Source organism: Peromyscus californicus, unplaced genomic scaffold (assembly GCF_007827085.1).
Source record: "Peromyscus californicus insignis strain IS unplaced genomic scaffold, ASM782708v3 Scaffold_20__1_contigs__length_68692818, whole genome shotgun sequence".
NCBI classification, from domain to species: Eukaryota; Metazoa; Chordata; class Mammalia; order Rodentia; family Cricetidae; genus Peromyscus; species Peromyscus californicus.
In genome coordinates, this window is record NW_026294503.1 from 15864233 (window position 1) to 15936321 (window position 72089).

The window sequence follows — 72089 nt, forward strand, 5'->3', positions numbered from 1 at the left end:
CTCTACCACACCAGGAAACCAGTAAGTTAGCTAACTTTTTTTTTAATAGTCCTCCCCTCCATCTTCATGGCTTTTCATCTTGTCATTTCATGTATATTAGATAAATCTTTATTCATGGCTTGTCATCATTTTAACTTCTATAAAATACTTTATTTCCTTCCAAATCACCTTGAAGTGCTTAAGACGAATGTCAAAATCAACATAACCTAAACACTTTCCTATCAAATGTTTACATAAAACAAACAAGTAATTGGAATGTTGAGAGTCCATTTAAAAAGTATAGATACATTCTTCAAAGTGAGAACATTTTCCTGACTTTTTAAGCTAAAATGCAATTCACAAGATGAATTTTACATTAAGATAGTTTCTGCATTTAAGGATGCATGATTTTTCTGGAAAATATATTTTTTTGGTCTGGAACTCTTTGCCTGAGACTAATAAACGACAGCTGACTGTGCACCCCAACTTTAATGAACTGAGACGTTGTACATTCTATGATAAAGACCATGCCACAATCCATCCTAGTCTTTCTGCTTTCTGCGTAGCGATGAACATTTTCTACAGCATCTCGTGTAGTTACATTTAAGTAGACATAATTCAGTTGTATCTGGTGAAACAGAGGTGAAACAAATGGCTTCCATGCCATGTTCTGGAAACATCTGTTCAGATCCTCTGGCCCTTCCTTACCCATAAAATTTGAAAATTCTGTGTAACAAATGGCATTACTATAAAATGGCCAATTAACTGCCTTTGGGAGAGAGCTACCCAATCAGCAATATTCTGAGACAGAAGTGGTATTGTTGCCAGGTTCCAGAGCCAGAGCTAAGTCCTGGGTCTCACCATTGGAAGGATTATGAGAGTAGAGAGTAGCAGAGCAACGAAGTAAAATTTGAGAAGTTAAAGTAACAGCTCCTTGCAGTTGGGAGAGGACAGTCTTCCCAAAAAGGAGTGGCCAAATGACATTATACATCAATTTTTACCTTGTCGGTGCAGGTTAATATGGGCCAGCTTATATACAAATCTGCTTAAGTATTTTAAATGTGTAAGAGAATTCCATTGGCTAATGGGTCAGATAAAAGCACATGAATTCAGAAAATCCTGCTGGCAGGATAAAGCGGTCTGGGAAGACATGCCAACAAGTTGAGGTGTAAAAAACCAAGGAGAATTGAACCTGTTCAAAATGGGAACCACAAAATTCAAATATTACACTGTTCTGAATTAAACCTAAATTGCTTAGAGGAAACTATACTCTTTAATTCTCTCCTTGTTCCTAAAGGGTTTTTAGCAAAGACAAAGAATATACCCCAGGGTCCATTGATTTTTGACTTCCATGAAGTATAGTGTTATGAACTCACAACAGAGAAACTCACGGAAGAAGAGATGTTAAATCACGATTTTCAATGTTAAGTGTCATGAGTTAATAGAGAAGAAATATCCCTCTTTTATTTCCCTTGCACGCTATGGAGAAGGCAATTGATGTAGGCAATGTAGGCTCTGAACTGAAGAGGAAGTTAGATCAGCTTTCCCTCTACCAGCATTTCAGAATCTAAGTAACCATGACAGCAGTCATTCATCCTCAAAGCCTTTAAGAGGATTTGAGCTTAGGGCTAGTGAGAACACCCAGATGTTCTTCCAGAAGTTAGCAAAGAAAGAACTATTCATAAGAGATATTATGGTTCTGGTAAAATGCAACCCATTCCATATTTATAAGGACTATTATTGCTGGATGATTTTCAAAAATTTGATTAACACTAATATTACAGAAGTGTTTGCTGACTGTCCAGTTCGAAGGATGTGATGTTACCACTTCAGAAATGTATATGGTTGATGAAGAAACAAAATTATGTATGCAGATAAAATGGGAATATGTCAAGTTTTCTTCTTGTTTATTCACCATAAGAAATATCAGTAAGAAAATGTATCACACAAAAAATTGTTGATAGGTGAAAATCTAAAATTTCATCTCATATGATATCTTTGCAGGAATTTTAAAATATTCACATTCAGAAAGTCAAATTATTACCTTACTGATATCAAGTAACTAATTAATGTCTTATTTTCGAATACTCAAAGGCGTGGTCAAATTATCTTGTGGTAAACAAATACTTTAAAGGAACAACTGAGAATTCATAAAAACACAAAAATAATGGATGTGTGTGTGTGTGTGTGTGTGTGTGTGTGTAAGCAATGGAAAATTAATTGGTGAATTTTATTTTCATTGTTTAAATTTCTACTGAATGAAGATATACAGTGAAGATGAAATCATTTATTAAACAATTTTATACAATCTTTAAATGAGAAAGAAAACACATTACCATTGAAATAAAAATAGACTAACACATATATTCAGAGTATGCAATATTAACCTGTGTCTCTGTGAGTCTTCAATGAGTTCAGCATATTTGCAAATATAAAATTGGTTGTGCATGTCTGAAGTTTCAAATCTCTCAAAAATCTTTCATATGCACATATAATCAACATTTCTTGTTATCATTTGGGAAACCCACATAATAGTGCTAATTATTGTAGATATCTGGCTTTTTTATACATGAATCACCAGTATTCTCCTCTTAATATTGTAATTCTGATAAATGTAAATTTTTACTCTATTTTCACTAACTAAAAAATGCAGTATATATTATAAAATATATATACATGTAAGCCCTTGGTTCTTTTTTTCTGCATAAAGTAGTTTTTATTTTATTTTATGTGTATTGTTGTTTCACTTGCATGTATGTCTGTGTGAGGGTGTCAGAAGGCCTGGAACTGGAGTTACAGATAGTTGTGAGCTGCCAAGTGGGTGCTGAGAATTGAACCAGGGTCCTCTGGAAGACCAGTCAGTGAGCCATCTCTCTAGCCCCAGGCCCTTGGTTCTTTTAGGCTGTCATTTACTTGCTGAATAATGAATTCAGATATTAATATATAATCTAACACCCTTGCAAAACAAAACAAAGCTATGTTCCAGATAACGTAAAAGAAAAAGTAAGCTAATGATTTATGTATATCTTACTTATATAATGTTATTAGTTTTATGACTATTCTTTTAAGAAAATAAAACATTTCATGAATAGCCAATAATTAGTGTGAGAACTAATGAAGAACTTCAATTCCCTCTCATTTCTCAAATGAATCTTATCTTTCTAATTTTAGTTTTATTAAATGTCACAGGCTTAGGTAGACAGAAAATGCTTAGTAACACCATCCACTATCAAGGTATTTTCTTCTTCTAAATAACCTTTAAATCTATTGAACCACTGTTTTGTTTTTCTACATAGAAACATTCAGTCTTGGTTCTATGATAAAAATTCCAAAATAAATGATGTGTTACATAAAATGTCAAATGTTGTGGTATGCAAATCTGTGAACCTGAGTTTGATCTCTGGATTCCATGTAAATTTGGAAGTAGAGAACTGACTTGAAACACATGTACTGGGATCTTCACATGTACCCCACAGTATTCCTATTTATAGATAAACGGCATCAACACCCACACACCATAATAATGTACAACTGGTCTTTTCTATTGAATTATCAAAAAAACAAATGCAGTGTAATTATGAAAAAGTCTACTATAAGAAGCTAAAAAAGAGGGGCTGTGGCTCTGGATATATATGACAGTGAGCTTTAAATATTCTTTCAAATATATTTCAAGGATATTACAGAGTTTGTATGATAATAGCTCAATGCCTCAACTCAAGACATAATGAACTACATATTTTGACAATAGTTTGGAAGCATTAAGTTTCTCAGACTAAGACACTCATCTTCTGACAACAAGTCTCATTTCTAACAGTGAATTCACAATTTACTTACTACCCAATGTTGCTTATTAAAATTACAGATTGTGAATTATTTTGCAACACTACCTTATTCCTTATTATTATACATTTCTATTATTTCTATCATATCTACTACTGGGAATATAGCTGTGAATTACAGCTTGTATCATAAGAAATTCATAATTTTCAATCTTTAGTCCTCAACAATTTGTTCTGTGTATTTATTGAATGATTTTTTTAAAAGAGGAGATAATTTGATGAAATAATATGTCTGGGAATTTTAATCAAAATTAAAAGTCTATTGTGGCTTTACTGAAAAACAGATAATTGTGAATATTAGATACATATTTAATTTAACTTACCCATGTTGTAAATCATTTGTGTTACATAGACAAGGCTGTTTAGAGTCCTTAATCTCCTGGGAATTGGGTGGAACCCAATGCCTTGTTATTCAAGGCACCGTTCCACAGCTGAGGTATATGAATAGGTGTGCTTAGTTGCTTTGACCTTCTCCATCCACATCAATTATTTTCTCCCACTTAATATGTCTAGGAAACTTCTGTATCTTTTCCATTTCCCCTAAAATTAACAGGAAAATATTTTCTTCATGTAGTTATAATTTGCCTGAAAAGAGGAAAAATATCTGTGTCATCTTTATTAAATATTAAATATTAAAATATCTCTAAATACTTTTCCTGCCATCATCTTGTAATCCAGAGGGAACATCAGCACATTGTTGTTGGAGAACAGAATTTAGGAATCAAGTTTCAGACCATGAACACCCATAGTACTCCTGGGCAACCGTGTGTGTAGCTCTTCACATTGTACAGAAATAATCTATTGAATACAATCCACTCAAATATTTGTTTATTTTTCTATCAAATAACTAGTGTATATATAGTATATGTAAATTTAAAATATATCTCATATATACTTGTAAACACTGCTAATTTGAATTTTAATAAAATACAGTTTTCACTTTAGTTTTCTCTCTTTCTTTGTAATGTAACATTTTCTACAACAGTGTGAATCTGGTTATTTTTAGCTAAAATACATTTATCTGATGAGTTCTAGTATACACTGAAAGAACCTCCAGACTTGCTGATCCACCTACACGTGGACCATGTATTTATTGCATGTACAGTTTTTTTTAATCTTTGTTAGAGTTATAGTGTCCAAAGTCACTTGGAGTGGTGCCTTTATTCTTCACCGTTTATATGTTTAAGTGGAGTTATATTCATACAGACTTATGCTTGTAGGCATTTTCTAGTTTTTTGTTTTTCTTGTATCCTAGTTGATGTCCATGGTTTTTTTTCCTTTGGGCTAAGTGAAGGTCATATGAAATAATAGTAGGCAACTAACAGACTGAACTACATATAAACACTATACTCCAGATAAAATAATTTATTAACATCTGTGATCTTCTTACCAATGCTTTCTACTTTTCCCTAATTTCCTGTGGCAATTTATAGGAAATAAAACTATTGTTTCTAATTTTTCTTGCTTTACTAATGAAAATAAACATATACTCCAAGTAAGATACATTTATTTTTATTGAAAAGCCAACTTGAAATTAGTAGTATTGAATAATAAAAATGCTCTCTGTCTGTTTTCCCCACTCTGTGGTAGTGTCTTTTTCTGTTTCTATCTCTGTTTCTCTGTTTGTCTCTCTGTCTCTCTCTCTGTCTCTGTCCCTCTCACTCTCTGCTCCCTCTGTTTGAGTGTGTGTGTGTGTGTGTGTGTGTGTGTGTGTGTGTGTGTGTGTGTGTGTGTGCACGTGCCACAAAGGGCAAGGCATTAACGTCATTGTGAAGAAACTGAGAAGGTATACATTACTAGTTATAACGTATGGACAATATAATCTCATGACGTGATATGTTGAGAACTTTCCAACAGTAGTCTCTTAAGAATTTTACAAAAGCATTTCCATCCACCCTCATCATGGTGAAGCATCCAACACATCCAAATGGACCCCTATTATATGGAATAAATCATCAGTCTTGTGTGACAAGGTCACTGTTGTGAAAGGGAATGAAAGCCAGAATAATTCTTGAGAGACACTAAAGACTATGAGAAAAAAACATAGACACAATGTGGAATCTTAGGTTTGATATTGGAACAAAAAAATTACCGAGGACATATAAAATTTAAATAAAACCTTGAGCTAGTAATATTGTCCCAATATACTTCATCTGTTCTAGAACTGAGCAATGATTTTGTAAAATGGCTATAATGGAGTCAACTGAAGAGAAGAGAAATGAAAACGTCATAGTTTTCTAAGCATGTTCACTGTCCAAAGTTAGTTCAAAGAATAAACTTTGAAAGACCTCTATTTGTTTTTGGGTTCAAATATTTTATTAAAACTTATTAAAGCTGTGGATAGCTTTAAATGTTTTACATGCCAAAATCTCTATTGGAATTCTGCTCCCTGTTCTTCACTCACTTCAGGTTCAATAATGTTTCGGTGCCCTGTCTCCTTCCAAATATTCTGGCAACAGTTTTACTCAAAGTACAATTGATTTTTTGATACATTAAGCCTAAAGTTTATTGTGTGGAACTATAAAATATAACTCATTTTAAAAGAAGTGTTGTATAGCCCTGTTCCTGACTCCATTATATTAATTCTTGAGTCCATTCACCTAATTCTGTGGTTATTCAATAAGTTATGCTCTTAAGCAAGAGAGATAGTAAAATCTATATTCTTTTTCAAGAAGTCATTAGATTGTCTTTCATTTTGCAAACAAATGTCAGAATTGGAGACAAATGAAGGGATATACTATACAATTATATCCCATTTCCTTTTAATTTGTTTGTGCATGAAATTTGTTGTTCCAAGTTATTCTTCTAGTTTCACAGTTTTATGCTTTATTGGGAATATTTAAAATTTCCCTTCATGTGATTATGTTTTTCTCAAATTTAAGTGGAGTATGAGAGTTTAAGCTGCCATAAAGTGGTGATGATACTAAAATATATTATCAATTTTTTATAAGGTGCATAAGATTCTTGACCTCTAATTTCCGAAATGAAAAGGGAGTTTATAGTTCAGTTGGGAAAAAAAGATATCACCAATAGAGTAATTACCAGATGGATGTTGCTGTTATTTTCAAAATACCTAAGATTTGTTTATTAAGAGAAACATAAGCAACAGAAAGCAACATGTAAATCTGCCTTTAGTTGTAAATGTTCAGAATTTGTGGCCTCTGATGAGCCTTGATCTCCTGTAGCCCTGAATTGGTCTTAGTCCTTTCTTTTCTGAATTAGCAAATTTTAGTAGTACTTACAAGTAAATGCATCTATTCTACTGACTTACAGATGAAGGAAAGATGAAGACCAAGTTAAAGTAACTTTCAATATTCCCCATTTGTGGTATACATCACTCTTTTTCAAGCTGAAAAGGAGTCATGTGAAATATAAAAATATAGTGTTGAGCCTAATAAATACGTCCTTTAATTTTCGTATATCTTTCTTTTACTTGGGAATCTTGGAAGGTATTAGGAAAGCTAGGTTTTTCATATAGTCATTTAATTTGAAGATTAAACACTAATTATCTGTATTCTTGAACAGAAGATTGTGCTATTGATACCCATAAGATACAAATCACTGGACTGTCTATTTCAATTTGATTAAAAGCCATCCCTTAAAGAAGAATTAAAAAGGGAATGATAACATAGTCTTTAGTGGAGATAAAGTACAATTCAACTTTGCTTGAAAGATGGAGACTGAAACAGTAGTAAATTCACTTATATGAAGCAAGATTAGTTACCAGTGAATTATGCATGCTTTTCCCTTATGATTTCATGGAACATAGCGTGCATGACTTTAGACTTTCCCTTCAAAGTATAGTATGTATATACTTGATGAAGCTGTCTCTATTGTAATTTAATGTTCTCATCCTGAAGACTAAATGCACTTATGAGTAAGGAAATAAATAAGATGTATCAGAAAAAAATCTGTTTTCTCTTTATTTGACATAGCTAGAAAATAGTTTTATTTTCTATCCAATATTTCCTGCCTGTCTTTGGTAATAATAGTATTGACTTAATAGTTATAGTTTTGCAGATGCACCTCACATTGGGAGTGTAAGAGGCTCTGTATTATGTGAGTTGAATACACCTCTGTAAATACATTTGGCTGCCTTTATGAATGATCAAACACAAGATGAAGTTATGGTGTCTTGATGATACTATAGGATGAGAGATGAAAATTAAACTGACTGGTACTGTTCCCTTTTTGATGTTATAATAGTTTTAATAGCTAAGATGAAATGAGTAAGCAAGTTGATTTATATTTCTATATACATTTTTGATATATGAAGTACTGTCCCCCTTTCAATTCTTAGGAAAGTACTCAGCATTTTACTTGTTATGGTGCCTGTAGTAACTTTTATTTTAAGCATGTGTTGAGCAACAGGGAGGCAATTTAATTGCTTTCTCTTTACAAGAAAATTGGAGATTATACAGTAGCATTTCTGTAGTTCTACTGCAAGTCCAGAGTAGAGTGTAAAATTTATATTGCCTGATAAACTTGAGGGATTCCTCTCTAGTTCAGAGAATGATTCCCCTTAACTTCAAGGTAGACAAGAGATAAAAGTACTAGGAAAATTGAAAAATTTGGGAAAATTGAATGAACATAATGTTTACATTATTGGCTCCTAAATAGCATTTTTTTGGTATATCTCTACATAGAGAACAGAGGAATATTTGGGATAGTGGCTTCATATTTATCTTGTTACCAGGAAATACCATGCTTGTTATACATGCCCTTAAATAAACATGGACAAATCTAAGAGTCAGTTGAAAGGACTACTTTGTCAAAAGGTCTCCATGGTCTATAATAATTTCTAAACTTATCCTTAATTGGCAAATTATTTGCTTTCTCAACTACCATGATTTTTCCTAAGGTCAAAATGTAATAAAATTTCCAAAGATGCTAACTCTTTTTATATTAGAAACAAGAGCATATATATTTTCACTCCATTTTATGTAATGCATTTTTCATGGGATGGGTCTAAAAGTAGATTATTATTTAGCAGCTACATTTTATTTTTGGAAACTGGCACATAATGTTTTTAATTACATTTATGAAGGAATAAATGAAACCAGTTTGGATGGTCGAGATCCATCTTGTGAACTCTGATTATGATTAAGAGAATGTGTATATTCTCAATTGTTCACTGAATATTAACTAATTGGAATTCAGACATTTTATGTTTGGTCTATGTGCTGACCAGTTTTATGTCAAACTGATATAAGCTTGCATTATTTGGAAACACAGAACCTCAAGTGAGAAAATTCTCCCTGTCCCTATTGGTCTTTGGGCAAGCCTGTGAGGTATGTTTTTTGTTTTTTTGTGTTTTGTTTTTTTTTTTACTAATAATTGATGCAGATAGTTCAGTTCATAGTGGGTAATGATACCCTTAGGCAGGTGGTCCTTGGTATAAAAAAGGAGGTTAAGCAACTATGAAAGCCTAAGAATATCTACATAGAGTAATATTTCAGTATTTAAAGGCAATCATCAGGAAGAATTTCTACCCACCTTATATACAGGCCGAATTTCAAAGATGAAAACAATAATGACAGAACTTTATTGGAAAATGCTTTTGCTTTGATTTAATATTGGCCTCAGAAAATGAATTGCAAAAATTACTAAAATTATTGATGAGATAACTGAGTGCATTACATATTAAATCTTAAAGCTTCTTTAAATATGCTTAGATTTTTAAACTTAGGGTAAGAGTTAAAGAATCAGTCTAAGAGCAATCACTGCTATTTTTTTCTTAAAATTAAATATGGACAAAGCGAGTGTAATTCATTCTAGACCAAATGCCCTAGTAGCCAGAAAAAAAAATCTTGGTTTTGCTATAGCAGTTTTTTAGGATACTTTTGTTTAGAGGACTAGTGCATCATCTTTGTACTTTTACAATAAGTTTCATTTCTTGATTTACTTATGTTATTTTATGCTGTTTACATCCATAATTACCATATGTCCACTCCATCACATATAAAATCCTAGCACTCATCTACTTTTCATTTTATAGCTTTGGCAGGATAATTTTTGTGGTTTGAATGAAAATGGCCTTCATAGACTCATAGGGCATAGCATTAGTGGAGGTGTGTTCTTGTTGGCAGAAGTTCAAGCAAAACCCAGTGTTACTTTCTCTTCCTGCTGCCTGCCTATCCAAATATAGAACTCTCAATTACCTCTCCAGCACCATGTCTTCCTGCATGCCACATACTTCCTGTTATGAAGATAATGAACTAAACTTTTGAACCTGTAAATCAGCCTCAATTAGATGTTTTCCATTACAAGAATTACAATGGTCTTGGTGTCTTTTCATAGCAATAGAAACCCTAATAAGATAGTAATTCATTTAAGTCTAAAATATTCTTAGTCTGTGGTGATATTTTATTTGTACTGAAATGTGATATTTTATTTGTATGTTAATAAATAAAGTTGCCTGGAGATCAGAGGTCAAAGTGAGCCATAAACAGAAGTCAGGTGGTGGTAGCACATGACCTTAATCTGATCACATGGCAGGCAGAGTGTCTGTGTGGTCAAGGACACAGCCAAGTGTGGTGACACACGCCTTTAATCCCAGCATCAACCATAGAGACCTGGAAGTCTGTATAGACAGGCCGTGCAAGGAAGTGATATGGCTGGGCTTAGAGCCAATGAGAAGGCAGAACTGGGAAAAGGTACCAAGCCATGTGGCTCAACATAAATAAGAATTATGGGTTAATTTAGGATGTAAGATCTAGCTAGCAAGAAGCCTGAGCCATTAGGCCCTACAGTTTTAATTAATATAAGCCTCTGTATGTTTATTTGGGTCTGAGCAGCTGCGGGCCTGGGCGGAACTGGGGAAAATTTCAGCTACACTAGAGAAACATCTTGGTTTGGGATTTTAAATCACCCTTCCTTTGTAGTCTATTACTCTCAGTGAATTGGTTCTTGTCTCCTTTTGACAATAATGGTTTGCTACTCAATTAACTATATTAGTGTAAGTTGTATTTAGTACCTTTATATGCAGCCTAAACAGAATGGCATCCTGTATTTTCTTCTCACTTTCTTTTACCTAATCAGAATTCTTGGGCTAGACCTTTTGCTTTTATCATTATATGCATAGCAGTACACTCTGGATTCAAAATTATTTCCTATACCAAAACCCAAATTTAAATTTGAAATATCACCATATTTTAAAAGGTAGTACTGATTTATCATATATTTATATCCCTTCATTATTTTTGATGCCTTTATGTGAATTTTATTTTTACTTGTTTGCTTGCAATGATGATGTAATTATATTATGTTTACTTTTTAGAAATTATACTTAGAATAGTTTGTAAATGCTTGACAAAATTGCTAATACTAATGTTAGCAATAGATGTTATTGTATATATTTTAGCTGAATAAAATATTCATAGAAATAAATATGATAATCATTTTGCATATATGTTAAGGTAAATGTGTTGATTTGAATGATAATTGCCCCATAGGCTCATAAGTCTACAGGCTTGGTTCCTAGTTGATGAACTGTTAAGGAACAATTAGGAGGTGAGTCCATGTTGAAGTAGGTATGGCTATATAGAAGGGGGTTTGCCAATGTAAGTGGGCTGGCTTTGAGATCTTAAAAGCCTGTGTCAGGCCCAGTCTCTCTCTCTCTCTCTCTCTCTCTCTCTCTCTCTCTCTCTCTCTCTCTCTCTCTCTCTCTCTGCCTGTTAATCATGATCTATCTTTCAGCTACTGCACCAGTGCCAATCCACCATGCTCCCCAACATCATAGTAATGGACTAAGATATTGAAACAATAAGCAGGCACCAATCAAATGCTTTCATTACTAAAGATTGCCGTATTCAGTGTGTTCCTTCATGGCAATAGAGCAGTGACTAAGACAGAAAGTGATACCAGGAACTGTGGTATTCTGACAGGCCTGACCATGCTGTTTGTTGGAGGATCATGGAAGACTTCGGTATTTTGGACTAGGAAACCAGTTGGATACTTCAAGTGGGGCTTAATGGGCTCTCCTAGTAAGGCACATGGAAAAGAGTGCTGAGGGATATTTGAACTGTGGGGACCCAACTCAAGTTTCAGAAGGGGAGAATATTATTAATAAGTCTAGAGACCATTCTTATAATATTTTGGCAAATAATCTGGCTGATTTCTGTCCTTGTCCTATAAAGTTCCCAGATGCAATATTGAAGAGTTTTAGATTAATGTCCTTGATAGAGATTTCAAGCAAGGTTAATAGTGACTATGTTGCATGGTTGCTAGTAGCCACTCTCATGCAGATCTACTGTGAAAAGGGGCAATTGAGGCAAGGAGAAAGATAGAATTACAGTTGGAGGAGAAAAAGAGCACTAGGAAAATAATGGAACTAGTCACATGTTCAAGGAGATGTAAAGTTTAAGGATGAACCTGATTTAAATGAAATAAGAGAGTTGTGATCTCAGGGCAAGAGCCCACTCAGCTAAGCTTCAAATTGTGAAAAAGAATTAAAGGAAGTCTTAAGCAGTAAAGGAAATCATCAACAATGAAAAGCTGATGAAAATGAAATTGAAAGAGAGGACCAAGTTCCAACCTCACAAAGCAGTTGAACTTGCCATTTTTGGCCATGTGTTATGGCTTGAGAGTCAAGGATACTAGAAAGAAGTTATGGACTCTCTATCCCTCTGAGCCTGTGTCATGGGTGTCCCTGCATGGAGGCCCAGAGAGGTCTTTTCCTGAAGCTGTGAATGTGAAGCCTGAATTGAATTGGACTCCCAACATGTTGGAGGTACCAGAGTCATGAGAACATCCAAGAAGACATGCAAACCAGGTATGGAACCAGCATGAGAGAGAAAATTTGTTGCAGACAATATTGTAGCTGGAGAGTTTTCTCTCATGGCCCTGCCAAGCCCCAGCAGTCCGACAGCCCACTTATAAAATAAACACACAGACGCTTATATTATTTAAACTGCTTGGTCATTAGCTCAGGCCTATCATTATCTAGCTCTTACTCTTGTATTCAGCCCATTTCTATTAATCTATACTTTGCCATGTGACTTGTGGCTTACTGGTACCTTACATCTTCCTTGTCCTGGTGGTGGCTGCAGTCTCTCTCTCTGCCTTCCTGTTCCCTCAATTGCCCTCTCTGTTAGTCCCGCCTATTTTTTCTGTCTTGCTACTGGCCAATCAGTGTTTTATTTATACAGAGCGATATCCACAGCACTTCCCCTTTTCTTCTTTTTCAAAAAGAAAGGTTTTAACTTTAACATAGTAAAGTTACATATAACAAAACAATTATCAAGCAAGAATTACAGTTATAATATTAAAGAAGATATCCTATCTGTCTTATATTTGTGAGTCTAAAGTTTTATATCTAACCCATCTTTTATCATAACTGAGGAAATTATGACTATCTAGTCTTCAACTACATCAAAGACCTCAGAAGGATATAACACTACCTGAGAAATGGGAGAAGGATAGAAGTAACTTTTGGGAGTCTTGCAGGATAGACAGAGACAGCTGGCAGCCTGGACAGTCATCTAAAGTTCTCTTGTAAAGTTGGGGCATCTGTCTTTAGCCCACAGGGCTAGAGTCTCTCAGTCATTTTTTTTTTTTTTTTTTTTTTTTTAGTGTCTTGTAGAATGTCTGGCAGTTTCCTCTGCAAAGCAGGAACCTGAGGGACCGTTTTGCCAAGCAAAGTTCAGTGGTTACCTTCTTATGGGTCCTGCATGTCCAGTCGATCAAGCAGTCCAGGCAAGAACAGTTTCTTGCCCAAATGGCTATTTTGGCCAAGAAGAAGATAAACTCCATGTAGAGTGTCTTTGATGCCCATCCTCCTCTCTGAAGTAAATCTGGTGCTGTCAGGAGCAGACATGTCTCACTGTCCAGAAAGTCTAAATTTTTAAAACATTTTAAATGCCATATTCTGTAGGTCTTTGAAGTATTTGAAGATTACTTATCTACCTGAAATATATCTATGCATACCTAGAAGACTTAACTAACATGGCTACAAGTATGATTACCATAGATGACTAATTATTAATCTATTTCTTAATTATCCATTACAACTTTAAATGAGTCATACAAACATAATACCTTAAACAAGAGTAGAAATATACACACAGTATAACAAAATTAACTTTAAATTTGTATCAAAAAACTAAAATCTATACCAATGTAAAACAGTTTAAACAAGTTATTGTTCTTTAAAATAGGTTTAGCAATTTGCCCTTTTATCCTATCATATCTATATCATATCCCCTTTTCTTCTTTAGAAAGAGATTGTATTTATAATCAACCTGTTTTAAATAAAAATATTGATTTTTCGAACCTGCCATAGCTCAAACCCGCATGTTGCAGCGTCTAGCCGCCAGTATGAGACATGAAGGAGGAACCTGGTTTTGGTTCCGTTTAGAATTGGTTATTAAATATTCTCAGGTTTTAGGTGGAAACTCGAGCCATTGGTGCCATTTGTAGCTGGAGAGTTTTCTCTCCTGGTCCCGCCAAGTCCCAGCAGTCTCACAGCCCACTTATAAAATAAACACACAGACGCTTATATTATTTAAACTGCTTGGCCAGTAGCTCAGGCCTATCATTATCTAGCTCTTACTCTTATATTCACCCCATTTCTATTAATCTATACTTTGCCATGTGACTTGTGGCTTACTGGTACCTTACATCTTCCTTGTCCTGGTGGTGGCTGCAGTCTCTCCCTCTGCCTTCCTGTTCCCTCAATTCTCCTCTCTGTTAGTCCCGCCTATACTTCCTGTCTGACTACTGGCCAATCAGTGTTTTATTTATACAGAGCGATATCCACAGCCAATATAGATGGAGATCTGAGGAGTGCTTTGACATCAGACATAGAGATGCAGAATTTGGAGTTTGCACTACCGGTTTTAGTCTGTCTTGCTTTTGGTCCAGTATTTCTTCACTACACTTCACTTCCTCCCTTTTGGATGGTTATATATACTCTGTACCATTGAGTGTAAGAAGTATGTGATCCACTCTTCCATTTTGAATTTATATGGTGTTACAGTTAAGAGATTGCCTTGAGTTACAAAAAAGATTTTTGGATTTTGAAGTAATCTTGAGACTGAAAGTCAATGGAAATGTTTGTAGTTGGACTCAATGAATTTTTTGCATTTTTCTATGGTGACAAGCCATGGGAGCTAAGAAGTGGAGTAGAGTGGTATAAATAAGAATACTCCCATCAGCTCACATGGGTGGGGCCTTGTTGGAACAGATGGGGCCTTGTTGGAGGAAGTGAGTTACTGGGCTTGGACTTTGAGATTTCAACAGCCCATGGCAGACTCAGTCTCTTTCTCTTTCTCTTTCTCTTCCCCTCTCCCCTCCCTCCCTCCCTCCCTCCCTCCCTCCCTCCCTCCCTCCCTCCCTGCCTTCCTTCTTCCTTCTCTCTCCTCTCTCTCTCTCTCTATCTCTTTGTCTTTCTCTCTGTCTCTGTCTCTGTCTCTGTCTCTCTCTCTCTCTCCTCACTGATCAGGAGATGGTTCTTAGCTTCTTTTCCAGCCCCAAACCTACATGCCACTATGTTCTTGTCCATGATGACAATGGACTAAGTCTCTGAAACTTTAAGTGAGCTCCCAGTTAAATACTTCTTTTTATAAAAGTTGCCTTGATGTCTCCTCATAGCAATAGAACAGTGATTAAGACAGTAAGCTGTGTTCATTGTCTAGATGTGACTAAAGAAATTAAACTGAAATATTAAAAGAATAAATTAAAAATAATTTTAAAATACTAGTATAATATTTAATGACTATATGCTTTTGTATGAAACAGTGACATAGAATTGATCTCAGAATTTTAAAATATGAATATATCTTTAAACATATATCTATTTTAAGTATACCATGTATTTATTCTAGACTTCTTGTCATGCATATTTTATCTCTACTCTTTGATAGATTCTGAAACTTTAAACATAGAAATTATAATGAATTAATTTCACATCCTATGTTTCTATTTTAAAATAATTTTGGGAATAGCCACTCTCTATATATTTAGAGATTAAATCAATTAATTATCAAAATGAATATTGTACTGTAATCCTTTCATTTCACAATGCTGCACTGGTATAATCTTGTTTAAATTATCTTATGATGGGGCTAGAGAAAGGGCTCAGCAATTAAAAGCATTTGTTACTCTTGCAGAGAACTCTTGCTCTTTTCAGTGATGACAGGGTGGCTCACAACTATCTATAACTCCAGTTCTAAGGGCTCTAAACACTTCCTCTGTACTCTGCTGACATCACAGGAATGTGTTGCAATTCTATACATGCAGGGAACACTCACATACAAAAAATTTTAAAAAGTTGATAAATATGGTATATGCAAATAAATGGATTTTTACTTTAGTAATGATTGCATCCTGTTCAAATGTTAGGTTACTTAAGCATTTATGACATATTTATTACATATTTATTACTTACTGACACTTCTTTCAGCTTTCTCCTTACTCATGCTATTCTCTTATTTTGTCCATACCAAAGTTTGTCATCATTTCATAAAAATGTGCATTTGGAGGAAGTACCACACTTGTATAAAAAGATATGTTTCATATCTTTCTAAGTCTGTGATTTTTCTCTGAGTCAGTTTCTTATGCAATGTTATTTATGCCAATCTCTGATAAGTAATTCTGCTACTGAGACACTTTCCTTCAAAATGCAGATTGCTTAATATGCAGATGCAGAATGCTCAAATTCAATATTAATATCGAAGAACAATAGCACAGAAGATGGGAGCCTGATTATGGCAGCTGTAATGCGGGTCCAGGCTCAAGATCTGTGAGCATGCATTTAAAGTCACATTTCTAGTGAATTCTGTTAACTCTACATTTAAGAGGTATATTTTAATCAAACTAAATAGTAGGTTTCAGTATTATATTTCTGCATATATGTATAAAAGGAATGCTGTGGGATGTTCTGTATGGTAAATGTGTTGCTCTGATTGGTCAATAAATAAAACACTGATTGGCCAGTGGCTAGGCAGGAAGTATAGGCGGGACTAACAGAGAGGAGAAAAGAAAGAACAGGAAGGCAGAAGGAGACACTGCCAGCCGCCACCAGGACAAGCAACATGTGAAGATGCCGGTAAGCTATGAGCCATGTGGCAAGGTATAGATTTATGGAAATGGATTAATTTAAGCTATAAGAACAGTTAGCAAGAAGCCTGCCATGGCCATACAATTTGTAGGCAATATAAGTCTCTGTGTTTACTTGGTTGGGTCTGAGTGGCTGTGGGACTGGCGGGTGACAAAGATTTGTACTGACTGTGGGCCAGGCAGGAAAATGCTAGCTACAAAGGCATACAGTTTAGTTTATACTTTTCTTCTGTTTCTTTTTTTTTGCTCATATATTTATTATTTTTTTTCTTAAATAATGTGGACTCTACTGTATAGCACTTAGTGAAATTTATTTTCCATTACAGTTTATAGTCATTTTCAAGTATTTCTACAGGTATTGATAGGGAGTTTGACTACAGATGGGGCTGGACAAGGATATAAAGTTGTTTATGGATTCATATTGTTAGTCAAACATTAAATTATTCAAATTTTCTTGCTGAGGTTCTTTTTCTAACATGAATGGACAGAGAGTTAAATACTCTCCTTATTGAGCTTTTACTGTCTTTCTTTGGCTTTGTCTTGTGGGGTAATACTGCTTTAGTTTTCACAATTTATGGCATTTCAATTTTTCACTCAAGTATTTATTACTTATTTTAAAGTACTCGCACTTGATTTCATTTAATAAACTAAACTTAAAAAGAAAGGTACTTGCTATTAATATCTTGAACTAAGCATTTTGTGTTTCATAATTTTTTTGTCAAGACATATATATCCTTCTTCTACTAACTTGCCTATGATTTAAACCTAGGTCAAAATATGCATCAGTTAAGGGTATCAGTGGGGAGAGTCTAATTAATTAATGACACAGAACCTTTATTCATTCAGGTCAAAGTATGTCAAAAGAATACCCAAATTATCCATACTTCACAGTTATTAGGGTAATTACAGCAAAGAGTTGAATAATTATGGGCATCCCTGTGGTGTAATTGTATCAAGAACAATACTCTGGGCATCATAACCATTTTTTATAGTGTGATCAGCATTATTTTAAGAAGTGAAATGGAAATAATTATGTATCACTGTTGTGGTTTAATGTGAAATTTCTTTCATAGGCTTGTGTATTCAAGAGCTAGATCTGCATCTAGTGGTACTATTTTTGAAGGTTGTAGTGCCGTCTTTATTACAGTGTTCAGTTGCCTTGAAGAGACACCATGACCAAAGCAATTTAGAGAAGAGTTTATTGGGGTTTACATTTTCAGGGAGTAAGTCCATGACTCTCATGGTGGGGAGTATGGCAGTATGTAGATGGATAGGGTGTTGAAACAGCATCTGAGAGCTTACATCCTCTCTTTAAGCACAAGGCAGAATGAAGAACACAAAGATATCTCTAACTGGGAATGTCTTGAATTTCTGAAACTTGGAAGTTCACACCCAGTGACCTATCTTCTCCAACAAGGCCACAGTTCCTAATCCCTACCAAGTTAGGTACCAAGTAATCAAACATATGAATCTACAGGAGCCATCCTCATTCAAACTACCACAGAAGACTTAACAGATGAGCCTCAGTATTTGATTTCATAAGATAAAAAACCCAATATTTTCCATAACTATTTATTCTTATAACAGTCATTGTGAAAAAGGATGATTATCTTAAAACATAACACAAGTAACGAAAGTATGTATAAAGCCATTTTTTGGAAATTATTTCCTAACCCTGGGTCAAAATTAAGTTAATCCAGGCAGCAGTGGCACATACCTTTAGTCCCAGTACTTTGGAGACAGAGCCAGAAGGATCTCTGTGAGTTCAAGGCCAGCCTGGTCTACAGAGTGAGATCCAGGACAGGCACCAAAACTACAGAGAAACCCTGTCTCAAAAAAACAAAAAAAAATAGTATTTTTGTTTTTATGAAGCTCAGGTAACAATTCAAACAGAAATTTTTAAAATCAAACATTCTCGCAAACACGATCCAAAGCTTTGATACCTCTATATGGACTATTGCTATGAGATGGTCTGTATGTCAAGTGTGTTGCTGATTGGTCAATAAATAAATCAGTGATTGGCCAGTGGCCAGGCAGGAAGTATAGGTGGGACAAGGAGGAGAATAAAGCTGGGAAGTGGAAGGTTGAGAGAGAGACACTGCCAGCTGCCACGATGATAAACAGCATATGAAGATGCTGGTAAGCCATGAGCCACGTGGCAAGGTATAGATTAATGGAAATGGATTAATTTAAGCTGCAAGAACAGTCAGCAAGAAGCCTGCCACGGCCATACAGTTTGTAAGCAATATAAGTCTCTGTGTTTACTTGGTCAGGTCTGAGCAGCTGTGGGACTGGCGGGTGAGAGAGATTTGTCCTGACCGTGGGGCAGGCAGGAAAACTCTAGCTACAGAATATAGGTGGGAAAGTATATGTATTTCTTTTCTATAATCAAACAGTTTTGTTTTTATAATGGACAAACATTTTGTAAGTACAACTAAATGTCCTCAATTTCTAACCATCAGCAGTCTCCATGCAGTAAGGCTGTTAAGACAGTGCTCACTGGATTTCAGTTGTGTGAAGTGATTACATACTTAGAACCAAGGCACAGTGAAGTCACACTGTGAAACATGCTTGAATTGTGCCAGATGCACCTCAGAGCCCTCAAACATTTGTTTTCAAACCAGTGTTTTAGTCATTGTGCATTCAGACACATTTCACTGTTGGCACATTTTTGTATTTCCCACATTTTTTTTTTTTTTATGTCATGAAGTGTGGACTGAGAGTTTTAAGAATCTGAGGATAAACTATAATATTTTAATTTTTTTTCCAATTTGGTTTTTAATTGTTGACGTTTTTGTTATGATAACTTCTCCCTTTTAAATTTTCTGTGAACATGTGTACTAGGTCTCTCTAAAGGAACACAGCGTACAGAATGAATCTGTATGTATACAAAGGGGATTTATTAGAGTGGCTTACAGGGCGTCTGGCCAGTCCAACAATGGCTGTCTACCAATGGGAAGTCAAAGATTGCAGTAATTTTTCAGTCCACTAGGCTGTATGTTTTAGCTGGTATTCTTTATGCAGCAGAATCTCAAAGAAGTGCACCCTAATGCCAATGAAGGAATGGACTTGCCAGTAAGAAAGAGATCAAGGAGGTAAAGAGATTAATCTTCTATCTTCCATAAAGCTTCCATCTTCCATGTTTTCTGCATAGGGTTGTCAGCAGAAGGTGTGGTCCATGTTAAATGTAGATCTTCCCACCTCAAATGACCCAGATACAAGGCAGATCCTCCCATTTCAAAAGATCTGGACAGGGTCTTCCCATTACAAATGATTTAATTAAAAAATAATCCCTCACAGGTATACACAGCTGCTTTGGTTTTAGGTAATTCTAGATGCAGTCAAGTTGCCAAACAAAAAGTCATTACAACATGTAAAATACCCTGTTTGTTACCTTTTAAATTTTTTCTTAATTATAATATACTGTTATATGTGTGTGTGTGTGTGTGTGTGTGTGTGTGTGTGTGTGTGTGTACTGTTTCCTAATTTTCATACTTATGAAAAAACTACTTAGTTTTCACAGATCTCAATTCCACCAATAATATATAAATGCTTTTTGTTCTATATCCTCAACAGTATATAGTTCCCCTGGTGTATTTTTTTGCAGATATATGTAGATCAATTATTAAAAGTATACTGTGCTCGGCCGGGCAGTGGTGGCACACACCTTTAATCCCAGCACTCGGGAGGCAGAGCCAGGCAGATCTCTGTGAGTTCGAGGCCAGCCTGGGCTACCAAGTGAGTCCCAGGAAAGGCGCAAAGCTACACAGAGAAACCCTGTCTCGAAAAACCAAAAAAAAAAAAAAAAAAAAAAAGTATACTAGCAAATATCGTCCTCATTCTTACTTCATAATACTGGCTCACTATATGGAAGTGGTTATATATTGATGCTGCTCCGTAAGCAATTTTCATTCAATGACTGAGTCCAAGAGTAACTAAGTTTAGCTGCTACTACTCAGTGTATCTGAAATAGAAGCTTCATTTCTCTAAATAGTGATCCTTTTTCGAATTTGCTTCTCAATTAAAATATTTTTGGGCTGCAGCTTACAACACTTAACATTCTCAAAGCCTTGTGCTCAAACCTGAGGCACAAAAACACAAGGGGGAAGAAACATATTTGGCATGCCTGTGACACTTGTAAATTATGTATTCCATAGCTAGTGACGGTCAGTTGAAAAAATAAGAAAGTAGTTAAAAGGCATCACCATCATGAACTATATTGTTTTTAAAGAGAAGTTTGTATAGTTTTAGCAATTCTATGAATTGATACCACTCGTCTTTCTGTAAGACAACGCAGCATTATAAAATTAAGACTGCAAAGTTAGTGATGAAAGACATGAATTATCATTCGACTGAAATGGAGTCAATGAAATTGAGTTGCAAATTGAGAATTATTCCTTGGGAGAGGCAGTGTGTTCTGATTGACTAATGATTTATAAAGATGGAGGCAATCCATACAAAAGGTAGTGTGAAAAGATAGTTTAGTGTGCAAACTTTCAGGCTTTCTTGATTTAGAAAGACACATGAGAGTAATTGTTGAAAGCACTCTGACTGCGAGCGAGATTTTCATAAAAGAAAATCTGAAGAGTCCAGGAGGGATTTCAGACTATGCAGGGGTTGGATATAATCAAGTACATTGTATTTGTAGCACTTATGTATTTATTTGTGAAATTAATAAGAATAAATAAAATTTAGACAATCATGACTTCTTTTGTGATGTTTACATTTATTGTCTTAATGTGGTACAGAAATTACAAATAACTTATAATAGGAAATATGTTTGAATACTAACAGTGTTTTATAGAAAGAAATATAAAAACTTTTTAAATAAATTTTGAGGGATGAATACACACCGTTAGAGATTCTGAAATATAATTATATCAAATGCAATATGATTAATTGACCTCCCACTTTCTATTTTTTCCAATATTTTATTTTAAAATTGTGTGGACTTTCATAGGTGAAATAAAAAAAACATACAGCATATCACTTTGAAATAAAGCACTATAAACCTAACACAGAAGTTCACTGAGGCTGTGACTGTTTTGAACACAACTCCACATTTATATATCACAATAACTGAGGTGGTCAGTCATTATCATTTATTTTGACATTATAGTTTTTGCATTTTTCATTCCTCAAGGAAATTGAAATGGCAGGTGATTCAGGTGATTACAGATGCCTATTAGAAGCTTAAACTAGTACATTTTTCGTCTGACAAATTGCATGTCTTCGCACTTCTAATACACTTATTTGCATCACATTTCATTTGGAATTGAGTGATTCACAATGGCCACTACTTTAGGCATTGCCAACCATGCTTATAAAAATAATGAACTAGATGTAATTTTTATTCATTGGAAGTTTGAAAAAATCAAAATATCAATGAAACCCAATCATAAGGGCCTAATAAGAATGTTTTACTTGCCCATGCTAATAGAATTACTTGAGTGATGTATAAAGTAATAGAGTTTGAAACGCTTTTGAATTCAAGTCAGGTACATGGATAAAAGTGTCGTTTATTGAGCGACCATCACTGCATCAAATTCTACATGCTGTATAGCTCTGCTCTTCCATCTTAACAGGTCTGAAGGATTTTCCATCGCATTCACAGAACAAACCAAGGATGAAGCCAGCATGTTCCACCTCTTCCACAACACTGTCAAGATGCTAACAAAAGTTACAAATACAGGTTTCTGCTTAAAGACCATGGGTATAATTCAAAGCTTCTAAAGACCATGTGGAAAAGCTTGTAGTAGAATATTATTTTTAGGTATGTTACTTTTGTTTATGCTGCATTTGTTTAACTCTGTGAAACGGTGTTACTTTGCCTGTCTGAAACACCTGATGAGCTAATAAAGATCTGAAAAGCCAATAGCAAAGCAGGAGAAAGGATAGGAGGGGCTGGCAGGCAGAGAAAAGAGATGGAGGAGTAAAAGAGAAGTAGCCAGAGAAGGAGGAGACTCCAGGGGCCAGCCACCCAGCTACCCAACAAGCGACAAAGTAAGAGTAAGATTTACAGAAGTAAGAGAACAGGAAAAACCCAGAAATAAAACGTAGATGAGAAAATTTAAGTTGAGGAAAGCTGGCAAGAAATAAGCCAAGCTAAGTCCATAATTCTTAAGAATTCATCTCCGCGTGATTTACTTGGGAGCTGGGTGGTAGGATCCCCTCCCCTCAAAGAGCAAAATAATTAATAATAATAATAATAATAATAATAATAATAGTAATAAAGTGTCTCATCAAATATGAATTTAATTCCTGTCTCTGGGTTCAAAGATCATGCTCATAAACACAGTATTTTGCAACATTCATTGGGAACTTTTTATTGATCCCCAAGAGTTTTGTTTTATTTGTAAAAATATTGTGGAACAATACACGATTTGAATGCTTGATTTAATTAACACATTAATGAATTTTAAAATATATACAGAAATACTTCTGTGTTTCATGATAGAGAGCTAACTTAGGTCCATTCATTTAAGAGTACATTCATATGTTTCTGTATTCTGTTTTCTACCTTCCTTATCTAATCTACATATGTTTGCTTTGCTATGGATTCAGCTATACTTAGACATATTTATAAGACTAACTGATTATAAATGTCTGAGCCTAATATTTTCCCTATAGAGAGAAATTTCTTTGATCAAAATATCCCCTGAGGGGCTGTGACACTGAAGTAATACCTTTTAATTTACATACAGGCAAAATACACATAAAATAAAAATAAATAAATAAATCAGTTTTCATTTCATATTTTGAAAAATCAGAACAATTTCTTAATGCAAATTTTTTCCTTAATGTAAACTTCAAGTTCTGATTTTTATAACAATTGTTTATTAATAAACTTTACATTGTAAACCTATTAATCATCTTTTTGTTAAAAGGTGTTTATGGACTTTATGTTATACTGTTTATTTCTTTTTTAAAAGGTAAAAGTATGTAAACATTGATTGTAAACTACCTAGATGAGCAAGTCAATCCAACATTATACTAAAATATAAGTAACTTGATCTCAAACTCATTAGATTACTGCAGGATACTAGGCTTACTGATGGACTGACTCTGTTATATTTGGAAGACTTTTGAACAAAGTTTTGAGCACTTGAATCTAGATATACTGTTTAACATGCCTTTTTAAAGACTGCATTTTTTATGTAATAGTTACTCTATGAAGTTATGTTTCAACTGGAAAATCCTGTGTATTATTCTCATGTCTTTAGAGTTATGAATTTCTCCTTTCTCTTTATCTGTTGTGGGTGCAAAGAAATACGTATTTATATTAAATTTAGTTATCATATAATGATGTAAACCTTGAACCTCTACTTTATGGTGCAATAAATCATTGCTTCTTCTTTTTACAGAAAATTTGGATATTCATTTTATTGTGCCTTAGTCCAATTTTTCAAAAAATATTTTCTATTGTAACAGAATTGTATCACCTCCCCCTTCCATTTCTCACTATAAACCTCCCAGCCACCCTCCTTGGAATCCTACCCATACTTCCTCACTCTAAAGTTGAAAGCCTATTTTTTCTGATTATATTTGTACACACACACACAAACCCTTTCATTCATACATGTGTGCACACCTATATAAGTACAACATGGTGAGTCTGTTTGTGTGTATGTAGTTTCAGGGTTGATAGTTAGCTTCTCCTAGGGATAAGGATTAGGTCCTTCTGATTAGACATTTTTCAGGAAACTGTGGAGAGATTGGCTACCTCTATCAAGAGGGCTTACATTGAGGTTAATCAGTTATTTCATTCCCTAATGGACATTATTTAGATTCTTTTTGTGTTTTGATATTTTGAAAATTTGCATATTATATATATTTACTGCTTCAGTTTGTCTTAAAATATTGCTTAATTTTTCCTATTCACTTTGCTTTCTTTACCATTTTCAAAAGCATTTTTACACATTAAAAAATTAGAATAGTGCTTGAGGATTGCATTATATTTTTCAAAATATTTGTATTTATTATTTGAAAATTTTATACACTTATCTAAGTTGTTTTTATAATATCCATTGACCACTCTCTTCCTCCCCTAACCCCACTCTCCATGTGCTCCTATCCTTAGAACTATATTTTCTCAATATAAAGTTTGAATTGTTATTTTTGAACTGGTTTACATTGTCTGTTACCAAATTATCTAATGACCAAAGACAATAATCATAATGTAGGAATTTCTCAGTTCTATTCAAGGAATAAAAAGACATTCGGCGATTTCTTACCATGTAACCGATGACATTTTATTTAATACCTTGACTCTTCTGCATGTTCAGTGAGCACAATTTACAAACCACCCTCAAATATCAAAATCCCCAAATATTTAATTTTTTAAGTCACACTGACTTAATTAATTTTATGTTAATTATTTAAATAGTCAATATATTTAACAAATATTTATCAAAATAATATCTGGCTACTGTAACCATTATTAGTGGCCCCAGTTGGCTGGTATTTAGAAATTCAGCTCTGAATGAGGGGTAAATTCAACTGGAGAACTATTATTAAATGGAGAAAGAGAACAAATGACCAACTACCACATATTATGATGGGAAATATGATAAAAATATATGAAAAGTATGAAAGACCAAGAGTAGGATAAACTTATGTTAGTGTTGAGCAAAGGACTGTCCAGAGAAAAACTTAAAAGATGTATATTTTCAACTGATTAGATATTTTAAAAACAAGTTTTTTTTAATAAAGATGAAATTCAGAAATTAAATTCATTACAATGGAGTATCAAACTGGAAAATACTACAGGTTATAAAAGCAACAGAATATTTGTTAAAATTTTGTAGGTTGAAACTAAGGTAGGTTGAAGACATTTTAAGAGACTTGATGAATAAGATAACAAAAAATCACTCCAAAAAAATTGTCATTGTAAAACTTGTTATCTTTATCAATAAAGATTCTTAATAGATGTGATTGGATTTTTTTGGAGTGTCAGACAACAACATATGGTGCTCAGAATTTTCAGACTGAATATGATTGACAATATACTCAAAGTAATGCCATTCTTAATGCACCATCACTTTTACTGATGATCAATCTTCTGTGTCTTCTCCCAGGCAATGCTTGTCCTTGGCAGATATGACAATACACAAGGTCCTATGAGAGGCAATACTGCTACAGTGAGGAATACCGGGTCTAGACATGCCCATCAGACTGACAACTATGGTAGAATGCTTAGCCATTTGAGATTCTTTGTGTCCGATTCTTCTTCCTTTATATCTTTCCAATTTAATGAAATCTTGGTAAATCAAACACGTACAAATCCTCATATTTTTATTCTGAGATCCTGTACAATTCTTAGACTTGACTTGAGGTATGGAATTTTTATCCTACACATCCCATGGTTTCACTTCACTGTTCACGCCTCAGATGAATGAAATAAATTTAAAATAATAGTTATGCATGTATTATCTTATCAATGTAATATTTTTCCTAAAACATTTATAGCCCTGCAAAATGAATATGTCTTCTTTACTTAGACATTAATATATGTCTTGTCTATCAAAGTTTCTAGAATAAAGTAGTCAGGAACAAATATGTGTTAATGATTATTCAAATTGTATAGTTTTCTAAAACTTAAAAACCTAGTTGGCATAGGTGTTTTATGCATTATCAAATGAAAATGATTTTCAAATAAGCAGTATCTATTTACCTTGGTTGGATCTCTTTCAAATAGTTATTACACGAATTAGATTACTTATCATATATTGTATATGTCAAGTAAAAAATGAAAATTATAAGAAAATAAATTAGTATATTCCTAATTCTCATACTTAGTGTTCTACTCATCTCATTTTAGGAATATATTTTGATGTATGTTTCTTCTTACAGAGTATAAATGTACATCTATACTGAGTATATATAATAATTTTTTCTATAAATGCATAAAATAAAACTTTTATTACATGACAGAATGTCATTGGATATGTTGCTTAGGCAATGTATGTAATTGCAAGTAAATTTAAGATGGTTTTCATTTGTATATGACACCAGTAAACCTGGTTTGCATTTTATAAATTTTTGAAGATGACTGAATATTTATAATAATCCAGACCATGAGTAGAATGCAGAAAGAAGTATCTGTCCTCCTTTTTCTCCATTTTCCATCTCCTAAACTGATAAACAGTTTGATTTCTTTCTTTTTTTTTTTTTCTTGGTTTTTCGAGACAGGGTTTCTCTGTGTAGCTTTGCGCCTTTCCTGGAACTCACTTGGTAGTCCAGGCTGGCCTTGAACTCACAGAGATCCTCCTGGCTCTGCCTCCCGAGTGCTGGGATTAAAGGCGTGTGCCACCACCGCCCGGCCAGTTTGATTTATATCCTCACAAATTAATTTATGTGTTTTAATATGCTTAGATAAACATTGATTAATCATAGGACTTGTTCATAGGATTCGTCCATTCACCTATATTTAGCAATAGCTTATTCTTTTTCATTGTCCATTGTTCCTCTCTAAAGTGATAAGAAAAAGTATTGTTCACCATTATTCTGATTGTATAGTTTTAAGACGAAATCTTGAAGATGGATGCAGGGTTATTTAGGGCCCAGGGCTAGTCAATTACTCTCTGAATTTTTGTAATTTCTTACAGGCAAATTTTATATATACCCTATCAGCATGTCAATTTCAATTCTTCACTACTCCAACTAGCATGAGGTATTATATTTAATTAGAAATATGCTATTAATTGAAGAATGACATTATGTAAATGTCTGTTTCACATTTCATTAGCCTTTTTAGAAGTTAAACATACTTTATAGTCTATTGATAATATCCTTGACCTAATAGTTTAATAGATATATGATAAAGTGTTTATTCACAAATATGAAGATAGTTTATAGACCCCAGAGTTAAAGTGAGGAAACAATTTCTAAGTCTTTGGTTTGTGCTCTGGTCAAATGTTTAATGTTGAAGATGGAAAATCCATTGTTGTGTGGAATAAAGTTGAATATTGCACCACATTCAGGTCATGAATGACCAATACCACTCGAGGTAAATACTACTAGGAACCTCAGAATGAATGATCCTTCTTTCCTTTCCTTTTAATTTTCTAAGAATGTCCCTTGTACCTGGCCTTAGACACATATAATGCCAACTCCAAATACTTCAGTTCATCTCAGAACAACAGAACACTATTCATATCACAACATGTTATATACTGAATTTTGTACTATGCTGTCTTGGCTTGACAACCACCAAGCCATGACATGGAATTTATTATTAATTATGAATGCTTGGCTTTAGTCTAGGTATGTTTCTAGCTGTCTATTTTAACTTAACCTATTTCTATTAATGTATGTGCTGCCCAGAGGCTTGTTTACCTCATCTGCTGACTGTCCATCCTGCTTTCCTTCTTCTACCATTTCTACCTGGCTGAGCCCCAACTTGCTGGCCCTGGCAGGCTGACCCCTGGCTGGCTGGCTGGCTCCCCTTTTTTCTCTGCCAAATAGCCCCAACCATCCCTCTCCTACCTAGCTATTGGCTGTTCTGCTTTTTATTAGACCAACCAGGTACCTTAGGTAAGATGAAACAGTAACATATCTTTACATAGTTAAACAAATACAGCATAAACAAAAGCAACACATCTTTACATAATTAATCAATTATTTGCAACACAAAGCAACAGATCCTTACATAGACAAATGCAGCTTATACAAATCCAACAGATCTTTACATAGTTAAAGAACTTTTCTGCAACGTAAACAAATGTAACACATCTTTATATACTTAAACAAATATTCTATTCCACAACACACTTTAAATTTTAAACACTGATTTGTCTATCTGTTAATAAGTAATGAATCAGCTGTCTATGCTATCCATCACTTCTTTTCTTTCTCTTGTGAAAATTTGTTCTTCATTGGTTATCTTTGAAGTTTTTATATTTTGCTTAAAATATAGTTCACACTTTGCAAATTATAGCAATTATATCTTGAATTCTGAACATAATTATAACATTTATACCTTACCTTCTCTCTGTTCTACCTACTTATTTTACCTGCCATCATCTGTCATCTATATTTTACAATTTGTAATTTAAATAATGATTATCTTGGTTTTTCATGTACAAAACATTACAAAAACTGATGTCTTACTCATGAGAAATAAGTAAGTTTGCTAAAATAGATATATAAATATTCATTGTTAAATACACTGTAACAAATGTACTTACATGCTCTGGATTAAACATCTTTTTATAGGTTACTCAATATCCTTTATATATCTTTTTACTCATCTGCTTTAGTGAGGTTCATGGGTTTTCCGACATTATCCTTTTACTAATGTGCTCTTATCATAGCTATCTCTTTCCTAGAATGGCCTGTTCTACATTATTCAAGATCGTCATAAAGTAGGCTATTCTCCAGGCATGAGATTCATATTGGATACATGTCTTTTCTCTTTCTTCTTTGTCTATTCCCTGTATCAAAAATGTATACCTTGAAACAATGTCCTAAGAAAGTTTTTGAAGGATGTTAAATCTGTGATGCTTAAAATTTACACATACACACACACACACATATAAACACACATGGATGGTGGAGACTGAAACTTGTAGAATTTCAATGATTAATTTCACTGTATGTAGAGACTACAATCAATATTATTAAGCACAAACTTTTAGTCTTTGTTTCACTAGAATGACCAGAAGTCATTGATTGAAAGATTAGAGGATTAAGGCTGATTTGATTTTTCTGACTTTGAGGTCTTATTTCTTTTCCCATAAATATGTTAGTCTCATCTTTATTCTGATTTAGGAAATGTCAGTATAGTGGTTGGGAGTTTCTCATGTTTATAACATGTGTTTCTCAAGCACCAGGTCCAGGGCAACCTACCACCTTTTCGACTGTACTTTGTTTTTTTTGTTTTTTCTAATTTTGTAATTTCTTTAATCATAAAGAATTCATTATTCTTTAATTTCTTTAATCACAAAAAAATTCATTCTTCTTTTATTTCCTTCCATTTGGTTTGTTTATTCTTGTTAATTTTACAGACCCTGGATTATTGAAAGAGGAAACCTTAACTGAAGAATTGCCTAGATCATATTGGCCCATTTACAAGTCTATGGATATTGTCTTGAATGTTGGCTGATGAAGGCGGGCATAACCTATATTTTGAGGTATCATTTTCAAGCTAGTAGTTCTGGCTATGAGGAAACTATCTGAATGAACCAGAGAACAAGAACAAGTGAGCAAGCAGCAATTCCTCTCAGCTTTCTCATTTAATTCCTGCTTGAGATTTTACTCTGACTTCACTAAACATTGGATCATGACCTGGAAATAACCCCAAGCTGATTTTTTCCAGAGTGCTTTATCAAAGGAACAGAGATAAAATTATAGCACTTTCCATGGTGAATTTTGTTGTTGTTGTTGTTGTTTGTTTATTTTCCCTTTAAAGCTGCTTTTAATATGTCCCTGTCTCATACTTTTTTCAGAAGAAAATACTTTATACTTCAAACAACTCAATTTTTGTTTAAAATTATCATCACTTTTGTCTTCTCTAAATTTCATTGTTATATGTTATTTACCCTGTGTTTTGGGGTGACATGTTATCTCAGGCCAACTCTGGTTTGCTTTTAAAGCTGTACTAGAACCCAGCAATCTTGTGAAGAGGGCTGTTTCTTAGGAGGGAACTGTCATTAGATGACTGAGGAAAATGTTGACCTATTTTGCAAGCTGTTTCTAGAAATTTGTAAATAGAGTGATTCTATTGTCCTTAATATTTCTAATGTGTAATCTACACTGATAGTTAAAAATGCCCAAATAATGCCCATCTTCAGATTGTCTTTTGAAAATGGGAAAAACATTTTCATCTCTTCATGCACCTAGCTGTATTAACTTTCTTTTGGTCCCTCTTCTCATATATGAGCTTTCTTACATTGCTTTGTTTTGTTTTGTTTGTTTGTTTGTTTTAAATATATAAACTATAAAAGTTTCCATAAAGAATGGTTTATTGTGTCCTCTGATTCATTAACCTAAGTGTGTCTTACCTACCATGCCTGATGCTTAATTTTATGTTTCGTTTTGGAATGTGTTTGTTTTTCTGTTTGTTTGTTTTTAAAGGAAGTCCATGATTATTACATTTGTAACTTTAGGTAAAACAGACTGTTCTTGATAACATAATGAGGCATGTAGAATCATGCAGACAACAATATCAGGTGCTTGGAAGAAAGAGGGATTCTCTAGCAGAATGTCTTCTGATTAGAGCGGTCTCTGTGGCCATGAGTCTATTTTGATTTATGTTGGTAGTCTTGACTTTTAGAAATTATTCTTTTGTTTTGTCAATTTTGTTTAAATTCATGGTTGCCTAGAAAGATTTTGGCTCATGGACTTAGCTCTTTAGCTCCCAGTATTTAGGTTATATCTTTATTTTATCCAATTTCAACAATTTGGACAATGTCCATGACCCTGGCTTGTTAGGACATGTCCTGTTCTTGGCTTAAATTAACTCCATATGAAGCATAAAAATAGGTCACTAAATCCAGAATGATCAGGATTCTGAGTAAGATGCTAGTGCCCCTTATATTCTATGATCGTTATATTTCTAAATTATTTAATCCAAGTTCTAGCTTTCAATTTTATAATCTCTAATCAAATATACCCATGAAAACATAATAATAGTAAAAATTAATAGAGTATCAGTAATCCATTAAACAGGTTAAATGAAATAGTTAATTTGAAACTCACAATAGCATCATATAAGTAATAGCTTTAGCATCATTTACATTTTAAAAATGAATTACTTATCTGGGGCACATTGTTAATGGTACCTATTTTATTTATTTTTACTTACTAGTTTTTCCTCACATATGCATGTCTGTGTGTATACATTTGACTGTAAGTATCTGTGTACAAGTGTATGGAGGCAACTGGACACCTGAGGTGCCGTTCCTCCTCAAGCAATGGACTAATTTTACTCTTTGTTATAGGGTCTCTCATTGACCTGAAGTTTGGCAAGTAGAGTAGGTTAAGTGGGCAACAAGCCCAGGGACGTGCCTGTTGCTGCATTCCCAGGTTAAACACCACGACCATCGATCTCCAGCCCTCATGCTTTCAAGAAAAGCCCTTTACAGACTGAATTATATCTTAGCCAATGGTGTTACCAATTTTGGATTTTATTGCTAAGTAAGTCATGTTCCTGCTATCAATTTTCTAATTGCAAGTGTATCTTAACTTATAATGAGTTCACAAACCCAAATGTACATTATACAAAACAGCGATAAATGTGCTTCTTGATTGTACCAGATGTTCAAGGCATGCTTCCAGGAGTACTCAGTCACACAATTGTCAACAGATCCAGCCTGACAGAAAATCCTTTTAAGTCAGAACTTCAAGCTTCATGCATGAAAAGGAAGAGAGCATAGCTAGCCCATAATTCTTTTGTCCTGTTTTGCTCCATGAGTGAAATAAGTCTAAAAGCCTCAAAATGTTTGTTCTGTATGCATGGAAGAGTGATTAAATGGCAGTGATAGCTGTACTGTTTCCTTTCGTGGGCTTCCTACACTGGCTCTAACAATGTGCTTTATTCCTGCATTTTCCTTTCTCAACTCAGTTCTAGTTAACAGATAAGATAAAGGACATACAAATTTAATGTGTTTAAAATTAAATAAGAAAATGAAAAAAAAAATGCAAGTTAATCATTGTAACAGCTGCTATTAGTATGAAGTGTCTTCCTTCCTCTAAAGCATGTAACATTATAATAGTTAACAAACTACCTATTACTCTATCGTGTTTTTGCTATATTAAAATTTTCAGTTGTTTTACTGAATTAATTGACTTTTGTCCATACATTTTTAAATCACTCAGTATTATTTGTTTTTACGCTTTTAAAAATAATATAGTCTTATGTTTGAAACAGCTGAGGAAAGTTTCCTAACAGCTTAAATAAGCTCCTGTAATTTAGTAGCCCACAATTTCCTGTGTTATATAGTTTCATTCTAAAAATTCATGTAGACATTTTTTAAGGGGGTGGCAACTTACACAACAGGACTTGATTTTGTTTCAGTAGAGTCAGTAGAGTTCATAAACAGACCTCCAATGGCAACCCCTTTGGTTAGCCCAAGTGTACATTTTGAGCATGTTGTTTCTACTGCAATTGAAGTGAATATTTGAAGACTACATTTTAAAAACAATATTAGATTTCTGATGTTTTCTTACTTGTTCTTTCAGAATGTGTGTGTGTGTGTGTGTGTGTGTGTGTGTGTGTGTGTGTGTGTGTGTGTGTGTATGAGCCAATTATTTTCCCAACTATAGTGTCTCATGCTGGAGTTTTTTCTACTATATTTTCTCTACATGATTGATACTCATATTTGTGTTTTTCTTTTAAATGCTATTTTTGAATATCTCTTAAATGAGGTCCTTCACAGCTGTGATGATCCATTTAGCAGGGGATAATTAATGAAGACTGTAGTCAGAGAACTCTTATTTTGCAGAAAATAATTGCTCTCTTGAATCTATGAGATGTGGAAAAGACAGGTAGACAGTTAACATTTATGCAGAAAAAGAAATGCCAATCTTCTGATTTAGTATGTTGTTATAAAAGCACATTTTAAAAATAAAGGCAGTTTATACCTAAAACTTGAATAAAAGATGTGATATTTTGAGAAAGATGACTTTAATGTCACCTCTCATATGTTGCTGTAAGAAGAGATTGTATTTTGGGACTAAAAGGCTCAGTATTTAAATGACTTACAGAATTAATTATTTAGCAGGGTCTATGGTAGGTATTTGAAAGGATTTTGACTAGTTTTTCCATTGATTGCATTCTCTGTGGTCAACTCAACTGATTCAGACTCTGTGTGTGTGTGTGTGTGTGTGTGTGTGTGTGTGTGTGTGTGTGTGTGTTAGAATAATGATGTAAAACTCAGTAACGTTAGCAAATACCAGAACAAATATAAATGATAAACCTGACTTTCTCATAACAATATTATTATAAGTTGTTCATAATGAAAGAAAAACTTGTATTTGAAGACTTCTCTTTAAAAATAGTATTTGATTCCCAATATTTACTTTTTCTTGTTTCACAAATGGTGTGTGTGACTGTGTGGGTGTCTGTCACTGTGTGTGTGTGTGTGTGTGTGTGTGTGTGTGTGTGTGTGTGTGTGTGTGTGTCTGTGTACGAGCTTATGAGCTCATGATAACCCCCTCATCCTCAGTGCCATGAATGTCTTCTAACAGTAGTCACCCAGAATTATGTATCCTAATATCTTGTTTAGGCTTCACAAAAGTACTTACAACTGGCTCTAAGAAGTAACTAGACTTTCCTTAAACTTTTCTTATTTATCATATTGCTTCAAAATTTGGCTCCCTATGAATTTTAATTAAACACCAATCAGAAGAGTTTGTATCTTTAAAAAATCATTTCAAGAATATTTGGTTATAGAAAGAAATATTTCTTATTTAGGGACACCAGTTGATTATTCTTGTCACGTCCTGGACAATCTCCTTCAGCTCTGCTTACCTTTGCCCTTAGAAACAATAAGAGCAAAATGAATTTTTCTGTTAATTTTCAGTAATTGTAGGTTTTGTATAATTCTCCTTATTATAGTATTGTACCTGTCTTCTGAAAAAAGTCTTGGTTACTGAAATCCAGGCTGTCTTATTTGTCAAGTACAGTGTAGTTATTGTCTTAATTTTTGCCAGTTGTAAAGCTGCATGTAAAAGAAATGTAAATGAAAAAGGAGAGTGTACGTAATAATATATACACTAAAATTTTAATAGAATCTTGCATCGCATTTATCCTCACATACTACAGAACCTCAGATTATACTGCCTCAGATGTGGTAAAATTTATAATACTTTCCTGCACCTAAAGTTGAAACCATATGCGGCTTTTGTTTAAGCATCTTAGGCATTTATCACTCTTCTTTAATTTTGAGAATTTACAGAGTCACCTTGTAGAACAATTGCTAGGTGTGAGTAATTCGTTTTAAAACTTGAAGACGTGAAATGATCTCATACAAGTAAATTAACCCTGACAGCTTTGCACAAACACAATACCTTGCCTGTTTGGCAGTCCTCCACATTACCCTTTATTCATTAAATGTGGTGAATTGGTTATGGTTCCTTATATGGATTCTACTACCACCTCATCCTCTACAGACTGTAGATTAATTACACTTCAGGATTTGACAAGAGTTTGATATCAGACCGAGAGAGACAAAATTCTTTAACCTTAGTCAGTGAATCTGTATCACACAGTATGAAATACCGAGTATTTGGGAGCAGATTGGGTTTCTTTGGCGTGGCGACCTTCAGATGGCTCTTTGCTAAGCATACTATTGAGGACGTATTTGGAGGAATATTATCTTTAGTCTTTCCTGAAACATCTATCTGTATTTCTCACCACCTGCACTTCGAGTGCAGGGCTAAGTGAACTAATGTCTTACGGTTTATTTTTGTCTGTATGTGGAAATCAGCTCCTTGATTTCAAATGTAACATTTGTGGAGTATAAACATTTTCCTTGATTTTGATTCTTGTTTAATATGTTTGCTTACAAATGGGCATATAATAAGTCAGAGAATCTTTTACAGAAGCTTAAAGTACAATGACCAATGAAATTGTTCATCAGACACATGCCATGTGGTTCTATATGAGAATTATTTCTGAGATGTAACCTACAAAATTTGTGGACCAAGATCCTTTTAAATATAATAAAACATATGTGCACAGAAAGAAGTAGCTTGATAACCAAAGGAAAAAAACATTCTAGAATTCTAAAGTTTTCATGCTAATTATCATTATTGTGCATTTTCACAAGTGAGAGAATTGAAAGTCTGCTTTTAACCTGGAACAGAGGAGAAATCATTAATGCAGAGTTAGATACAGAGATTAGCAAATCTCTCTCTATATATATAAAAGGGAAATATTTTTTCAGGTTATACAGAAAAATCTTCAGACGTAATTTTGTATTCAAGTTCCAACAGTTAAGTCTAAATCATGTGCTCACACCCCTTTTCTTTTCAAATGGTATGTTGATATCCTCCATCAATTGTGTATGATCAATATAATGTTGTAGGTAAATTGCTTCACTGGGATTGATGTTAAAGTTCATATGAACAACTATAGTGCAAAATAACAAGTTAAATAGAGAAAAATATGGAAAAGAGAGGGAGATGAATCATTTAGTGGTGGTATTCCACTAATAACTTTTTAGAGTAGCTTTATTATTATTTGAAACATAATATAATATTACTACCTTTGCAATATAAAATTAAAAAGTGTTTGTTAGAAACATAAGGAAAATACCTGTATTATACACCATATGTAAATGCTGCTTAAATATGTTTGTGAAGAATGTTCTTGTATGACATTACTTGTGTTGATGTGGCATATACACTTGTTCATGTGGAGACAGCTATTAGAGAGGCTCTAAGGCTGAATCTGATCCCAGCCAGTCTTGGAATGAATATGTCTGAGCATCTGGGAGTTCAAGTAGAAGTTGGAGAAATAAATACAAAGATACTAAGTAAACACCTGCTAGTGTATAAGTTTTCTTGGATGTTGAGTAGATTAAAAGGAAAGAGGACATGTAATGGTAGAGAAGGGCAAATGATTACGAATAGATGGAAACAACCAATGAAGAGTCTTGAGAAAATTTAGTCAAATTATTTGGAAGGTGTCTCAGTCAGATACTTTGCCATTGCTGTAAGAAATCCCCATGGCTAAAGCAACTAAGAGACAGAGAGGCTAAATTCAGCTTTCACTTCCATACCATAGTTCATCATCAAAGGGAGTCAGGACAGGAACTCAAAGCAAGAACCTCGAAGCAGGAGCTGCTGCAGAGGCCATGGAGGAGTGCTTGTTGGCATTCTCCCCATGGCTTGCTCGACCTCCTTTTTTATAGAATTCGAGACAATATGCCAAGGTATGCACCATCTCCCAAGAAAGGGCCTTTCCACCTCTATCATTAATCAAGATAATAACCAACAGTGTTTTCTAGAGGCCAAGCTGATGGAGGTTATCTTTTCTCAGATATCGCTACTTTGTGTCATGTTAACATAAAACTAGCCAGTACATGGGGGGAAAATATAACATGTCTCAAAGCCATGAAAACAAAAATAATTTTTTTTAACAATGTCAAATATTCAGCATTGCTGAACGCACCACTGACAAAAAATCAGATGCATTATTTCCAGGTACTTGGTATCTATGAATCATTAGTTTTATTTCAATTCCTTTTCTTAACTACGTGTTCCCTTTTTACCCATATAAAGAAGCAGGCAGCATTATCAAGTTGCAAAGTTATGGAAAATAGACTCAGAATTGGATAATTTTAGGACATATAGACTATCCTATCTTTTATTATGACATAAATATATATATATATGTATATTATATTAGTAATATAATATAATGACAAGTTGTTGCAACCAGGGTTCTTAAATACTTCAAAAAGATAGGAACACTATCTAGGAAATCAGGTAAAATCTCAGGCAGGGCTGTTTCTCCTGCATGCTTCAATGATCCATAAACAACAATCTCAAATTAAGCCAGGTCTTACTTCATGTGGAAAAGAATACATTTTGTTAACACCTTGTTGTTAACTAATTATGTCATTTGCTTTATGCTGTGGGATGGCAAATGTGTTGCTCTGATTGGTTGGTAAATAAAACACTGATTAGCCAGTAGTCAAGCAGGAGGAAGTGTAGGCGGGACAAGGAGGAGAATAAAGCTGGGAAGTGGAAGGCTGAGTCAGAGAGACATTGCCAGCTTCCACGATGACAAACAGCATGTGAAGATGCCGGTAAGCCACGAGCCATGTGGCAAGGTATAGATTAATGGAAATGGATTAATTTAAGCTGTAAGAACAGTAAGCAAGAAGCCTGCCATGGTCATATAGTTTGTAAGCAATGTAAGTCTCTATGTTTCCTTGGTCGGGTCTGAGCGGCTGTGGGACTGGCAGGTGAGAGAGATTTATCCTGACTGTGGGCCAGGCAGGAAAACTTTAGCTACAGCTTTAGGATTATTTATAACAGATGTATATACAACAGTAAATGGCAATGTCTGAAATCAAATTTAAAAACAATTTATAAAAACCAAAAAATTCATGATGACAACAAGTAAAACAATGGGAAAATTACAATACATATCAAAGTTGGGACAAGTATATTGCCAGGTTGCATTTCCAGTCTAGGACACATCAAAACAAAACAGAATCTAGAAAAGATATATAGCTATTACTGTGGAATGAATGTACTCAATTCATATGCGAAAAAGCTTAATTTCTAATGTGTGGTATTTGTTGGTGGAGCCTTTGATAGTCAATTATGTATAAGGAGTGGCAGTCGTGAATGGAATCAGGGTGCTTGTTTAAGTTCTCATCTACATATTCCTCCAGTATGCTAATAAAATGAGGAGACAGACAACCACAAACCAGAAAGTGTTTCTGAACCAATCACTGGGTGTTACAGACCTTAATCCTGAACTTGACAGCCTTCAAAACTGTTGTAACTAATTCATTCACTGCATTATTATAAACATCCTAAGTTAACAAGATGGCTGGTATTTTTATGTGCCAAACATAATATATTCCATATAAACTGGCTAGATATTTCTAAAATACATCTTAGTTTATCAGACAGACTCTATCTCTGTGGCCAAGCAACTAACTTCTCTGCATGTCAAGGACTTAATTTGTTAAATGAAAATCTTTGGTATTTAAATAATTAAGATTAAATTAATAATACTGAATTATCTAATGCTTAAGAAACAAGTAACTATTGACCCAATGTCTGTGCTATTTCAATAGGTCATAGTCACTAATATTAATAACTGTATATTAAGGCTAAATTTTATGCATTTATAAACTTCAAAATGTTACCTTTAAGCAAATTAGCTAAAATCCTTATAGGTATAAAGGTATGCAGACATTCTTTTTGAAAAGATGTGGATTTGACCAAAACTCTGATACCATGTTTGCATTTTCTTCATTTTAGGGAGTCACCTTATACTACAAGGAACAGAAATAGTAAACCGTTGTCACGACACACAAAGAGTGAACAAATTATTTTTGAATACAAAACTACTGTACGTATGAAGCACAGGCCATATCCATGGCAGAATCTACTGAAGCAACTGAGATAATTATTCCTTTTTGTAAATGTATTCTATTTCTTCTCTCCATGTTCTGAAAATTCAGGTACTGTGCTTTATCCAAACTCATATGTAAGATTTACACAAAGCTATCAAGTCAACTGCTGCCTTTCATTTTATTTATTATTCTTATAGATTTGTAAACACAGTGGAATCCTGAAGAATTTTTTGAGTGTTTACTTAAAGCTGCAGTAATTTCTTGGAGCATGAAACCCTGATGTAGATTTCCATCCCAATGGTGTAGCTGGCATTTTTACAGAGGATGTTTCAACTAAATGCAGCATATATAGTGATCCAGTGTCTTGGGCAAATTCTCATTAGGTTTTGTACTTGGTTGTCTATTTTTTTTTCCTAAGGAGGGTGAAAATATTGCTGAAAGCTGTACTTCCATGAGTTCTCTCTCCACTTTGTCGTATTTCCAGTCCAATAAGCGATCAGTTGGCTTTCAGAGTGATTAAGTTACAAATTTGGCAAGGCATACACTTCCCCTTCTCTCCTCATTCTTTTTTCTTGGTTACATTCCCTAGGCCTTTCTTAGGAATAGCTTCATTAGCATTGAATTGGTTTTCTTTATGGAGGTTAGAGCTCCCAGAAGCTTTTAAAAAATATTTTACAAGCTCTGTATCCCTGTGCTAATTGATGCTTTGCCCTTTTCCTAAGCAGCTTTAAGTATGTGATTTAAGCCAAGGCAAAAATATCTTGATCCTAGTATTGAATAATTAACTATAGAAAAGTATTTTGTTACATGTTTACATGCTTATTAAAATAAAACATTATATACAATGTATACATTTTAATGTATAAATTATACATTTATCCAGTTTATAATTTACAAAATGTGTTTATTATTTAGCAAATTTGGAATGAAATATTTCCTCAAATGTGTCAGGTAATGTATTAACTAGTGCTACTAAAAACCCAGTACCATTTTGTTTTTAATTTTCAGGTTTATTGAATGTACATTATCAGGATTATAATAGATTGCATATGAGAAATAATCCAGGCATTTTGCCTTAAAGAAACTGAGATTCCTCTCTAGAGATTAATCTATGCTAATTAAATTCTGCTTATTAAAGTTATCTATAAGAAGGTGTAAGAATTTCTTTGCTATAGTACAGCATTAGAAAACATTTAGAGGATAAATAAATTTAAAAAGGTATTTTTAGGATATACTTTTGGGGCAAACAAGCATGGAAACAATGAAAGTTGTTTGGACAGATATTGAAAGTGGAAGTTCAGAGTGTGGGGTTCAAGGAATGAGGCAGGACAGAACAGAGACCAAAGAGGTTTGAGAGTTCATTAGACTTGTGCTTTACACTGGCCAGCAATTTATCAACAGTTCTACAGATAAGACTCTGAGCAAGGCACAGTAGCATAACTCTACTCCCTCACAGACATTTAGGATTAGATGTAGACACTGGCTTCCATGTTCTAACTTAACTTAATGTCTCTATGGATAAGTTCCAAATAAGGACACCAAACTTCTGTATGTAACACTTGCTGAGCTTGTGGATCAGAGGTGTATATACATTTATACAGTTTATAATTTGCAAATTATAAGGTGAGGAAAAACTATATTATACAGACTAATTGATTAAGGAAAATTTTAAAATACTGTGTTTTAATTTCTATATCTTTTAATAATTTGCTTTTAGAAAAGTAATTTTTAATTTGAAGACCTTTATGCTATACAATTTGCACATTATGTTGAATTCATTGTTTACATCAGGAAGAATTCTGCATCAAGCAGTACCTGGACTCAATAGAATATTAAAATGCATTCATGGAACAAGAAAGTTTAATAGCTAAAAGACATCATTTATATAAAAATTGCATACAAATGTCCAAATTATATAATATGCAGAATACATTTTGCGGGGAAATATCAGTCATGTGTTCTACAATGCCACATTAGTTTGTTTCATTTTGTCCTCAGTATCAATTCAAAATGTTAAATAGATAGAAACATTTTTGGACTTTCCATGATCCTCTGTTCTGTCAGCTACACCAAATTTATACTGGGTATTTTTAAATAAAAAGTTACTTTTTCTAGTTCTAGAGTTTGAGAAGTTGAGAAAATCAAGATACCAACAGACTTTAGGTCCAATGGGAACAATCTCACTTTTAAAAAATAATTTTTTTAATTTTGCATGAGCATGTAGGTTTATATTTCTCTGTAAATATGCATGTCTTCATGCATGCGTGTGTCATGGTTCATGTGTGGAAGTCAGAGTACAACTTGTTGAAATTGATTCTCTCCTTCCATTAGATGGGTCCTGAGGATTTAGGTTTGGTGTCCATTGCCTGTAACTCACCATGCCATCCAGCTTGCCATACTTTACAAAATTTTTTAAAATGCATTTATTATTATTATTATTATTATTATTATTATTATTATTACTATTACTATTTGTCTGTGTGAAAAGGAGAATTTCCTATACTGCAGCCTCATATGGTGAAAACTTGCCTCCATGAAAGATGCATTCTTTTAGCCTCTTTCATTCAGGTTAACATGTTGATGACCTAGTCAAGCTCACAAGGCCCCATACATAAAACTACAATTGCAGTTAGATGTCCATGTGCTAATTTAGGATAATCTCAGTCTTCAGATAGAATATCTCATATTACAAGCAGCAATTGCAAACTTCAGAGCTCAGATGAGACGATCACATTACAAAATAAATGGAAATAATGTCTTAGAAGTCACAAATAATATCACTCATGATTTTACTATTAATGAATAGGTTTATTGTAAATTGTTACTGCTAACAAAGTTGTTGTTTGATATGTAAACATAATTTGATAGTAACTGCAGATTGTATTAAATAAGGTCAAAGATTGTTAATTTGAAATGTAATAAAGGAATATATTCCAAATATGTGTATTTTATTTTTAAGCAAAATTAATAATTTACATATATTTGATAGCTATAAGGAAAACATTAAAAAAATCTTTGAATGCAGAATATTTCTTGTACTATCAAGTTCTCATGGTATATTTTTGATTAGCATCTTATATGCACACCCCATTGATTATTTTATATTAAAATTATTAAATATTTATTTCCTGGAGGGTTATATAAAAGCTAGTATTAAAGCAAAGCTAAAGAAGTTATCAACAAAAATGCCACATATTTGTAGTTCAATGACTGATATGTGATTATATGATTCAGTGAATTTCAAAGTATCACTGGGTGTTCCTCTAATTACTCTGCAGTAAAAAAAAAACAACAACCACAAAATGAACAGCAGAGTTTAACCAAGAGCTCCATCTCATGTCAAAAAAACATAAATATATTCCATTGATAAAATGTCTGCTCATATGTAGCTTTTATAATCCATATAATACTGTCACTAAATAGAGACTTTTTTCTTTTATTGTTTAGATTATTCTGATGAAGAAAAATAATATTAACTTACAATGCTGTTTTCTTTGGAACCTGTACTAACTGCTAATTATTTATTAAATATTCAAAGCATTGATCTCTTATTCATAGTCCTTGGATTTTTGTTTGATTTTTTTTTTTGAGATAGTGTTTTAATTACATTTCTCACTGCTTTTTCCTCCCCGCAAGTCCATATGCCTTTCCATGTACCACTCCAAGCTCTCCTTCAAATTCATGGCCTCTTTTCTCATCAGTTGTTATTTTAATCTATATTATGTTTAAAAACATAGATAAACATTTCAGGGTATAATAAAAATATCCTTTGACTGAAACCACACAAAATTATTTCATCATGCTTTTTCTATTTTTATTTTTGAGCCCTTCTTTTGAAAGGAATGTGTCCTATTGTACAATAAAAAAGTAATTAAGTGCTTTTACTGATATTTAAATGTTTAATTTTCTGCATGTTACATGACTGCAGAAAAAAATTCCATGACATTTGCATCTAACAAAATATTCTTAAATAAGTGTATGAAACAAAGGAAGGTGATTGAAAGAGGAAAACACATTTTTTTTTTCCAAAACAAAATTAAAACATTTGACTAAATCTGAAATCTACTGGTGGGCCATTTGTCCAGTTCAGTGAACTATAGGTTTCTATAGCAGTTTTGTAAATTTATTCTATATACAAGAGATAACACTTACTCCTTCTAGAATTGTAGTCTATGGCCTTAACAAAGCTTTTTAGTTATGTCTGCATTCTCAGTCAATATGGTACAGGAAATTAATTCCAAAATTAAGTTTTAAATATATTACAAATAGTAGGCTGTTTCTACTTGTAAATTATATTAAAAAACACCAAAGTAATGCAAATAAGTACCTTTCAGTTATAAACAGGATACTATACCAATAAAAATTTTTTTATATGCTTTCTACTAAGTAATATGAATAAAGATGGTTTTCCGGTTTCTTTGGAAGTACTCTTCGCTGTGATTTCCTCTACTTATTTTATTTACTGTTCTTTGAGAATTCATACATGTATACAATGTATTTTGGTTTCCATCTCCAGCCTCCTCTCCAGCTTCTCTCAGCTGTCCATCCTACATCCCCTTCCCAAGTTTATCAGGCTCTATTTTCTTTAGAACATAATGGGCTCAGTTAGTGTTGCAAAATGCACACGGATGTAAGATCATCTTTTGAGCTTAGGCAATCTATGAGTGGACACACCTTGTGGAAAACTGATTATCTTCCAGCAACCATCAATTACTAATATTTTTCAACTAATGGTGGAGTTCATGAGTGTTGTGCCCAGATTGTGATCTCCAAAGAGACCACCAAAGATGAGCATGCCAGAATGAAAAAGCAAGGTTTAATTCTGGATATCCAATACAAGCCTAGGCAGGGACTTCTTCCAATACATCCAATGCAGTGGAGGCTGGAGGAAGTGCCCGCATCTCTGCAAGCTCAGTTTTTAAAGGCAAAAACCACAAGGTTACATCCTTTAGGGGTGCTAGTATGGGTACAATTCTGATTGGCTCACTTCTAGGGGCTTTCTAGAAATCATGGCTTAATCTTACTTCTAAGGGGGTGGTTGCCCACCACCATTTCTCATTGGCTGCCCTCAGGTGGGGACACTTTTATGGTCAGTTACCCTGGAAACCAGGGTTGGAACATTCTATAGTCTGGCAGTCATTATTACCTCATGACTACCTTGTGACTCTGTACTTTTACACTTCCTGGTTTCTGGAATCTGGACTGATTTGTTTCAGTAACTATTGGCCTATTCATAGAAGGAGAAATCTTAGGCCTTAGTTTTCGGGTGAAAGTGTTTTGGTCTTATTTCTAAGATGGCTCATTTTGGTCTCACAATGAGCTCTCCCCATCCATGCTGAAATGTTTATTTACATGATTTTGTTAAAGTCTTGTGCAGGGAGCCAATTACTTTGAATTCATGAGTGCAATGGGATTGTCATATTATCGGTGGTTGTTTTTAACTCTCAGTTTTACATACTTTACTCAAAATAAATGTTTTAATTTCATCATAGAACTACTAGATTGTTTATTAAGAGCAGTTCAGGCCGGGCGGTGGTGGCGCACGCCTTTAATCCCAGCACTCGGGAGGCAGAGCCAGGCGGATCTCTGTGAGTTCGAGGCCAGCCTGGGCTACCAAGTGAGTCCCAGGAAAGGCGCAAAGCTACACAGAGAAACCCTGTCTCGAAAAACCAAAAAAAAAAAAAAAAAAAAAGAGCAGTTCAAATATGATTAATCATTTAAGTATTATGATAGCAAGCAATAAAATATTGAATGTTTTAATTTTTAAAAAGATTAAAATTGGAGGTTTTGAGGGAGTAATCAAAGACACTTTCTGTAGTGGGTCACAAGAATATAGTATAGAGATTCAGCTGTGTATTAAAGCTATACTTTGACTGGCCAAGGGTCTGTCAAAAGGCAAGCTATTTATTATGAATATCTGATGTTATCCAGCCTTTAATATTTCAGCTGTCTTCTGCTATGAAACTCTTGCGTGCCCAGATATGCCCAGACCATTTGGAAAACAGTTCAGCTCCTCAGACCTGCTGAACTTCTAGGTAACTAACCTCCCTGCTGGAGCCAGTACTTGGATAAGTTCAAGTAGGCAAAGACAAGCTGGGGGGAGACACATAGCTTTGTTTCTTGTGCTAATGAAGTTCAGACCATCCTCTTGCCTTGAGGCCTAGAGGCCCTCCCAACAAGTGCCTGAGAACAAAAGAAGGTTTTACATATCAAAGTAGAAGGTAAAGTGGAGCAACATTCCTGAGGAGGCAGAGGATCAAGTGGCCAGGGGAGGAAGGAGCAGGTATTTTCTGTAGAGACAGACAGAATGGCATGACCAGGGAGAAGAGAAGAACACAGAGGTAATGTAGATGATAAGGCAGAACTCTTGAGCCAGGAGTATAGAGCAAGTAGAAATGGAGGGAAAAGAAACAGAGGACAATGAAGACGCTGGAAGCATAAGAGCTTAGTTGTTAGCAGGACTTTGAGGCAACAGTAAATGAGGGGACAAAGAGGAACTGAGTGTCAGGACAGAACTGAAGCTATGTAGACAGGATTTCATCCCCCAAAAATAAAGTAGACAGACAAAGAGCTTGGTGTATCTAGATTTATTCCAGCCCTAAATTCCTGATGGAGCTGTAGCTGTATTGATAGAATTTTGTCTTAGAGGAATAAAGTTAACAGACATAAGAGCATAATGTACTTATATTTTTTTCCCTTAGATATTCCATGCCAGATGTATCCTGGACCCTGGATAATCCATAACTTTTATATTTTGACAGTCCCAAATATTATTATTAGTTCTCGGGCATCTTATAAATGTATTTTTAAAGCATGCACCCAATGCTTGGAATACATTGCAAAATGAGGAAACATTGTAAAAATGCTGAGATTCTCAGGCTAGTATCAGTACCTTAACCAGGTGTGAGACCAAAATGAGCCATCTTAGAAATAAGACCAAAACACTTTCACCCGAAAACTAAGGCCTAAGATTTCTCCTTCTATGAATAGGCCAATAGTTACTGAAACAAATCAGTCCAGATTCCAGAAACCAGGAAGTGTAAAAGTACAGAGTCACAAGGTAGTCATGAGGTAATAATGACTGCCAGACTATAGAATGTTCCAACCCTGGTTTCCAGGGTAACTGACCATAAAAGTGTCCCCACCTGAGGGCAGCCAATGAGAAATGGTGGTGGGCAACCACCCCCTTAGAAGTAAGATTAAGCCATGATTTCTAGAAAGCCCCTAGAAGTGAGCCAATCAGAATTGTACCCATACTAGCACCCCTAAAGGATGTAACCTTGTGGTTTTTGCCTTTAAAAACTGAGCTTGCAGAGATGCGGGCACTTCCTCCAGCCTCCACTGCATTGGATGTATTGGAAGAAGTCCCTGCCTAGGCTTGTATTGGATATCCAGAATTAAACCTTGCTTTTTCATTCTGGCATGCTCATCTTTGGTGGTCTCTCTGGGGGTAGCCATCTGGGCACAACATTGGCTTTTAATTTACCTTACAAAAGAGCATTTCAAATACAATAGATAATGATTAAATAAAACAAGTTTTTCCAAAAAATAATCTGCAATTTTCTATCAGTGACATCATTTAGTAGCAGTCTGAAAGTTCTATCCTGGAAGAAGAACAGATATTTTCTGTCCTTATGACTGGGTCTTGAAGAGTTTTGTCTCTTTATCTTTCACAATGTTTCTGATTTCTTTCAAAACAATTTTTTTTCCTAACACCCGCTAAATTCTCTCCATTTTCAGGCTTTCAGTTGGGTCTTTTAATTTCTCTACTACTACCCACATAACTGCAATATTCCTACATTGTTAAGAGATAGATTTCTTAGTACCCCTGCCTTTTACTTCTGTGTGCTTTTCCCACCAACCTTAATTTTCAGCCATATTTTCTCACACTATGACTATGTTGTTATAATTTTTCATTATCTAAAACTGGACAATTAAACATTTGTTTTAAAAACCTCAGCTTCTGGTTCCCATGTGCTAAGTTTTAACACATTTCCTTTGAAAATTAAGAAACAAAAGTATGTTAGTTTCCCACAGATTTCCTAGTGAGAGGACCTATGCTAAGAGGAATAGAGGGTAGGGAGGAAACATGACCTTCCTCATTATTGAGTCAGTATGAGGAGGCTTCTGGAAATCAACTGATGTTTCTAATTTAAGAAGTAATTTTTGAAGTATATAGAAACATTTTCAACATGAAAACTACATCATCATAAGTACATACGTTAGGAAAGAGCTAAGAGACCCTGATTTACAAATTCAGTGAAAACATCACTCAGGTGCAACAGGAACAGAAGCAAGGGGCAAACCCTGTTACAGTTGAGAGAATGAGCCTGAGATGTGGGCAGAGGTGCATGGATAGCCATAGAGAATGGAAAGAGGACCCAAGATTTACTCTTTTGAATCAAAAGAGTAAACTGAAGGGGGTATGCCTACAGATATCACTAAAGATAACAACCATTCTTAGCATAGGTTCACTTACTAACTAATCTTTAGGAAAGAAACATAATTTTTTTTCCTAAATTTTCAAATTGTTACTTCTAGAATGCTCTTTATTTTATTTATTTTTGTTTGAATCTGATACTTTTTATTTTATAATTAATTTAATTTTACATATCCGTCACAGATTTCCCTTTCCTCCCTCCTCCCACCCCTCAGCCTTCCCCCCAATTCTCCCCCCATTCCCACCTCCTCCAAGGCAAGGTCTCCCCTGGGGAGTCAGCTTGGCCTGGTAGATTCAGTTGAGGCAGGTCTAGTCCCTTCCTCTCTGCACCAAGGCTGAGCAAAGTGTCTCAGCATAGGCCCTAGGTTCCAGAAAGCCAGCTCATGCACTAAATGGGAGGAGTAGAGGAAGGGAAAACTCTAATCAGGATATATTATATGAGAAAAGAGTCTGTTTTCAATAAAAGAAAATAAAGAATAGATAGGAAGGAAGGAAAGAAAGAAGGAAGGAAGGAAGGAAGAAAGGGCACCAAAAGCTTTTCCATGGGTCAAATGTGGGGTCATTTTCTTGGTTACTGTTATTTCTTTCCACATGACAATAGCCTGCAAGAGTTGACAAAAATCCTAACCAGCACATTTTGCAATATGAACATGAAAATCATAACTTAAAACTAGGCTTTCGCCGGGCGGTGGTGGTGCACGCCTTTAATCCCAGCACTCGGGAGGCAGAGCCAGGTGGATCTCTGTGAGTTCGAGGCCAGCCTGGGCTACCAAGTGAGTTCCAGGAAAAGGCGCAAAGCTACACAGAGAAACCCTGTCTCGAAAAACCAAAAAAAAAAAAAAAAAACTAGGCTTTCACACAAGTATCCTCAGAGAATGCCCTCAATCACACAAACCAATTTGCATTGTATTGAGCATCAAGGAAATATAGATACTATTTATAAGAAGATGCCATAAGTTGTCCATTAGAACATCTGGGCTAAGGTTGACACAGGGCATTAACAAAATATAGGAAAATAATCCAGAGTACCAGTAGTCATCAGGAAAATTAATGAAGAAAACACAATTTTTTTTATTTTTATTTTTATTTTGCAGTACAATTCAGTTCTACATATCAGCCACGGATTCCCTTGTTCTCCCCACTGTGACCTCCCTCACCTTCCCACCAGCCCACCCCCCATTCCCACCTCCTCCAGGGCAAAGCCTCCCTGGCGGACTGAGATCAACCTGGTAGACTAAGTCCAGGCAGGTCCAGTCCCCTCCTCCCAGGCTGAGCCAAGCGACCCTGCATAGGCCCCAGGTTTCAAACAGCCAATTCATGCAATGAGCACAGGACCCGGTCCCACTGCTTGGGTGCCTCCCAAACACATCAAGCCAATCAACTTTCTCACCCATTCAGAGGGCCTGATCCAGTAGGTGACCCCTCAGCCATTGGTTCATAGTTCATGTGTTTCCATTCAGAAAACCACGATTTTAATAACTATAATTATAAAGATTCATTCATAATGCCAGATGTTAGAATGGAGATGAGCCCTTTTACAAAACATTGCATTAGTGTGCTTGCATTTTATGAAAGAATATTTTAGTATAAATATAAAATAATTCCAAATGTTATACTGAATTACAGTCTCTGAGATGGAGACTTACACAATTTGACATATTCCTTTTATATTCTCTATCATGTAATAATTCTTTAAATGTAATTTCATGGCAGTAGATGCTTATATTTTAAATTAATTAATTCAGTTTTAATGATTACAGTTTTCATATTCTGACAAAGAAAAATTTAAAATCAGTGTCTTCAATATAAACTGTTTGTGAAAAAAATCTAGTTGCCCATTTATTATCATTTTAAGTCTTATACAAAAATATAATCAAATATCAGAAAAAATAAAATTAATATTTATTTAGAATAAATCATAGAAGATTAAAAATGTTGAACAAAAAATGTATTTTAAACACTGACCCATCATTATATTAGCACAAACAAATTATAGTGCATGTGTTTGTGTGTGCATGTCTGTGTTTGTCTATGATTATTTTTTGATAATTTGCTGCCACATTTAATGTCATTATTATTCCTTAATATGTATAAAAATAAATTTATTTTTACCTAAATTTTTGTGAATTTGAAAAATCTTTCAAGTTTATCATAATTTTGTCATGGACAGCGTCTTAACTCTAATCCTGAACATTTATCATTGACTTTCATTTGTTATAACTATATAATTTTCATCAAATTAATATGAGCTTTGTTTCTACAAACAGACAATTGCTTTAATTTCCATATTAGGACAAGATAAAATTAAGGCATTCAAGTATATTTATCAAAAAGATGTAAATTAAATGCTCTCACTTTCTTTATGCAACACATGTACAAATTTCAACCTCAGATTTTAGTTCTAAACCTGTATAGCCCAGACAAGCTACATAGTTGCCATTCGGAGAAATTCAGCAGATACACATAATATTAAGTCAGGTGGTCCCACCAGAACAAAGCATCATTTAACAGATCACTACTATATATACATATAAAGAAAATAAATAAAAATTAAAATGCCTTCCATATTGATTGAGGGTTCAACACAATTTCATGTAAACCTAATCGTAATGGCAAAAATGCATAAATATTTTTATATTTAGTGACTAATGCAGACCAACTAAGTGCTAATTAAAAAAGTACTGTCCTTCCATCCAAAACGTTGCTTTTATACCCTGTTATTATTCTTCAAGTGTTTAACCATATCTCTATTTTTTTTAAACCAAATCTTTAAAATTGGCTTCTGAGAGCTTCTTATGCTCAGGACATAACAATTACTTATTTCTGGTCTTTGTTCTTTATTTTTTGATTTTGGGTGAAGAAAAGGAAAAAAAGAGCCTTCCTTTTTTTTTTCAACACAGTGGCTCCTTATTTCATACTTATTCATGTCCAATATTGAGATACAGAGTAACTCCATTTAAATTAGAAAATATTCACAATTTTATCATCCTGTTTTAAACATACACTATTTAATAATAAGTGTATAATTGTTTTGAAATATGTGACCATCTTTTCTGCACAAAAATGTGCTTGAAAGATATGACTAGATCCTTTGTAATTTACCATTCAATTATTTTACAGAGATTAAAATAAATAAATTAAATATTTAATTCTTTTATATAGATGTTAATAAATATTTAAAGGTAGCATATAAACCTTTTAAATGTCATACAAAGTTATATTTTCAAGTTTTATCATATATGAGAAATGTTATGAGACAGGTATTGAAGGTAGATTAATAAATGATTGATATATGGGATTCTTGCCTCTTTCAAAAAGCTGAAATCAATCCAGCCTCATCTCAGTGCTCATCCAAAGTGATTTGATGATCCATAGAGATAAGAAACATGGCTGAATCAAGAAACATATAACCCACAAGAACCAAGTTTATGTCGCAGGAATAAGAAAACCTATTGGTAAAATTCATGTTTCATCTAATTTCAATCTGCAATATCTAGAAGAGTTGAGAGGTACCCTCGTCCTACAGTTTTTCAAGGATGGAATGAAGTTAGAACATCAACTGTGGAGTTCAAAAGAATGTTTGACTTTGACTCTCCAGGTAGCACATGAATGACAGACTTTGTAAGTATTTGGACATGAGGTTTAACACCTGAAATAAAAATAATAATTTTGGTATTTCTTTTTACCTCTCTATTAAAGCAAAAGTAGAGATCAATGATAAGTAGAATGAAGGTCATAAACAGAAGGTGTTTGTCGGCTTCTATATAACTAACATACAAATGCTTAAAACTATTCTTTTTATAGCACTTAGGTCAATTACTAAATCTGACATGAAAAGTCTAACTTTCAGCAAAACTAAGCTTAGGATTCCGTGTGCAGCATTAGGGAACCAAGAGAGTAGCCAGGACTCAGCATGGTGCGTGATGTTGCATAAGTAAGAAAATTGAATTACTCTCCTGAACTATGGATTTATCGTCTGTGAGGAAATGACTTTCAATGTGGAAATTATCAAAGTGAAGTGTTGCTCACTGCAAGGAATAGCAAAGTTGAAAGAAAGAAAAAGGCAAGTCACAATGAAAACCTCCTTCAAGAGATTTGTGTAGAGAATAGAAAATTGTAATTTTAGTAATTTCAGATGACTTTTATTTCCATTTGAAGGATAGATAATTTAAAAGGCAAACTCAAATGAATTTAAGCTCATTTCTAGGATAGCAAATGATTGACCCTTTTATTCTTATTACATGAAATCTTTCAGTAAAACTAAATCATTGCTAAGAAAGTTAGGTATTTGATCAAGTCATTAAAATTAATATGAATTATGTGATACAGTTTAGATTTAAAATTTTTGTTTGTTTGTTTGTTTCTAGAATATAACTTTGGGTCAGAAACTCTCAAAATCTCTGCTTCCTTAATTTTGTAAAATCATTTCAATACCTTTGATGTCATGATTTATTGTTAAAACTTTTCAGATGCCTCTTACCCACATATGATAGACTACAAGACCATAAAGAAGTTTTGTCAAACCATTTATAACACTATGCTGTACATAAAATATTTCTGTACACATACACACACATATGTGTGTATACATATATACATATATATTTTCAAAATATATAACCAGAAAAACAATAACAGGTAACATTATATGAATTTTTTAATTCTAAAATATTTTCATTTTATGATTTTTAAATGTATTTTCCTAATCGTAATTGAACCATGAAAACTGAAACCACTGATGATTGGTAGTTGTTATATATAGGAGTCCTGGAAATCTGTAGATATTTCTTAGCATCCAAAGACATATAGCATCATCATTGCCTTTTATTGAATTTTTAAGTTCCTTGGTTATTTGGGATGTGTGCTCATGAACAAATCATGTCTTGGCCCACATTTGAAAATAGAGGAAAACTAGCAGGATGTGATTTCCCCCTTCCACCTTGAGTGCTCGCAGGATGGAATTCAGGTCATCAGCCATGTCAGCAGGAACCTTTGCTTACTGAGCTCTCTCATCTGCCCTGACGTTATTTTCTAATGTATGATGTCTCCGAGTAAAACGTATAATGATAAAGTACTTGACTAATGGGTCATGTAAAAGCTTAATATGGTCAAAATACAATGAACATTGCATTATTTTTTCAAATCATATTAAAAGATATAAGGATATCTGAATCAAGAATAAAACAGAAGATCTATAAAAAAATAAACAATGATTTAGGGCATGAAATTAACCATATATCTAGTGTGATTTTATTAATTGACACAAACTAAAGTTATCTGTGAAGACAACCTCATTTGAGAAAAGGCCTCCATCAGATTATTCATAGACAAATCTGTAGGGCATTTTCTTGACTAATGACTGCTGGGGGTGGAGATCCAGACCATGGCGGGGGTTGCTTTGTGCTGCTCCTGGAAAGGTGGTCCTGGGTTGTATAAGAAAGAAGACTGATCAAACCTTGGGGCACAAAACAGTAAGCAGTGCTCGTGTGTGGTCTTTGACTTAGTTTTTGTGTGAGTTCCTACCCTGGCTTCCCCAAAAAGGGATTATAAATTACAAGCCCTTCCTCCCCATGCTGCTTTTAGTCAAGGTCTTTATCACACCTATAGAAACTTAACTAAGACATCTTAGACGCTCATATTTAACACAGTCCACAGTGTTCAGATGGGTTGTTTAAGGTCCTCACTCCCTTCACTCATTGTCAATATACTGACGATCTAGTGAAAATCTTGCCACAGTGGTTTATAACCTCCATAGCTAGTAATTATTTAAACGTCTACCTTGTTCATCTTCGCATATTGCTTACTTCATTGTGTCCTACACCTGTTTTCCTGCTTATAATAGTTCAAGTTGGAAAGTTAAGACACATGAATCATTAGCATTACTAAAAGTACCTTGTAGGGTTTGAGATATATCTCAGTGGTTAAGAGTCAGAATACATTACTTTTGAAGAGGACTGTCATTCATTTCTGAGCACTCATGTCAGGAAACTCACAGTAACCTGCAACTCCAGCTCCAGGGGATCCAAGGCCCTCCTCTGGACCCTGAAGACACTAAATGCACAAAATCTAAGCAAATGAATATAAGTAACAAATAAAAATTTTAATTTAAAGTGAGTGAACTTCAAGTGCTATTGGAAGATGCTTTCATATATCTGGAAGGTTCTTTGAAAGAAAGACTCCAATATGCAACTTCCATGAGGTCACCATTTACAATGGGGCTAATTTAGGGTCACCTATGCTTCTTTGGGAATTCCTCGCTCATGCTCTTCAAGCAGTAAACTCACGGGTTTCTCCAAAATTTTTCTCTAAATAATTAATTAACATGTATTTAGAAAATGTCATCAAGGAGTTACAAAAAGTTAAACTGAATCACATTTTATTTTAACCTTATAACTCAGTGCAGGTTGAAAACTGACCCTTAGAGTCCCAGTAAACTCATTTTATGTGCTTCTCCTCAAGTTCATATGATGGTCTAAAAGCAAGCATGTGCTGGATATCAGAATAAATGAATTAATGATGGAAGAATAGAAAGAGGTTGCAGATTTTTAATAAGAAACATATATTCATGTCAGAGAGTTCCAGTTTGTTTAAATATGCTTCTGGAGATATTGCTATGGAAATAAACTTGAACTTTGTGTGAATAAGATGATGGAATCGTAGATTTATTTATATGTGACAGAATATACATTGCTTCTTCAGTGTTACTCACTGCTACTGAATTAATAATGTAAGAAGAAACACTATACAAAAATATAAGCCTGAGCAACTAAATAATAAATACAATTGCGTTTTCCCTTGATGTAAGTTTGACTCGCTATTTGTTTGATCCTTTTACATGATAGACATTTACATCTATTTCAATGATTATACAATATGAATTTATCTTTTTATGGGTAGCAAAATTTTCTTGAGATCACAGATCTTAAGTGTGTTTTATAATTTAAATACTTATAAGTTTAACTAAAATATATTTCAGTAATACTTTGCCATATGGTTGAGTTTGAATAGACAGCCTTAGAAACAAATCATATGTTTTTGTAGTATAAAATTAAGCACAAATTATGAAATATTTTGTATAAACACATTATTATTATCATTTATCAGAAAATAACAAGAGAGACACAAAGATACTAAATCATGACTATATTTTTGAAAGGTAAAAATGCCTGTGCTCGATTTGGCATCACATAACCTAAAATTATGATATAGAGAAGATTAGCATGGCCCCTGTGCAAAACCCCATTTCCTTCTTGCAAGTAATGTGAAAATAATAGGCTATGAACTCTTAACCACGTAATTGCCAAATGGAGAAGAGAAACTGGAAAAATTCTTGCAGCCAACTTTCTTATTATTGTGACTTGTTTGTTCCTGTGTCCCATGTGAGATATTTTTTAAATTTTTGCATCCATTTTTTTGAGGGAAAACATGACCTGGAAAGGAATATTCTACACTCAGTTCCATCCTCCTGTCATTCATTCAGAAATGTGTCTGGCATAAGCTTAAGTAAGGACTTGCTTTTTGCTGATGTTCAGCTGATGGTTCTTAAAACAACAAGGCACAATCCACCATCTCTGACTGATCTAATACGAATAAAAGGGCATATCTGGACAACTTTTCTAATTATGATGAAAAATTAATTAATTCCTTAACTTCTTATATTATAATCTTACCTTTCCTATTTTAAAAGAAAACCCAGCTCTTTTGTTTGCACTTGCTGATTATTGTCTTGGGATGCTTTGTGACTGTTTATATGTCCTTGCCTCAATAAGATTCAGTGATTCTTATTTTGCTTGTGAAACAGCAGATCTAGTTTTAAATTCCCAGTCTTACAGTTAAGCTCCTTGAGTTGAGCTCCTTAAGGTCAATCTGGCACCGACCACTTAACTTGGCATGCATTACACAATCTCCATAAGCTCTAGTGTTTTCATTTGTAAAATGGAAAAGTTGTAACTCTTGGATCAGATGCTTAATAATTTCATATTAAATATGTCATGCCATATGAAGTATATTGCAAATGAAAAACTACATTAATAATTATTAGATTTTTTAAATGCATTTTTTTACTGATTTCATAATTTGAATAAGTTGATATTTTTTAGCATGGAAAATTATGTTGTGATCCCATTATGGTTATTATCTGTTTGACTACCAGAGGTTATTAAATCCTGACAATGAAATACATGTAATCTTAAAAGTAACATACATCTGTAAAGAACAAAATAATATTAATAGTAAGTCAGTGTCTGATGAGTATTACTGAAGATAATGTTAAGTTTATTACATTCTGGAATTTATTGAATATTTTGCAAAAGTATTATAAATTATCCTGAGGCCTTTTATAGCAATGTGTGCAGAGATTCCAAGAAGAATCACAATGAAATATACTCGTTTTGTCTGTCAGTTCAGTTTTCCTGTCAGAATGAATTCTATTGTTAACAACTGCTGAACCCTAATTAAATTCTCTATGGATGTTAATCTTCCCATAAATTTGCCCTGTCTCTCTACAGAGTACAGCTGTAAACTTCTTAGTAATAATAAAATTACTTTTCTCATTTTCACTTTTTATTTGAAAATGCTTAGTTCAATAGCATACAAAACTTTAGCATACTTCAATAATCTCTCACAAATTTAAGTTGTCAAACTCTAGCTCCACTTATTATTGCTCTAAGATCAGCAAACATTTTTCTCTAAAGAACTCAATAGTAAACTATTACAGTTTTGCATGAAAGATTATAGGTATGCCTTTTCCTTTCATTGCTGTCCACAAATAAAATTAATACTATGTGTTTTTCAAGGAAAATCAATGATAGAAAGGTTTTCTCACATTCTTCACAAGCCCTTTACCAAGTTCTCAAAGGCTTTACATTTTACTTCCATTCTATTTTACTCAAATTCTTGGTGAATTTGTGATGCTTTTTTGGTTATTTTTATATTCAGTGTGTGTGTGTGTGTGTGTGTGTGTGTGTGTGTGTGTGTGTGTGTGCGCGCTGATGCCACAGCACATGTGTGGAGGTCAAAGACAAATGTATCCTCCAGGAGTTAGCCGTCTCCTCAGGTGTTCATGGTTTTTCTAGCTCTTAAGTTGCTTTTGGAAGAGGATAGATATCTAAGATTGATCTCATATTTCTACCTTTACTTTTTGTTCTCAGAATAAAATGTGATAATACAAAAGAAAACAACAAAAACAATTTCATCAAAATATATTGTATATTTCGGGAGTGGTCACTCCCGAGGAGTTATACCCTTCCCTGCTGTTGCACCACAAACCATTTTTTTTTAAGTTTCTAGGACTCTAATCAGGTGTAATTATGAAAATCCCAAAGTTCGCTGGTTACTGCAAACATTACCTTCTTGTCATTTCTCAAATCTCCACACTGCTCAATGACTTAATCGAAATCACTTCCAATTGCATCACTTCCCTGGAAGCTTAAACAGTAACACAGTTCTTTATGATTTAAAATTAGCTCATCCTCAACCTCCCACTTGGGCATACACCATTCTGCCATTTAAGCATGCTAGGTCAGGACAAGCACTGAAACTCTCCATTGCTTGGAGCAGAGCCAACACATCCTGCAACCTTCCCTTTATGTGGTAGCAAAAGCTTCCCCCTGGTCCAGCGGAAAAACAGGAACACCAACTAAATACTGTCACTGTGGTTTAGAATCTCCAATTCATGTCACTGTTCCTTTTTGTAAACTTTTTCCACTCATTGAAAATATACAACTCTCTTTGTAGGTAGCCTCATTGCCTGTCAAATTCTATTATGTTCTCCTTCATGAAATTGAAGTCACTGCTGTAATGCTTTATTTCTGACTACTCTTGTTCTATTGCCTAAAACAGTAGCAAAAGCAACATTTAACCAACTTCTTTTTTATTTTTCTTTTTTATTAAGAAAAATTTTTATTCATTTTTCATACCAATCACAGATCCCCCTCTTCCCTTCTCTTGACCCTCCAGTCTCTCATCCTAAATCCACCCCCATTCCCTCCTCCCATGTGGAGTCAGCAGAGCCTGGTACATTAAGTTGAGGCAGGTCCAAGCCACTCCCCCTGCCTCAAGGCTGTGCAATGTGTCCCACCATAGGTAGTGGGCTCCAAAAAGCTGGCTCATGCACCAGGAATGGATTTTGATCCTATTGCCAGGGGGACCCTTAAGCAGATCAAGCTACACAACTATTTCACTATGCAGAGGGCCTAGTCCAGTCCCGTGGAGGCTCCACAGGCATTGGTCTAAATTTCCTGAGTTCCCACTAGTTTGGTTTGGTTGTCTCTGTGGGTTTCACCATCGTGATCTTGATGCCTCTTGCTCAAAGAATCCCACCTCTAACTCTTTGACTGGACTCTTGGAGCTCTGCCTGGCGTTTGACTGTGGATCTCTGAATCTATTTCCATCATTTAGTAAACTGGGGAAAGGGGTGGGCAATGGAGTGTAGGGGATGGGGGATGAGAACATAAGGGAATGAGATGGTTGAACTGGAACAGGGATGGAGTGGAAGAGCAATGAGATACCATAATAAAGGGAGACATCATGGGGATAGGGAGAAACCGGGTGCCAGGGAAGTTCCCAGGAATCTACAAGGATGACCCCAGCTTAGACTACTAGCAATAGTGGAGAAAGTGACTGAACTGGCTTGCCCCAGTAATCAGATCAGTGAAGACTTTGTCATCATAGAGCCTTTCTCCAGTAACTGATGGAAGCAGACGCAGAGATTCACAACCAACTTCTATTCATAAGCTAATTATTTGCAGGATTATTTGAGTAATGTTTCATTAGAAGGTCAAATCAGGAAATCAGCATAGAGAACATACTATTCAATTTAAAGCTTAATTGTGAATTACGTTCCTTGAAATCAAAATCTACTCAAATGATAGAAGTAATTGTACTCATATTTGTATAGTATGAGCATGTGTGGTTCAGGTAGCCCATGCTCTTAGAAAATTTAGAAACAATATGTTTTCCAGTTAAGATCTCAGTGAAAGAAGAGTGTAAGGAATTTTCATATTTTCTCATTTATTCCAATGCCATGAATCTTTTAAAGATTGGAGCACATGCAAAAAAGATATACATCTAATAAAAGTACAGGGCTCAAAGTAATAGCAATAGAACCCGTCATCCTTCAAGTCTTAACTTTGTGGAAAACCTTAGAGTTTTACTGAGGCTTCACTAGCAAGGTTCAGTGAATCTGCTATATAATTAAGATGTTGGGCAAGGATATAAATTTTGGGAGAAATATGGGTACAGATTTTATAGTTTCATGTGTTTTCAAGATGGCTGGCTGTTATCAGCTGAAGAACTCACATGAAATGCCACCAATGGAATGACAAATTTACTAATAAATTTTAGGATAAATTTTATTAAAATTTGCTTAATAAGTAACCAAATTATAGAATATCTGTTATCACACATTTGATGAAACAACAATTTCCATGTGGCCAACTTTTCATTAGAACAACTACAGATCCTACATCTTACCCCATTGTGCTACAGAGAGTATTGAAATTATTTTGGCAAATGTCTGCATGCAGAAGATCTCTGAGTTAGTTTTAATGGACAGCTGTGACTTGACACTTAAAAACAAACAAACAAACAAAACCAGTTTCTCACTGTCTCAGTAGAAACTAGATTTGGACTTTCAAGTGATGTTGGATCTGTTAAAATTTTAGAACTTTTGGAGACATACTAAATCTCTTTTGCATTATGTGGTGGCTATCAGCCTTTGAGTATGGAGGTTGGAGTATTAGGATTTGGATTTGTAATAATCCCCACATGACAATGTGTTAAAACTTTGGGCTCCAGTGGGTAGTGTTCTTTTGGGAAGTTCTGGAAAGCTTCTGGGGGGATCGCAACATTCTTACCATGGGCCCAGATTTGATTGGACCAAAGTTGAGCTAAAATCTTTAAAATTGTGAGCTAAAATATACTTTTCCACCATAACTAATTTATCTCAGATATTTTATCATAACAATGAAGAAGTAACTACACACCTAATGTAAAACAATGCAATGCAATCCACACTGATATAAATATTATCACTGCTTTTCCATGCTCCATGTATTGCTTTTAGAAGAAATGTAAATGCAATATTGTAAGAAAATATAATGCTAGAAAAATAATAGTTTAAGAACACTTAATGTTGTCAAAAATTTCTCAGACCCATAGGGTAGCAATATTTGATAGGAAATAGAGTTCCTCTGATAATAGTAACACACACACACATACACACACACACACACACACACACACACACACATACATCATGTACACCTCTGTATGTGAATAGATGTTGTTGTAATCACTATGATCAGGACCAATAATATCTGAATAAAAGAAAAACAAATACAAAAAATAATGAAGTAAAAAGATGATTAAGAAAGTAAAGTTCACATAAAATGAACATTTTGTCAAACTTTAAACATAAAATTCATCTATAAATCTGTTGGATAGTCAAATACTTGTCTATGTAAAATTAAATGCACCATTTTCTAGCACAATTCTCATCCATAATTTATTATATGTAATTCCCTATTACAGATTATTTGAAGTCAAGAATGCATAGAATATGTTTTCAATGTATTCTATGCAGAATCTTCATTATTTATTCTATGGTTAATAAAATTTTTCCACCTTATTGGATTACAATTCCATTGATGTGATAATCTGCTGTGGTTTTTTATATAAGTATTGGTTTAAATTGCTGTTATTTTGAAGGACTTTTTTCCTACTACGATTATCTACTTTGTGGAGTTATTGTTTTAAAGTTTATGACTATAAAAATATTATGTGAAAGTGACTTCTTTAATAAAAATTGTGCTCCTAATACACTATTGTTTCAACATGGGTGTACTTCTTTACTATCATACTATTAGACTATATTATTTCCATATTTTTTAAGAGTTACAGATTAAGCCGCGCGGTGGTGGCACATGCCTTTAATCCCAGCACTCAAGAGGCAGAGGCAGGCGGACTTCTGTGAGTTGGAGGCCAGCCTGGGCTACAGAGTGAGTTCCAGGAAAGGCACAAAGGTACACAGCGAAACCCTGTCTCGAAAACAACAACAACAACAAAAAGAGTTACAGATTAATAGTGTTTGTATGTAATTTAGCAAACCCTGAAATATTTTTGATGCATTGAAGTAAGGGATGGATCACTATATTTAGAGGACTAGAGTTGATCATTGGATTTATGGAATGTCATAGGGTGCTTAATATTGGTACTAAGAACAAAGGGAATAGACTCCTTCAGGAAATAAGAAGCATGAGTGTTCCACTTTTCCTAAGGCTTAATTCTTCTAAATTTCCCTTTATTCAGTTCTAATGGGCACTTATTATAACTAGAATTCTGACTTTTAATTTTCCACATTGTATCAATAGTTCAAACATTATCCCTGTATACATTCTTTGTGTGTCATTAACATCTTCTTGGTAGGCTGCACCTTGTAGATAGTCAAATGAATTGTTTTTATATAGGCAACTGCTTTAAGTAAGCTCAACTAAGTCATTTGTTATAAACTTAGAGCCTGTTGGTTTTGCATATCGTGCAAACACTTTTCAAATCTTATAGTCAGAGATAAGATATACTCTGCATTATTGCCAGGCACCTCAATCGCTTAGTGCCTTCTGACCCACTCCTCGCATACTGCAGTTAAGATCTAGGCACATACTTCTCCTTCAGATTTTTACCCTTTTAGGTAGTAGCAACAAAGTGTCTATGCATCCCCACTGTGGTCTCATACTGTATGGAATGTATTGGAAGGAGAAGTATCTTCAAAGAACCATCCAAGTAAAGGTCATTATGTCCTACTGCCACCTTGTGGTCATGTGTTACTTACCAAATCATTAAATCTCCTATTTGCTATATTCCGTTATAGAAACAGGGAAGCTATCTCTTAAATATTCGTCTTCATACTTTCAATTAATGGAGCTCTCAACTCTCATTAGAGAAACATGTTTTGCAGTCATCAGTGATTCATGTAGAGACTTACAGCTGGCCAAAGTGCAGAGAATAAGAACCTGGGTGGTAGTCATCCCCAGTGGGTATTTAAAGACATTATCATTTTTAAAAGTGGCAGACACTTTGTCAAAACCAGAAGTGAAGAGGACATCTGTGAAGCAATGTGTTCTGGACATGGCAGAGACATTGCATGCATGACCACACAGTAGTCATGGTTACTTATACAAGATCAAGCCAGTCAACTTTCTGTTAGGAGGAAGAGGCACAAGAGGCCCCACCAAGGCTGAAGTGCTATTGACTGTTCAAGGCTACCAGGGGAGTGGGAATCATTTGCCTTCAGAAGAATGTCCCCATGTAGGTTACCCTTATTCCAGTGGATAACATCTTACCCATGGACACAGGGCAGTGATATCCGCATTTATGTGTTTTAAAAATGTCAGAAAAAAAAGGACATGAAGCTGGAAAGGCAGCTAGACGACTCTAGGAAAAGTTGTACTGGTTATTACGGAATAGAGGTGGTAAAAATGCTATATATGTATAAAAACATTAAATTGTGGGGGAAGGAGGAGAGTGCCCACTGGTGAGTATTGCTGGAAAAAGGAAATTAGTAACATAATAGTATATTTTTCTTAATTTCACCTTTGTTTTACTGTGACATCTTTAATACTGGATCTTCTAAGCACAAGCTTACGAACGGCTATTGACAGTGCTTCAACACTGGAAATAAATAGCAACCAGTTAGATAAGTTTACTTATTGCATGTGAAAATGAGCTCACGCCTCAGAATTTCAGAGCTGTTGTTTCTGGAATCATTGGCTGCTTCTTCAACAATAACTAGAAAATGACTCACTTAATTCAGTAAAAAAAAAAAAAAAAAAAGATACAATTTATATTAAACTAAACCTTTGTGAGGAATGGGTATACCTGAGGGCACATGCTCAGAGAGTACAGAGCTTGGCCTCTAGTGCATTTTTTAATTACTCCTCATTGTAGTTATTGATTAGGATCTCACATTTAACATGGAATTTATCATTTTGGCTAAGCTTCCAAACTAGTAAGTCCCTCACATGCTTACCCACCCATACCCAATGATGAGATTTGAAACATGGGGCTTAGACTGCCATATTTTTAGGGAGCTGTTGGGTTCTGTATTTGGTCTGTACAGTATGCAGCAGATGCAGTATTCCTGAGCCATCTCCCCACCTCCAAACAATCTTAAAAGAAACAGTTTTATGATCTTGGAGCCACTCACTAATATCAAAACACACAATGCGGACATGTTATATATTGATATATGTCATTCTTGGATGAAATTCATATTTATAACACTTTATGAAATTCTTATCAAATTCCCATGGTGAACGAAGGTAAAGATTCACGTAGAGGAGCTCTATTATGTTAGTTAGAAAAAACACGAAAATATTAAGAATGCCAGAATATTCAAATATGGGAAGGGGGAATTAACGGGGTCCTTTGGGGATCTAGCAAGAATAGAAAAGTACTAATGAATAAATACTAAATGTATATAAATACATTAATCTGTTTATATACATTACATATGATGATACAATGATAACTCAAGCAAAGAGTGATTAATTACCCAGACATATTTTCACATACAAAAATATATACCAGCAGTAGAGCTAAACTTTTAAGAAACCATAAAGTTGTAACTGAAATAGATGTATTTTAATCAATTAAACAACAATTCCAGTGTTCGTTCTAGATGCCCCAGCAGACTTCACAAGAACATAGACTATTGGCATTGCTCTTGATTACCCCCCAGAACCAGATGAGTATACCCTATTGCTGAAGACAACATACACATTTGATCCATGATAAATAGACATCAAGGTGAAATTTAGTTGGTAACTTCCACTCTGTTTGCTAATATTTATACTCTCCGGAAGCTTTCTGCAGACTTTTGAGGGAGAAAAATCAGCAATGATATTACTGAGCTGTGAAATCAGGAAGCAACAATATTAATCTTGACTGCTACGAAAGTAACCAGCCATTTTCTAAATAAAGTGTAAACCCATGTCCCACCATAGCAAATCAATGTTCAATTTATCCAAACCCCATGGCTAGGTAGCTAATAGTTTCGGGGGGGGGGGGGGGACACCCACCACTGTTGTTTTAGTACACTGATATGTGTCAAGCTACCTTTCAAATATTTATATTTAAACTCATAGATGATGTCTACTCTCAGCCTTAGTCAGAAAACCATTTCTCAGGGGGCTGTGATTAACAGAGACACCTGCATAGTCAATGTTACAAGAATACATGGATTTGAATGCTCACCACAAACCAGGATGACTCTACTTCCCTCCTCCACACACATACACACTCAGAACATTGCCTAGAGGAAAAGAGCTTGAGCACTGGAGGAAGGAAAGGCATCCTGTAAAATGCTATCTTTGGGGCCCGACTTGCATGCGTGGACTCACCGGAAGGGCACAAGTTGTGAATGAAACGAAACTCGTTACAGAAGTTTGAATAGGAATGATCCTCATAGGCTCATATATTTTAATGTTTTATCACTAAGGAATGGTGCGACTTGACAAAGATTAGGAGGTGTGGTGTTGTGGGAGGGGGTTTGTCACTCTGGGTAGGCTTTGAGGTTTCAAAAGCCCAAGCCAGACCCAGTCTCTCTCTCTCTCCCTGCTGCCTGCTGATCCAGATGTAGAACTCTCAGCTACTTCTCTAGCACTACATCTGCCTGCATGCAGCTATGCTTCCCGCTGTTATGACAATGGACTAAACCGCTGTACTGTAAACAAGCCCTCATTAAATGCTTTCCTTTATAATATTTGCTGTGGACGTGGTATCTCTTCACAGCAATAGAACATTGAATAAGACACATAGCTACATTTCATCGTATCTGTTGATATTGCTATACAACACTGTAACATGAATCTTAAAAGGTCTTATTAATAAAAAAAAAAACAGAGCCATATATTAGGGTGAAAGCTGAAAAATCAGTGGAATAGAACAAGCCAGCCACAAGTTCTTACCACTAGGAAATCCTCAGCATAAAAGAGCTACTTCCTGTATATTCATGCCTTATATACCTTCTATGCCCTGCCATTTTACTTCCTCTCTCCACCCAGCTACATCACTTCCTCTTTCTGCCCAGCTCTATCACTTCCTGTCTGTCTGTACAGACCTCCAGACCTCTATGGTTAACTAGTGCTAGGAGGGTTAAAGGTGTGTGCCGCCACGTCTGGTTCTGTTCCCAGTATGGCCTTGAACTCATGGATATCCTGATGAATCTCTGCCTCTGGAATGCTAGGATTAAAGGCGTGTGATACCACCACCTAACCTCTATGTTTAATATAGTGTCTGGCTTTGTCCTCTGATCCCCAGGCAAGCTTTATTTGTTAGAGCACAAATAAAATATTACCACACAACACACACTCTGTTTACAGAACATTTCTTCTCTTTCAAACAGATTTCCCCCAAATCAGTGCTTGGATTATGGACTGATCTCCCTTAGGTTATAGTCCAATGCTCAGAGTCTCAGTGAGGCTTTCTCTGACTGTAGAACATAAAACATCAATCATTTCTCTCAAAACACAAACTTCTTCTTACCAACCATTTTACAGATTTATGCTTATAATTACCAGATATCCTTTCTCTGCACATTTCTAATTTTTTTATTTATGTAAAAGACATGAGCAACTTACAAATTTAGTTTCCAAAAAACATTAAACTGAGAAAGGGAATCTAAGAAACAAATATTCTCTAGTTCAACAGGAAATCTGTCATTTATATACAAAAATCGAACAGAAGTGAAATAAATTTCTGAAATACAAAGAGCTGTTTGTTAGGAACAGTTTGGTCTACAATAATTTTCTCTAGTGACCCTTGGAAAAATTTAAGAACTCGAAAGATCTGTCTAATATTCAGGGACAAATTGTACCTTTTTATACTTTAAACTTCAATGCTGTGCCTGTCACCGATTGTGGATTCACTAAATGCTTTTGTTTCTCTTGTGGGGAATTTGTTTATGTTTAAGCCACTTAGCTGTCACTATTCTTTATTAGCATGTTTCCAACAAAAGGTTAAAGAACAGCTTCTCTAAAACTAGGAACATCTAGCAGGTATGACCAACATTTACATTTGGTAATATTGTCAACTGATCAGAACAAGCTTTTATTCTCAAGCCTACATCCAGATTTTGTTTGTATGTAAGCATTTGTGAGATTGTGTATGCGTGTGAATGTGGTATAGGTTTATTTATGCTTGTACACATGTAGGCCTGGGTGTGCATACACATAAACACAAGTGAAGGAAAAATGATATTAAGTGAGCTGTTCTATTACTTTCTGCTTATCGACTTCAGATCAGGTCTCTCACTGAATCTGAAGCTGGGCTGGAGTCCAAAACCCCAAGGGTCTTCCTTTCTCTGCCCTGTGTTCCCACTCAGGTGGCTTGCAGGTCCTCAGGGTACCATACTCATATTTTGAAGTGGGTTCTGGTGACTGGAGCTCAGGTCTTTTTGCTTGCACGGCAAGCACTGTCATCAGCTGACCCATCTTCCCTGACTCTAGTCCATTTTTATCATATTCTCCTAGTCCTGTGGATCTGGGATCTTCCAACATCATATTCATCATCAGTTTTAAGATTTGTATGCGTAAGTCTATGAAATTCCCAGTTAGAAATGCACTGAAATATATCATGGTATAATAAACTAAGCTGAAGGTGAATAATGCAGCTGGAATGAAATTTAGATGCCACGCAATATCTCTGTCCTGAATATTTCAAGAATTTAATGTAAATATATCTGTACTTAAATGACTTTTCCTTTAATCTTCAAAAGAAATCCTACCCCAAAAAGTCACTTATAGCACTAAAATCTTACATATTGACATTTTGTTTAAAGTGTCTAAATAAGCATTTTTAAACTTTTATCATTTAGTAAACATAATACTATCTCATTAAACATGAACTGCCTGAATAATGGAGAAGTTATCTCTTCATGAGTAGTTTGAGAGGCTATGGAAGAATTTAAATTCACATTCACTCTTTCTGTTTAGTCTGTGATAGGCTAAGAGCTGCAAAATTCCATGGGATGTTTGAGCAGAGTTAAAAGAGGAATTTCAAAAAGTGGAGAGTTATATAAGGAGGAGATGGAAACATTTTTGTTAAAATTCTAAATTTGCAATTTTGTTGCCCATTTTTAGTTTTTCTGTTTAATTCTGTTACAATAAACCTTGCCTAATGGAAGGTTTCATTTCTATTTTAAGGGTTACCCTCAGAATTCCAACAAAGTTTTATAATTTCATAAGAATCTACTCTTCTTGAATCAATTGTCCACACTGCCTAGCTGTTGTTACTATAAAACAAAGCAAAACAACAAAAACAAAAACATGAGTAGCCTGCTTTTCTATCAGTTCTAAAATGTTCTGTTGTCTGAATTCTTAGGAGAAATGAGAATCAAAAGAAAGCCAAATATTTACCATATGTTGTAGCAGGAATCTTAGAGAATCTTATTAATAAAATCAAACCCGGGGCCAGTTATTGGGGTGAAATGCTGGATGGTCAGAGAGACAGAACAAGCCACAGCTAACCTCACCTGGCCAACTTCTCATCTGGTCTTATTTCCTCAGACTGGAAGCCTCTGTGTCCTCATATCCGAATGGCTCTCAGCTGAACTGTGTTGCTCCAAACCTAAAAGCTTAACCAGCCAAATGCTTCTAGTTTCTGGTCCTCACGCCTTATATACCTTTCTGCTTTCTACCACCACTCCCTGGGATTAAAGGCTCCCTTTCTGGGATTAAAGGTATGTGTCACCATGCCTGGCCATTTCCAAAGTGGCCTTGAACTCACAGAGATCCAGAGGGATTTCTACCTCTGGAGTCCTAGGATTAAAGGTGTGAGTGACACCATTTTCTAGCCTTTGTATCTAGTGGCTGTTCTGTCTCTGACCCCAGATAAGTTTATCAGGGTGCACAATATTTTGGGGAACACAATACTACCACAATACGTCCTCTATGTTAATGCCATTTAATTTAGTTTTTTTTTAAATTTATTCTCTTTTCTTATTTTTCAAACAGCTTTCTACATGTCAAGTGTAAATATCAATGCATGTTGATGATTGAACATGTAGGCATGTTAACTGATCAGGGAGTAATAATATAATCAACACAATTATGGTGATATTTTAATTGTACTGAAATGTGATTTTATTTGTATGTTAATAAATAAAGTTGCCTGGGGGTCAGAGCTAATAGCAAGCCATAGAAGAAGCTGGGCGGTGGTGGTGCACACCTTTAATTCCAGCTCTTGGGAGGCAGAGCTAGGTAGATCTCTATGTGTTCAAGGATACAGCCAGCATGGAGACACATGCCTTTAATCTCAACACCAACCATAGAAGACCTGGAGGTCTGTACAGAAAGACAGTGATGAGGAGGTCATGTGGTTGGGTTTACAACCAATGAGAAGGCAGAATTGAAAGTCTATAAAAAAGACAAACAGACAGGAAGTAGCTCTCTTGCCAAAGAGGACAACAGCAGCAGTGAAGGGTAAGGTTTTTAGCTCTGACCTCTTGCGCTTTCATCTCTGCATTGGCTCTGTGTTTCTTATTTAACAAGACCATTCATCTACACACAATATTATCATTGTCACTAAACTATGCTTGGTTTTGGTATTTCTAAAACTTCTCATGATCTCAGATAAGATCAAAAAGTTTTAATAATGATAATTTTCTCATTTTTTTCCCATGACAAATATTTGGAGTAAAAATGTTAAATGTTATTCAATAATTTCTATAAAATGAATCAACAGAAAATTGACTTAGTCTGTGGTCTGTACCGTGACTTGAGGTGTGTTGGTGTCCATAATCTGTGCTCCCACTAGATGCCGTGTTGATAAACATGCTTCTTGTTACCACCAAAGGCGCTTCTTGTTGTTTGTTTTTATGTTATTTTACTCTTTACAGACCTGCCACCCAACTCCCAAATAAATCACACAGTGTAGCTGGAGAGCTTCTCTCCAGGTCCCACCAAGCCCCGGCAGTCTGACAGCCCACTAATAAAATAAACACACAGATGCTTATATTATTTAAACGGTTTGGCCTAATGGCTCAGGCTTCTAGCTATCTAGTTCTTAAATCTTAAATTAATCCATTTCCATAAATCTATACCTTGCCACGTGGCTTGTGGCTTACCATGCTGTTTGTCATGGCGGTGGCTGGCAGTGACTCCTCCCACCTTCCTGTTCTCTCAATTCTCCTCTCTGTAGACCTGTCTATACTTCCTGCCTGGCCACTGGCCAGTCAGTGTTTTATTTATTGACCAATCAGAGCATATGACATACAGACCATCCCATAGCAACACAGAGTCCTATTCTTTCATAAGAATGCTTGGCCTTATCTTAGTTTGTTTCTTGCCAGCTTTTCCTAAATTATCCCAACTACCCTTTGCCTCTGGGCTTTTACCTTTCTCAATTTCTGTATTTCTTTTTGTTTCTTTTTTTTTCATTTTACATACCAACCACACATCTCCCTCTATTCTCTTCTCCCACCCCCAGTCTTCCACCACCCCCATTCCCTCCTCTGACAAGGTAAGGTCTCACATGGGGATCCAGCAGAGCCTGGTATTCAGTTGAGGCAGGTCCAAGGCCCTCCCCCTGTACCAAGGCTGTACAAGGCATCACACCATAGGTAGTGGGCTCCAAAAAGCCAGCTCATGCACCAGGGATACAACCCATAGCTCCAGAGAAGGTAGCTAAGAAGGATGATGCTGTGGGATGTTCTGTATGGCAAATGTGTTGCTAATTAGTCAATAAATAAAACACTGATTGGCCATTGGCTAGGCAGGAAGTGTAGGCGGGACAAGGAGGAGAATAAAGCTGGGAAGTGGAAGGCTGAGTCAGAGAGACACTGCCAGCCGCCACAATGAGAAACAGCATGTGAAGATGCCGGTAAGCCACGAGCCATGTGGCAAGGTATAGATTAATGGAAATGGATTAATTTAAGCTGTAAGAACAGTTAGTAAGAAGCCTGCCACGGCCATACAGTTTGTAACCAATATAAGTCTCTGTGTTTACTTGGTCGGGTCTGAGCGGTTGTGGGACTGGCAGGTGACAAAGATTTGTCCTGACTGTGGGCCAGGCAGGAAAACTTAAGCTACAGGATGACCCTAAAAGGGTTGCATGGATCGCCCTGGGAAGGGGAAATAGAGGAGATCTCCATAAGTAAACTGGGGGTGGGGAGGGCAATAGAGGGTAGAGCATCAGGGATGAAAACATGAGGGAATGGGATGGTTGAGCTAGAACAAGGACAGAGTGAGAGAATAATGAAAGACATACCATGATAGAGGGAGACATCATGGAGTATAGAGAAACCCAGTGCTAGAGAAGTTTTTCTTTCCTTCTTATTCTGGGTCTGAGCATGCAGCTGGGTGGCTGGCCTCTTCTTTTCTCACTCCTTGATCTCTGTTGCTTCTTCTCCTTTTTCTCCCAGATTTCTCCTTCTATTTATTCTCTCTGCCTGCCAGAACCACCTATCCTTTCTCCTGCATTGCTATTGGCCATTTAGCTCTTTACTAGACCAATCAGGTGTTTAGACAGGCAAAGTAACACAGTGTCACAGAGTTAAACAAATGCAACTTAAAGGAATGCAACACAACCTTGCATCATTAAAGAAACGTTCCACAACATTAACAAATGTAACTTATCTTAAAATAATATTCCACAACATGTGCTGTCACCAGAAACCCTGTGGAAATCCGTGATCCATGCTGCCACTGACTGTAAAGGACAAGGAAGCTTCTTATGTGATGGTATCCATGACTTCAGACTCATAGTTGAGAATGAGAAACAGAAGGCTTCTATGATCACATCCCCCACCATACCTTCACCTCCCTCAAAAATAAAAAAAAAGAAACAATCTAGACTAGAAGCTGTTGAAGAACCCTTTCAAAAATAGGAATGCTGAAGTGTAGCTCTGATGTGGGATATCGTTCTGTATGCTGTGCATATGTATCACTCTGATTGGTTGACAAATAAAGCTGTTTGGCCAATGGCAAGGCAGAATAAAGTTGGGCAGTACATTCCAACTGAAGAGAAAGAGGAAGAAAAAGGTCAGGAGAGATGCTGTGAGCTGCCACCAGGAGAAGCAAGGTGTGAAAGTACCAGTAAGCCACAAAGCCACATGACAAGACATAGAATAATAAGAATGGGGTTGAATTAAGTTATAAGAGCTAGTTATAAAGTTCCAGAGCCATAGACCATACAGTTTGTAATTAATATTAAGCCTCTGAGTGACTATTTTATAAGTGGCTATGGGACCATGGGGCTGGGTGTGACTGCAGAAACTTCCATCTATATTTGGTGCCCAGATGTGGTAGCAAGAATTTCCACCCAAAACCTGATAAAGTTTTAAAAAATATTCTAAAATGGAACCCAAAACTTCTTCCTACTTCTATCTCTCAGGTAAACCATGATACAGAGATGCAGCAATGTGCATGTTTGAGCTACAGTATGATTGGTTCAATGCATGTGGGCTTGACAGGAAGGAAAAGGTCAGGGGAGATGCTACAAACTGCTACCAGGAGAAGCAAGTTGTGAAACTACCTGTAAGCCAGGAAGCCACATGGCAAGACATAGAATAATAGGAAAGGGTTGAATTAAGTCATAGGAGCTAGTTAATAATATGCTTGAGTCATAGGCCATACAGTTTGTAATTAGTATTAAGCCTCTGAGTGATTATTTTATAAGTGGCTGCAGAACCATGGAGCCATGTGGGACTGAAGAAAGTTCAATCTACATAGCTCTTCACAGTTGATAGATTCTGACAGGAGTGGGGGTAGGAAAAACTCAGACTTTTTTTAAGGGGTTGATTATTGGGAGTTTGACCATGATCCAGTGAGTATATGGGCAACACAAATTGGACTATCATTTATTCCCGCTTTTTTTTGGTGAGGGGGAGGTGGGTAGTGGTCACAAGGATAGGGTTGGGCATAGAAGGACTGGGAAGGAAATGTGATCGGTGTGCCTTATGTGAAACTTGTAAATAATAAATAAGAATACTATGTTAGAAAAAAAAGAAATGGACTTAGCACTGTTCTAGGTGACAGTGCATTCATGCATAGTGCGTGAACTATGGATTCATGCAGTTCATTTTAAGTTATCTTTTTATTTTTGTTCAATTTTTAAATATAATTTAATTTGAGGAATTTACATGAAAACAAGATAATTGCTTGATCTGAAAATATTTTGAGCACATCTTATAGTCTTCAGATCTAATGTAAGGTTCTTGAAAGACTGTTTAAGTACAGAGTGAATTCACAGGAGGTAAGCAAGATTACTTATCCTCATGCTTATAAGTCCTTTTTCCAATCACCTCTCAGTTCTCTAGTGGTGCTAGGATTCTGATTTCAGATAAATATTTCTAAGTTAATTGTGACATTTCCTTTATTGAAAGCGTTGAAGATCACATAGCAAATAGTAGACCTTGTCCCAGTTGTATTATTTAAAATAAAAACAGCATTTGTGTAAAATGTATGCTTTCATTATTCATACCTCTATTGACAAATTCGCTTGGTCATTAACACAAGTATGCATTTGTTGTGAAGAGATTCATAACACGTTATAGGCAGTTCTAAATTATGGAAGGTTATCTCTGATGGGGTGGATAGATTTTCAGTGTCACAGGTATTTTCTGATAATGATCAACCATGTTCTTAAAAATAATTTCAAATATGTTTAAGTACATATTAAGTCAATAAATATTTGTCACCATTACCAGTTTTATATCAATGACATAAATAG